Below are 72,089 nucleotides of genomic sequence, written 5' to 3'. Positions count from 1 at the left end.
CATATAATTTTGCGTATACTTTCAGATACGAAAATAATCAGTGATGTTTTCTATGAACTATTTCTGTAATAGAATGATCATGTTATTAACCGATCTAAATATGATCCCCAATAATCGTTTTAAGTTTTCTTTTCTTTTAGTGAGTACACTGAACCAATCATTAATACTTAACTTTGTTAATTAAAATTTAGAATTTTTTTTTCTAACAACAAATTCAATTGCAGGTTTCGAGTTAGTGTCTAGGATCCAATTAAATTTGTTGCAAACAGATCATGGATTACTAATACGGTTTATCAGTTGAATGTTTGTTGGTGCGCCAGTGTGAATATGAAATGCAAACTCATTAAATCACTTTGAGAGTCATTCCGCCAATAAACGGTAAGTTCAAAGAATAGTTTGTATAAGATGTACTTTTTGGCGTCTAAGTTAGACATTTATTTCGGTATGACATGAAAAGTAGATTGTTCATTGACCTTTTTATACTCGTATTTCCACTTCAGTCTATAAAGGATTAGAAATGATTTGAATATACAGTAACAGCTTCTTTAAACGTTCAGTGTATGCGAACACCAGCAATAAATTTCATAGTAAAGTTCGTAAAAAAGACTTACACTCCATATAATTATAAGAGAGCTCTTATCTTAAGGAACGTTCTATCTTTAGGGCCTTCTAATGGCTAGTTCATTATAAAATGTGTAAACCCCTTCCATATACAATATAAATTCTGAAAGACAGTATAAATTGTCTTTCGCTAATAAGCTTCTTTCCTTTCTGATGCAAAGCTGTTATTATAATGCAATTTATCTTACGTTTAGTACGGTATAACATCAAAATATTGTTACTTGTTTGAAATGCATTTCTATCTGCATAAAAACAACATGTTTTGTTTACTTTTTAACATGTTTATGCTAAGTATGCGTAAAACCTGTAATGTATACAGACATAACTGCGGAGAGAAAAAGTTAAACTTCAGCTGTAAATGGAAATGACCTCTTTTCTTTTCTTTTTTAGAAGGAAGGAACTTCGACCACCACTCATCATCACGTAAAATAATATTATTTTCACGTAAAAGCTATGTAGACTTCATCTTCTTGTTGCTAAGCGAAAAGCTATACAAAGGAATGTCTGCGGATCAACGCCCGAAATTTAGATATTTAAACTTTCAAGTTTACCGCCGAGCAACCAAGACGATATTTGTAAAGTAAGTTATGAACATAAATATGCGTTATATGAAGAACCTGATGTTAGATACTGTAAGTATACAGTTTATGTCTTAAATTTAAGTATTTTAATTTTTATTCCGCCAGAAGAGGGCCGCGTGTGGCCCAGTGACTAATATCTGGGACTGTTCGCGTCCCGTTATCACAAAACAAATCGCGCTTCACACTTTGAGCCATTGCTGTGTTATAGAATTAACAATCAGATTCCACTATTGACTGATCAGATAGTGGAACTCTTGGAGATGTTGACTAGTTGTTTTTCTTCCAGCTTGTCAGCTTGAAGAATTAGGAACAGTTGGTGCAAAAAGCTGAGGTAAATTTCCAAAACCAGCCAAATAAAATTCGCTAGCATAAAAGCCGAGTATAACGCATCGTAAGTTATAATAAGAGAAAAATTACATCAATAGGATGAATAACGTTATACGAAATTATAAAGATAACCCCTTTGTGGAGCTTTACTTTCGGATATCACTTATTTAATATGTTAAGGTTCTACTATTTGAATATTATAACATTCATACTTTCAGAAGGCTAAGTACACAGGGACTGACAACTGGAGCATTATACAATGAGTTATTTACAATAGAAATCTAGCGGTTCAGCAGGCATATCATTCAATAACATTGAAGTCTGCTTAATAAAATCTCACTCAAGTGAGGAGAACGCTTAGCACAAGGCGATTTGTCAAGTTTGTCAACCGTGATGACATTATGTTGACAAATCGTGTTAGAAGGAAGAAACACCAGTTTTGTACGTACAGTTTCTCTCTGTATCTTACCGTAATTACATCGTTTCATCAGTTTGGTATTTTTGAAATAGTGTTTCTGATTTGAAAAAGCTACAACTGTCACAAGTTCCCGCCGTCTATTTTAAATGGTTCATGTCGAGTAGAACAAAAACCTTTAACAGTATTTCTCTCTGAGCTTAAAAAAATAAATGTTGTATGGTATAATAAATAAATATCACATGCATTTGTTTGTCTTCTGCTCAGACTTTTCCCTTGCGCAGATAGCCCTCGTGTAGCTTTGCGCGAAATTCAAAACCAAAACCAGACTTTTCCAGCGAAGTTACACAAGGGTTAACTGCGTATACCCATTCTTAATGTTAAATTAATAAGCCCAGATGGAAGGCAGCTAGTGAGTAGGAGCTACCGCCAACACTTTGTCGACGCTTATTTAACCGCATGCTAGTGAAATTTGATGGTCACTTTTGTAGCACATTCACAGCCCCATCTTCTAAGGAACACACAATAATTTAGTCAAATAACACAGCAATAGAAATAAACTTACTTAAAAATAGAACGATAAAGTTTATAATTTTGAAAACAAATATGAAGCCAAATTTCCTTCCTGAATCACCACTTGTCTCAAACTTATACAGGCTTTTTTGAAGAACATCCCCCACAAATGGACCAGGACAAATCGCAAAAGCAAGACCCGGAGTAATTTTTGTTGTGGTCAACTGTGTTTTATATGTATGATGTTTCTAGTTGTCTGCTACTTACAATATTCATAAATAATTTGAAGAACGTATCCTGTTTTCCTACTAAGGTGTTATTCGTATCCTGTTTTCCTACTAAGGTGTATTCTGAATAATTTACCAGACAACCTGTTTCAGATACTGCAATAGAAAGAAAGTCTAATTTATCATTCAGTAAACACACACACACACCACTTGTTATTGAGTTTTACCAGTTTTGAGGAATTACACTCTTTGAGGACAAGTGGAAAATTGAATTTCGTATTTAGTTTATTATCTTAAACAGTGTTTTTGAACAGTTCAGAAGATTAAACCAATTGTACATAAGTATAGATTAACTATGGTGAATAGAAAGCAACTTAAAATGCTATACGTATGAGTACATGTGTATATATACCATACAGATATTACGTAATAACAAAGACAACAACAATATACCCAAATAAATCTAACATAAATTAACTGTCTTTGACGAAACTTTATAGTTATTAATATACCCAAATAAATCTAACATAAATTAATTGTCTTTGACGAAACTTTATAGTTATTAATATACCCAAATAAATCTAACAAATTAACTGTCTTTGACGAAACTTTATAGTTATTAATATACCCAAATAAATCTAACATAAATTAACTGTCTTTGACGAAACTTTATAGTTATTAATATACCCAAATAAATCTAACAAATTAACTGTCTTTGACGAAACTTTATAGTTATTAATATACCCAAATAAATCTAACAAATTAACTGTCTTTGACGAAACTTTATAGTTATTAATATACCCAAATAAATCTAACATAAATTAACTGTCTTTGACGAAACTTTATAGTTATTAAGAATCATAATAACCATTGCCAAAAAGTAATTCTTAATAACAAGAGATACCTTTACCATAGATGGAATAAAGTTTGGTTGGTTTAGAGTAAAATCACATTAGGCTACCTATTATGTTCACCGCGGTGAATCGAACCTAGGATTTTAGCGTGAAAATTCCGTAAGCCTACCGCTGTCCTACCAAGAGACTCTTGAAGAAATATTTAAATACCAAAGACGAGGACATTGCCATTAAAACTTCAAAACAGATGTTGATGCTAAACAGACATCTTTGATATATATATATATATATATAGAAATTTAATATTCAGTTGTTTTTTTTAATTTGATTTAGCAATATGGTTTAAGCCTGTCGACTATTTTCACACAAATATATGCCCCAAATTGCTTGTGTGTCTACAAATGTGTTAGTTACAATTTTCCTAGTAATCTACGAGCCACACTAAAAAAATGCAAAAACAAAACAACAACAACAACAAAACGAATTTCACAAACACTGCAATCAGTTTCAATAATTACTGGCGGTCTGGAGTTCTACAAGTATTCTATTTGGGAAATTTGTGACTTTGCTCATTTTGTATATATTAAATGTGACATATTAGGTTGACCCTACTTGTAGAGAACTGTATAAAAACTACTCAATAATGCAAGAGTTTACACGTAGAATGCACAGAGAATTATGGTATAATGCCACTACAGTAGTTAATAAACCGAGATGGTGATTACAAGCATCCATTGGTCACTAAAACATTAATATCTTAAATTCCACTGATCACTAAATTACACATTCCCTACAAACAGATTTGTCAGTAGACAAGTAATATTCTGTAATTCCACTGATCACGAAACTAATAATGTACTGTAAACACATTGGCCCTAGAATATTGATGCCCTGTAATTCAACAGATCACGAGGTTACTGTTATCATACAAATTCATTAGTCATTAAACTATCGATGTCTTCTAATCATAGTTGTCATTATAAAGTTAATGCGCTGTTGTTCTACTGGTCCCTAGACTAGTAATGTTCTGAAATTCTATTGATCAATAGACTACTAATGGCTTGTAACCGCATTGGTAGCTAGAGTACTAATGTCTTGTAATTCTAAAGGTCACTAGAGTACTGAGACCCCATTGACCACTAGACGAGTATCTGTAATACTACTGATCATTCGACTTTTAATGTAATATAAATCCATTGGTCATTAAACTATTAATATGTTATAAGTTTAGTGATAACTAGAGTAGTGACGGCACATCTGTATGTCTGCAGACTTACTACGCTAGAAACTGGGTTTCTATACTCGTGGTGATCAGAGCACAGATAGTCAAAAGTGAAGCTTTGTACTTAACTTCAAACAATGTCCTGTAAATTCATTGACCATTAGAACACTAATATCCTGCAACTTTACTAAATTGATTGCTCACTAGAAAACTAATATCATATAGTTTTGTGGACTATTGCTTTTCTGTTTTTCACTGTTGCCAATTAATTTCTTACAACTGTACCGACCACTTGAGCACTTTAGCCTTTAGGTGTACTGACTATTAATTTCCTGTAACTCTATTGATCACTAGACGACGGATACTATTTTCAGATACTTATCTGAAGATTCTGTACTGTAAAACCAATGACATTTTTCTGTTGAAATTATTGTATTATTTACTTTAAGGGTTCTTGGAATGTAACATAATAAAATTAAAATATAGAGGGGGTATTAGGCATAAAGAAACTTAAACTAGGTTACCGCAGGAAATTTTTCTTGAGACGGTGGGCGTCATATATAGCTTTAGGTCTTACTAAGGAATTTTAATATATACGGTTTAACACTTTTAATTTCAGCCCTTAAACGATACTCAAGAATAGTCCAGAAATTATAAAATTAGTACAAGGAAAACAAGACGAATAAATCAATAAGTTCTAAAAAAAATTACGCCTCGTTTTTGACTTTTTATCTATCTATAATTCTCCTGTGGGTCAGAGGAAAGTTTAACGATTTACACTGCTAAAATCCGAAGTTCGATTCCCCAAGATGTATAAAGGTGCAGACATTGTGTAGCTTTGAGCTTAAGATATTAGCAAGAAAAACCTATTAAACGAGATTCTGGCATATAAAACTGGATAATCAAGTTGGTAGTGCTTTATGGTTATTTAAAAACTCCACGGTTTTTAATAGTTCCAATGCCAGTGTTTAATATAAATTCATTTCATTATAAAAAATAAGGCATAATTTAAAACGTTGCACAAAAGGGTGAATTCTGAGAATATTTTATTTTATTATCTGGTTTATATTTTGTATTTTTACATTTAACAAATCCACTAAAGTTATCGGCCAGGGTTCAGAATTTTGAAATACTTATCAGAAGCAAGTCAGTCAGTCGACAGTATCCTACGTCCTCCGTCTATACTAAACGCTTCCCTGTCACTCTTATAACTCACCCACAGCTTAAAATAAGGAATATTTTGGGGCATCGCATGGATTCGAGCCAAGTTCACCAGCTCCAAAATACAGGGCTCTAAAACTAGACCAACCGTCGCCTTTCTTCAACAGTGTTATCATTTTGGGCTGTGTGTGGCGTAGGGGTAAATATGAACGGACTGTCGATCTGGAGGTTCTTAGGGGTCGTTCCTTTGTCGCACAAACGCACTCTGCACTTTAGGGTCATGGATGCACAATAGGAATGACGTAGAAAACCCACTGTTCATTCACGCAAGGGCAGCTCGAGAGTTAACGGTGTATTCTGTCGTTTAGCTGTCTTTCCTCCTATCTGTTAGCTCGGCACGAGGGACAACTATGGGCAGATAGCGCTTGTTTACCTTTGCGCGCAAATAACAAACAAGCTATGTAGACGTGTGTTCCTATTGGTGCTAATTTTATATTAAAGAACGTGCTGCGAAATGTATAAGAATCGGCACTCGTGAAAAATCTAAAATGTAATAATTTCTCAAAATATTAACGTCATAAAAGCGAATGGAATTATTTTTAAAATATACATCCATGTGAGCCATAAGGTACTATTTAACAAATTCAATAATTTTAGCATATTGTAAAGAACACATACCAGTTAAACAAACAAGCTAATAGGTCGTGATACTTGTGAAAATGACTGCTGTTTTTTTAGGGCAATATAAGACTGTTCTTATTTATATGTTTATTTCTGTTTGTGTGCTTCAATTGAAAGCTTAATCATTGTTCGTGAATGAAGACATTTGCCCACGATTTTATGTCAGCGCTTTACCAACAAAGCTTTTATTATGTTCTCTGTGGACCAACTCCAAGTAACCTGTGATTAAAGACACCTCTCTCATTATTCTTTAGGGCTAAGAAACAAACTAAACAAGCAAAACATATCGTTTTCTTGGCCAGAATGGCTTTTATTTTAAAGTAGTAGCGAATTTTAGACAAGTTCAAATTGATTTTTTAAGTTGCTGGAAAATATCGTCTTACACGTAAATAATGTTTACGTATTTTTTTTACATTGTTACCAGCCATGATTTACTTGTCTTCTATCTATACAGTTTAATTTGGCACGACTTCGGCTCGTTTCAACAGAAGTATTTTTTTCTTTTGTATATATATATAGACGTTTCTTGAGGCTTTCGTTTTTTGTATATAGTGATGAACATTTTTTTAGGCCACCATTTTCTTGTTTACAATGATGAACATTTCTTGAGGCCACAGTTTTCTTGTATATAGGAATGGACATTTCTTGAGACTACCTTTTTTGCTACGTAGCATTTCTGGCTAGCACTAGAACGCGAATAAAGACAGGTGAACTGAACAAGAGTCAAATATTTAAAGGCAATGGCAGATGGTTTGTAGTTATTTAGTTATTTTTCAACAGATCTACAGATACATAAATAAATAATAATTTTTGTTATTATTAATTAACTGTAGCAAAAAACAAAAACACTCAAATTTTTTATCTTAATACATTTTTAAAGAACATAAGAATCTCGACAAAACAATGTCATGGTAACGCAGATTTGATGATATTCACTTGTAACATGACATTTTCACGACATTAATGTCTATAGATTGGCAACAGGTTTAATATAAAACTAGATTTAAAGTAGGTCATGGGTTTAGTCTGACCTGTTTTAACACACTAAACTTTCAACACAAGTCTGTTTCTTTCTCCATCGTTGTGACGTAACCTCGCATCTCGCCAAACTTTAAAAACTTGATATAAATCGGATTAAGTGATTTCACTTACAAATGCTTACCAAAGAGAAATAAATATTCATATCACTTACAAGGAACTGATTTCAAAAAAAGGTATAGTACATCATGTCTAGCTGAATATGCAGGTACAGGAAGCCAAAAGAAGAAAAGAAAAATAGATTAAAGTAATCTAGGTAAAAACCAGACGATGATTATTTATGAAATATTTTCACTGAATAGGTAGGTTGAAAGAAATAGAAAGACAACATTTAAATTCACTAAAATTATAGTTGTCATTGAAGACCCCTTTCGAAAAGTTGAAATATGAATAAAATAACTGGATAATTGTGAGTTAAGGTACGGTGGGGAACAAAACAAAGCCTATAAACTACCCTGCAGACTTCTGTGGGTTAATTTTGTTCTCATTCGTTATTATCAATTACCCATTCTGTGGAAGTCTAATAATGACACATAATTCTTTTGAGAAGCTGGTTTAAAATTAAACTTCACTAACTTCATCTATTCCACACCAAAGCAGTTATTATTGACGTGATATGATAATGTAAACCATTAGTGTGTCAGTTGTATCCTAGGCGACTTGATGAGCCATTATATTCTACGAAAGACCTCACTGACACTGGATTTTAACAGATAGTGTGGTTTACATATAGTTATGAATTTCTCCTTGTTTTATTTCCTGAGTTCTCAGAATATGAGCGCAGTGTCGTGAATAATTAGACCGAGTAAATGCAGCTTATTTACATACATAAAGTATTTATAGAGTTTTTTTGTAAGTTGCTTTAATAAGACATGTAAAACGTTATCCCTATGTACTATTTCTTCCCTTGTTGATGTATTGTTTTCCAATTATGTTCAAGTTGAACTGCCTCGTGAATGTGAAAAATTAAACAATCAATAATTTTGAAATTTTCCGTTTATTAAAATTATTTACTAAGTATACAAACAAAAGGGAAGTACAAAGGTGATGAAAAATGTTGATAATAACTTATATTAATAACTAGGTACATTAATGCCAAAATAACATCTTTTCTAAACCAAAGATAAATATTTTAAAACCAATTTTAATAGTTTCTTTTTGTTGTTATTATTGAAAAAAAACAACAATTTTTCTCGAAAATGTCGTATTCACTTATTCCACCAGCTTAACGCTCTTCGTGTAGTAGAGAGACTAAACCCACATGTGGTACATCCAGTGTTACACTACGTAACAATCTGAGTCTCATTCATATGCTAATATCATGCCAACCACTCAGATACAGACTTCAAACTCACAACACTCATATCAACAACTTTACAGTTTATCGTGTTAAAATCTACCCAAACAACTATCACCTATAGAGCCAAAAAAGAGTTAAACTGCACGACGTATCTGTGTAAGGCTTAGAAAATTTAATTACCGAGAATAATAGAAGAACTTCAGTTATTTAAAGTGACAAAATCCTTAAAACAAAAACTACGTTTGACCAATCGGAAAAGAGCTTACACGAAGAACAACTATGATATTTATAACTGTTTTTTTACGTGTAAACATGGCCCACCATGGCTAAGTGGTTAGGGTAATCTGAGGGTCGCAGGCTCGAATCCAGTCACACCAAACATGCTCGTTAGGGCGTTATATAGTTACGGTCAATTCCACTATTCGTTAGTAAAAGTGTAGCCAAAGAGTTGGCGGTAGGTGGTGATGATTAGCTGCCTTCCCTCTAATGTTACACTGCTAAATTAGAAACGGCTACCACAGATAGCTCTCGTGTAGCTTTGCGCGAAATTCAAAACGAACAAACTAATGGCTCATCACGGTTTATTTTCTCTTAATAATCCAAGCCTGAATAATAAAATATAAAACCACTATCTACTTGTTACTGGATTTCTTTTAAGTTAGTTTATGTTAACCTAATTACAAATAACCTGTTGATTAAGGCGACTCTCGAGTTCTGAACCCATTATCGAACATGTACGCCATTTCAGCCGTGGGAGGGTTATACTGTTACAATCAATTTCTCTATTCGTTGGTAAAAAAGCAGGCCAATAGTTAGCGGTGATAGGTATTGATGGCTGTCTTGTTTTGTTTTGAATTTTGCGCAAAGCTACTTGAGAGCTATCTGCGCTATCCGTCCATAATTTAGCAATGTAAGACTAGAAAGAAGGCAGCTAGTCATCACCACCCACCGCCAAGTTTTGGGCTACTCTTTAACCAACGAATAGTGGGATTGATCGTCACACTATAACGTCCTCACGGCTGAATGGGCGAGCATGTTTGGTGTAACGGGGATTCGAACCCGCGACTCTCAGATTACGAGTAAAGTGCCTTAACCACCTGGCCATGCCGGGCCAATGGCTGTCTTCCCTCTAGTCAATCATTTTATACTCAAGAAAAAAAATGCCTTGAGTAGATTTACAAGCAATTCAACAAACAAACCAATTAATTTGTAACCCGGATTGTAAAGCTAACCAACGTTTGAACCTAGTCTCCGGGAATTTTTCATCTGATTTTAATATAAAAAATGTATTTAAGCAACTACGGATGATGTATTTATTATTCTCAGAAAATTTCCAATCTGTATAAAATCACTTTACACAAAAGCATCGATTTATTGAACAGTGGCACTGAGCTGTAATCAGTTAGCAAATAATAAATAAATATTCCGGGTTCGATATGTCGAATATTAAGACCTAAATTAAGCAATACAAGCTTATCCTTATTGTATATTTTATAGGTTTTATAAAAGAACGAAACATTGTAAACACTGTCCTGGATACATCAAGAGGTCATTAAATTAGGGCATATAAGACACATTTGGCTTAACGTCTCCACCCACGCTGTTTTTTAAGGTATGTTCTTACTGATCTCTCTCATAACTAAACAGATAATTGTTTAAAAGGTTCCCGTTTATTACTTCTTTGGATATTTTTTATTCTTCTTTAAGTTTAGTTTATAATTATTACTTGATATACAAACCACCTATCTCAGTAAAACATATTCACACACACACACAAACCATTAAAATGTACAATAAACAACACATACGCATCACAATCGTGCCTTCTGGTTTTATTTTTGTCGTCTTTTCATAAATCAGTGAGTGTGATACTTTACATTGTTATATTTTGATTCTAGCCCACTTTCTTTCAATTTAACCGCCCTCCTCGTTAGCTTAGCGATAATATTGAGGGTTTCTAACGCTAAACATTGGGGGTTTAGATAGCAGCGATAGTCAACAAAGACAGCTCATTATATAGCTGTGCGCTTGGCAACAGTTAACTTGTTTTAAAAATCTGTGATGAAAAATTTAGAATAAATATTTATTGAATTATCTAAGGCATACTTTTCACATGATGTGGTAAATACAATGTTTTGAAAAAACGCGAAAATATTATATCACGTCGACAGCGTATATGTTAAATATTTTCCTTAGAGAATAAAAAGCCATACAAACAGAAGTAGACCCTTCGGTCTCTCAACAGAATGAACTTTTACGTTTTCTGATATATTTCTGTCATTAAAGTTTCCATGTTAAACACTCTTAAACAGTCTAGCAGGCAAAATATTTCTGCATTGTTACATAATATAACATAACATAACTCGGATGGCCCCCGTTAGTACAGCGGTAAGTCTAAGGATTTACAACGCTAAAATCAGGGGTTCAATTCCCCTCGGTGGGCTCACCAGATAGCCCGATGTGGCTTTGCTATAAGAAAACAAACACGTAATTCAGATCTAATGAATTTACGGTACAGTTTAAAATGCACTATAACAATATTATCACAATAAGCGTTAGCATAGGAGTATTTCTAGGCTGTTGAAAGATCCGTCATTTAAAGTCATGAACACTTGCAGGTTTCTATTACATTTAACCTGAGGATATTCTGTTACGAGTTACACCAGTTAACTTTGATCTCCTGTTTTAATATCCTTTTTGAGTCTCATTTTCTTTCTACTTTTTAAGTTCTAATTTATTTACTATAATGACATTCTCTCCGCCTTCTTAAATATCTATCTACTAGCCTCACTTGAGCCCCCACCCTAAAGACTTAGCGGTAAGCCTGAAAGCTTGTAAAGCTAGAAAGCCGATTTTGATATTCATGGTGGGCACAGAATAAATAGCCCGCTTTGCAGCTTTGCGCTTCACGACAAAAGTAAAATAAACCAAAGCTTCACGCCAGTTACTTGAGTAATTGTTCTGCATTATTTACATAAACTTTGATATAATATTGACAGTTTATGTTACATATACTGAAAAATGTTGGCATTTAATACATTTCTACATCATTATCTTTAGACTTTCTGGTCTGTTCACCAAGGAAGTTTTTATTACATCTTCTGCAAACCTCGACTTTCATTGTCACTCGGTGTCAGTGTGTCAGTTCATTCCTGCTGTGACCTTGACTGCAACATCGGCGAGTAAGCCTTACACGAAAGCTGAAATTCAATAACATCAGATGAAACCCTTTTAAAATTATCTTCGTACCTTTATTTGTTATTATATACAAAATGTCGATCTTTTCTCTCGTGTGATTAATAAAACTCATTTCATTCTAGGTACAATAACGACTTAATGAATGTTGAAGGAAGATATTCAGGTACTTCACAAACAACCTAAATATACTAACTGGATTCTTTATACGTTTAGCTGTATTAAATGTAATTTATGAGAAACGTAGTCCAAAGAGAAAGCCTTTCTCGACCTTTACTTAAAACACTTAAAACATGGATATAGTTACCACTATAATGAAGTAATTCCTAGAACTGTATCTTTTATGGTGTTATTAGGTTTCGTATGCAAAATGGGGCAAGTACAAGTCAAAGTTTCATCATTTCATTACAGCTTCTTCAATAAACAGAAGTTATTTGGTATATTAGAATGATTCGTAATTTTATCGAAAACCTAAAAGTTTAAATTTGTTTCATTTATTGAAATGACTTTATGACCTCTACTTTTTAAACAACTTTGAAACATAACATAACTGCATAAACGAAACTATTCTGATACGTTATTAAATGGTGGCTTATTTTGAAGGTACCTATAGGGATTGAAGACGTTTATTAAAAAGAGTTTGAAGACTCACCACGTCGTTGTCGTCAATACTGCCACATCCGGGCATACTTTACCTGACGACTATACATCTTGCCAATAACTCTGCAACATATTCTATTGAATTTTGCGCACAACTACACGAGGGCTATCTGCGCTAACCGTCCCTAATTTAACAGTGTAAGACTAGAGGGAAGGCAGTTAGTAATTATTACCCACCATCAACTCTTGGGCTACTCTTTTACCAACGAATAATGAGATTGACCGTCACTTTGTAACGCCCACACGGCTGAAAAGGCGAGCATGCTTGGTGTGATGAAGATTCGAACCCGCAACCCTTGAATTACGAGTCGAGTGCCTTAACTACCTTGCCATGCCGGATCAAGAGGTCAGTTTCATTATTCGTCAGTGAAAGTAACGGTGGTGACTAGCTGCTTTTTTATAGTCTATCACTTCAAAATTTAGTGACGGCTATTGCAGATAGCCCTCGTGTAGCTTTGCACGAAATTCAAATCCAAACACAAACGAATATTTTGATTCTGTTTTGTGTTTTAAACACTACAGTAAAATACTTATCACTAGAATAATAAAATTCTTTAGTTCTATTTTGAAAAAAAAACATCATATTAAATTTATCTTTTATTTTACATTTTTAAACAAATCTAAAGTATATTCTTAAGAGTCCCACGATGGGACAGCGATAAGTCTATGGATTTACAACGCTAAAATCAGGCGTTCGATTAACCTCGGTGAGCTCAGCAGATAGCCTGATGTGGCTTTGCTATAAGAAAACACACACAAACACTGCTAAATTAGGAACCACTAGCGCAGATAGTTCTCTTGTAGCTTCGTTTGAATTTCAAAACAAACGACCAAACCTTTTACTTCGGTCCTGTATACAGTAAGCGTTAGTGGCAATGTTTTCTTTGTAATGATATTTTCATGTGACTCTTCTCGCGTCCTTATCGCTCCGAAGTGAAAAATAACACGTTATTTCTAATTGTATCATCAATTATGCAAACGAAACCAAAACTGGTAATTCTTTAAGCACGTGATTTCGCAGAGCTTCGATAGATAAAAGTAGATCAGTCGTTGCCCTCTTCATTAATCTCTTGTAACGTTTCACCAATTTTCTGGATGTGTCTTGCAACAGAAACATCAAGACGTTTCTTCCCCTCCCACTTAGGAGAGAACCCAACAGTTAATATCTTTCAAATTGCTTTCTTGACAGGAACTACTGCTCGCAGTCCGCTAATGATTGGTCCTCCCCACCTAGGGATTAAAAACAGCATCTGATTGGTCAGTGTTTTGTGTACTAACGTTGCCAAGTGTTTTTTTGGGTTGTTTATCTTGGACAAACTCCATAATGAAAGAGAAGACGACAATCGGCAGAAATCTCGTGAGATTTCACAAGGAGAAATAGATAGGTGAACGTCCGCGGTACATAAATTAGGGAATTATCTCATCTAACGATATCACTTTGTCAGAGCTACTGGCCTTTAATTCCAGTGAAAAGCCTCGACAGTCAAACTAGTTATCAGCCAATCAGAAATGAACTGAAACAAGTTTAAAAAATACGTTCGTGGCTGTTTTATTTTTAATAACGTGTTAGTAATTTGAATTAGAAATATCCAATAATAGAAAATCCCTTCCGGATGTAAAAGAATATTTAATAAGTTAACGATAACTATTTTGAATGCATGGTGAGTATCAGTATTACACAATATAATTAATTGTTTTATTGCTACGAGTACTTTTGGTGTCTCCTACAGTTTCATAATTATTACTTTATCAGTTTTTCAGATTTGCTTACTTAATTTTATCTTCTTAAACCCACTGGCAAACCGATAAAAACAATATTTGAAACTAAACAAAAATAATGTTATATTGTTGTTTTTTTAATCACAGGAACAACATATCTAATTACCTGTATTATATTTAAATAGTCTCCCACTGGGTGAGGACCCAGTGGCACAGCGGCATGTCTGCAGACTCCCGCTGCTAAAACCGTGTTTCGATATCCGTGGTGGGCAGAGCACACATGGCCAATTGTGTAGTTTTGTGCTTAATTCCAAATAGTCAAACAAATGAATTATTAAAACCTGTATGCATAATTTTATGTCTCAATAACAAAGAGAAATAAATGCATACACGTATTAAATATCTCAAGGAAAAGAGTATTCAGTAAAATATGATCATTACAAACTGTTTCACTTTTATTTACTTTCCAAACCGGACTCTTATGATCTTCACAATATCCAGCAAGTGATAAAAACGCATTACAAATTTGTCTTTCAACGATAATTTATTATTATTTGATTGTTAACGGACTAACTGTCCACAATCGAAAACTTCACTTTAATAGTTCTAAGTACATAAATTTTCCGTTGAGCCATTACAAGGAGTTTGGAGCAATTTAGTTCTTGGACTTTCGAATAATTACACTTTGGTTCGTCGATGCTCATTCTGGTGGATTAGATTTGGTGAGTTTTGAATTTCATGCAGAGCTACTAGAGAGCTATCTTCGCTTTTATCCACGAGAAATGGAAACAATCCCCATATCATAACGTTCCCCATGCTGCAACAGCGACCAGATTTGATGATAGGAATCAAAACCCATGACTTTATGATAATGAGTTGAGCACTCTAACCACCAGACCATCCCAGGAAAGTGTATTAGAGGTAAGTTTAAGAGCTATCAACACTAGAATTCGGAGTGCGATTCCTGCAGTGGATAGAACGTAAAATCCTATTGTGTGGCTCTGCGCTTGTTAAAAATATCCATACGTCATGTTTCCACTGATCTAGGTTGCAAATTCAAGGTTAAAAGAGTAATTGGTATAAAATGTAACCGTTTTGAATGTAGTCAGAATTAGTTTTGAAATTAAAACGAAGAAAGAGAGTGTTCTTTGAAAACATTAGAAACCATTCAAATAAGGAGAAGAATATTGTAAAGTAGAAGGAACAGTAAAACAGAAGTGGTTTATTGTTTTCGTTTAAACCATTTTCACTGTCTAAATTATTCAGTGATTGACAAATTCAGATATAAGTGATTAGCCGTCAATGAAAGATGATATTAATTTTGACATGATATCCTTAAATGCTTTTAAAGATGGAATTCAAATAAGGTATTTTTAAACATATCTCTACTCAACAAACTTTACAAGATACCAGTCTAAAAGTAACATAAATTACAAAGTATATCAACATTATTTCCGTTATTCATGTCATATATACTATAGCTGTGGAGACTCATAATCCGAGGGTCGAGGGGTCGAATCCCTGTCACACCAAACATATTCGCCCTTTCAGTGGTGGAGGCATTATAACGTGACAGTTAATCCCACTATTCGTTGGAAAAACAGTAGCCTAAGAGTTGGCGGTGGGTGCTGATGACTAGCTGCCTTCCCTCTAGTCTGACACTACTAAATTAGGGATGGTTAGCGCAGGTAACTCTCATGTAGCTCTGCGCGAAATTCAAAACAAAACAAACCAATAAATAAAGCAAGTTCTTTACTATAGATATGTTGATCACGTTCCTGTGGATTAAGACATTTAAAGGTTTACATACTTTACTGGCATAGCTCAACAATCTTGCCAACTTCCATCCTTACGAATTTATTATATAAAGACATAAACTTAGAGCTTTACATGTCTAGTAATATAACTCAAGAATTCCGCAAAATTTCATCCAATGACGTGAACACTGAAATTCGTGGCGAATTACATATAATGCTTATTTTACAAGTTAAGAGAACTTCGGATTCTAATCACACCCGATATCACGTTTCACTTCCTTAGAATACACTTTAGCAGAGAATTAACTTTAAAATGTCAATACTTTATATTAATTCTATATAAGCAACACTTAACCTCACTAGACAAATAATTACACTAAACCTCTCTATATTACCACGTTACTCACGATCACGGCGTCTCGTGTAGAGATTAATACAACAGAAACAAATACTGTTACGTTAACAACAAATATGTATCTTAGATTTTATCTACTTGTCGTTGTTTAAAACGTGAAGAAGTTTTAATTATTTTTCAATTATTCGTGAGTATGTGTGGCCATACAGCTACATTACAGTTCTGTGAAAAACCTGACAACTAAATAGTAACTTAATGAATATTATAGCGAATGGTAGAACAATTACAAACCGTTTAATAAATAACTGAATGGTAGAACAATTAAAGCACGGTTTTATAAGTAACTGGATGATAGAACAATTACAGCACTTTTTCATAAGTAACTAGGTAATAGAACAATTACAGTGTCGTTTCATGAGAAATTAAATGGTACAAAAATTACAGCACCGTTTCATAAGTAACTTGATGGTAGAACAATTACAGTATGTTTCATAAGTAACTGGATGGTAGAACAATTACAGTATGTTTCATAAGTAGCTGGATGGTAGAACAATTACAGTATGTTTCATAAGTAACTGGATGGTAGAACAATTACAGTATGTTTCATAAGTAGCTGGATGGTAGAACAATTACAGTATGTTTCATAAGTAGCTGGATGGTAGAACAATTACAGTATGTTTCATAAGTAACTGGATGGTAGAACAATTACAGTATGCTTCATAAGTAGCTGGATGGTAGAACAATTACAGTATGTTTCATAAGTAACTGGGTGATAGAACAATTACTGTATGTTTCATAAGTAACTGGATGGTAGAACAATTACAGTATGTTTCATAAGTAACTGGATTGTAGAACAATTACAGTATGTTTCATAAGTAATTGGATTGTAGAACAATTACAGTATGTTTCATAAGTAACTGGATGGTAGAACAATTACAGTATGTTTCATAAGTAACTGGATGGTAGAACAATTAAAGTATGTTTCATAAGTAATTGGATGGTAGAACAATTACAGTATGTTTCATAAGTAGCTGGATGGTAGAACAATTACAGTGCTGTTTCATAAGTAACTGGATGGTAGAACAATTACTGTATGTTTCATAAGTAACTGGATGGTAGAACAATTACAGTATGTTTCATAAGTAGCGGGATGATAGAACAATTACAGTATGTTTCATAAGTAACTGGATGGTAGAACAATTACTGTATGTTTCATAAGTAACTGGATGGTAGAACAATTACAGTATGTTTCATAAGTAGCTGGATGGTAGAACAATTACAGCACCGTTTCATAAGTAACTGGGTGATAGAACAATTACACTATGTTTCATAAGTAGCTGGATGGTAGAAAAATTCTTAGCACCGTTTCATAAGTAACTGGATGGTAGAACAATTACAGTATGTTTCATAAGTAGCGGGATGATAGAACAATTACAGTATGTTTCATAAGTAACTGGATGGTAGAACAATTACTGTATGTTTCATAAGTAACTGGATGGTAGAACAATTACAGTATGTTTCATAAGTAGCGGGATGATAGAACAATTACAGTATGTTTCATAAGTAACTGGATGGTAGAACAATTACTGTATGTTTCATAAGTAACTGGATGGTAGAACAATTACAGTATGTTTCATAAGTAGCTGGATGGTAGAACAATTACAGCACCGTTTCATAAGTAACTGGGTGATAGAACAATTACACTATGTTTCATAAGTAGCTGGATGGTAGAAAAATTCTTAGCACCGTTTCATAAGTAACTGGATGGTAGAACAATTAAAGTATGTTTCATAAGTAATTCGACGGTGGAACAATTACAGTGCTGTTTCATAAGTAGCTGGATGGTAGAACAATTACAGTTCTGTTTCATAAGTAGCTGGATGGTAGAAAAATTCTTAGCACCGTTTCATAAGTAACTGGATGGTAGAACAATTAAAGTATGTTTCATAAGTAATTCGACGGTGGAACAATTACAGTGCTGTTTCATAAGTAGCTGGATGGTAGAACAATTACAGTTCTGTTTCATAAGTAGCTGGATGGTAGAAAAATTCTTAGCACCGTTTCATAAGTAACTGGATGGTAGAACAACTAAAGTATGTTTCATAAATAATTCGACGGTAGAACAATTACAGTGCTGTTTCATAAGTAACTGGATGGAAGTACAGTTACAGTGCTATTTCACAAATAATTCGACGCTAGAACAATTATAGTGCTGTTTATAAATATCTGGATAGTAGAACAATTACAGCACTCTTTGATATATAACTGGATAATAGCAAAATTACAACGTCGTTTTAGTTCTGAATGGTAGTACTATTAAAGCGTTCTTTGAGTAATTATAGTGATATAGTTATACCATTGTTTCTTTAGTGACGTTGTGTTACACAGAAGGTATGCTTTATAGGAATTTTTTCTATGACTGTATAATTTTACTATCTTTTCGTGTCAAACCTTGGTGGTACAACCATGGTAAGTGTAGTGTATAACCCTAGTGGTACAACCATAATACAGCTTCATGAATAATCATGGTGGTACAAACAGAACTAATTTTCTTGAATAACCTTGGTTTTGTACAACCAGAAGACACTTTGACCTAATTTTTGGACTGTCATCAGCACCCACTGTCAGCTCCTCGTCATCAGCACCCACTGTCAACTTGTCATCAGCACCCACTGTCAGCTCGTCATCAGCACCCACTGTCAACTCCTGCGCTACTCTAATCAATTATTGAACTTTCACCGTTACACACTCCTGACCAAATTCAAAATCATGTTTTATTTGAAGTAACGGGATTAGATCTAGAAACCCTCGGAACCACAGTGCTGTAGCTAACCACTAGGTCACTTACGACTTTAGCGTACGCGCGTGATCCATTTTGGGTACAAATGCTTTAGTCAATGTTATAAAATACTAACTGTTGTTTCCTAAATAAAAAAATTATTAAGTAATAATCGTTATTATTGTTATTTCAAAAGATGTCTCCTTGTAGCTCAGAGGCAAGGTCTGAAAATTTGCAGCGCTAAAAATCGGGTTTCAATACATATGGTGGATAAAATACGGATATCTCGTTGATAACTTTACCCTTAACAACAAACAAACAATCAACAAAGAGTCTGATTGATGCATTAACAGAATTCTCAATCAAACAACCTTATAATTTTGATTCGCAGTAAAGTCAAACGAAATTAATAACGCTTTATTGTCTCAATGAGGAATCATTCAAATAAATAATTAATGCTAGTCTAAATCGTGCTTGTACTGCTAACCCCATCTTTCGGCTTAAATAAGAATATAAAGTAATATTCGCTCAAGTAAGAAGGAAGTTGCAATTTGTCTGTATGTATGAAATAAATAAATATAAGCAACATAGCATTTGAAAAAAAATGCACATAAATTTATTGAACGTTATTAGAAATAAATATTTACTCTATACGTTTTGATTTAATTAAAAAAAAGGATATGAAATGGGTCATTTTTCATGCGTTAGCCGTCCCTACATTAACAATGTAGAGTAAAGGTAGTTCGTTATCACTATTACCTCCTAGGCTAATCTTTTACAAACGAATAGTTTGTAACTTTATAACACCCCCACAACTGAAAGGGCGACCATTTTTCGTGCGACGGAGATACGAACCCGCAACCCTCATATTACGACTCGAGTGCTTTAACCACCTAGCCATGCTAGACCTTCTATATAACACAGAAACGACACAACAATATAAAAATGTTAAGATTGTTAAAACAAATTTATTCGTGTTTATACAAACTTGTTCCATTTCTATTTCCTTTGTTAAATATATTGTAAGAACACTTTAAAATTACTGAATGCGCCCAACCACCATTAATATTTTAAAAGTACACGCTAATTCACTTATCGTTTCCAAGACTTTACATGGTAGAAAGTGCATAATAACACACGAATTAAAAAAAAAGGTTTAAACCATTATACGATCACTATGCCAATTAAAATCACTTATTGACTCTAGAATTCCCTTGTATATATATATATATGTTGAGTAGACATTGCTACCTTAAAAGGTGTACTAGTGTATTAAGAGTTGGTTACAGTATTCAGAAAATATTATACGAGAAAAAATATTGTTCTAAAAGGTTTTTGCTGTCTTAAGAATTATATACTCTGCCCAAACAATCCATCAAAGAATGTCTTAAGAATTGTTTGAGTTGTAAGAATCCTATGTCAGAATACTATTGTGCTAAATCTTTTATTCCTGTATTAAGAACTGTACATAGTCTTCGGTTGACTGATGAGTTTAAAAGCGCCAACGCTCTTTTGAGGGCTTATTTAAGAATAGTCCTCAGGAGACTGAGTTAGAAGGATCTGACGTTTTTTCCAGATGACCATTGTATTGGAAGTTATTAAGAATGGTTGTAGTTAAAGTTGTTTACACTGTCTTTATAGCAATACGAATTATTTACGGTCTTTAAAGAACAGTTATGGTAGACAGTGTCTGCAGTATTCCGATGAATTTTTATGTTAGAAACCGATACGCCAGAAAATGATTCTAATCTTTGAAGCACTATTATATTACAATGCATTTATAATACAGAGAAATGTTTTGAGAGTGAAACTCCTGAAAAAAACTTGAAAAGGAAGAGCCTTAAGCTTGAGTCAATTTTATGGTACGGTTGTCCAATGGTAAGTTATTATATTATTTTGGAAAAATAAAAATCTATTGATTATAAAACGAACATAACTCTTGAATTATCGGAAGCCTTATACAAAAGGTAAGAAAAAATAAGTTTAGGTTATTTAAACTATTATTATGAAATTATTGAGCTAATTTTATTATAATCAGATATTGTTGCAATAGGATTAATAATATAATACTTTAGTTTTCAGATATTGTTACTGTATAAGCTTAATTTTCTTATAGGCAAGTTCATAGGACTGTCAAACTCACTTCCAAATAAACTATTAATGTAGATAGACTGCAATGCAAAACTGAGATAAGCCAATTACTGTCGTAGTTATTTTGAAATGCCTTCCATTTTTAGTTATTACCCTCCCTCCAGTGACTAACTGGTAAATCTAAACACTTATAACGCTAAAAACCGGGTTTCGATATCCATGACTGGTACAGTACTGATAGCCTATTGCGTACCTTTGCCCTTGACTACAAACAAAACAAAAGCCTAAAAGAGGCGACCATTTACCATATATTTATATATATTTACCATATATTGCTGTGAAGTTGAAAGGGTTAATGGAAAAACGTTAGCAACAACTCAATCATTTGTATTTTTCCAATAAATCATCAAGATTGAATTTTTCAGGAAGTCTTTCCAATAAAAAAAAACAAACCCCATTAAGAGATCGCTTCACAAAAATCATAATAAATTTTATTGTAAAATAGTTTCAGTGTTTATAAAGTTTACAATAAAATAGTTTCAATGTTTATAAAGTTTACACTAAAGTAGTTTCAGTGTTTATAAAGTTTACACTAAAATAGTTTCGGTGTTTATAAAATCTGCAGTAAAATAGTTTCGGTGTTTATAAAATCTGCAGTAAAATAGTTTCGGTGTTTATGAAGTTTACTTTCAATGATTTTTTTGTGTAAACTGAATTCTTGTAATTCATTGTATTTTTAAATTTAACGGTATGATTCAGAAACTCGTTAATTTTGAACAAGTAGAAAACGGGGGAAAAGTTACCTGTTACACTCCACAAACAATAGGTTAACGAAAATAAAACTGTTCTCGATACATCTAACTTCAAAGCATGATTGACTGTTTGAAACAACCGTGCTTTTCAAACTGGGACCCTGTGGCATCTTTTTGAAAACACAGCTGTTGTTTTGTTGTAAAAAAAAAGTTATTACAATAGTATTACATTTTTACATTATTTCGCAGTAAAAAAAGGGCTATTACAATAGTATTACGTTTTTAAATTATTTAGCAGTTGCTCAAATAAACGTCGATGTTGATTACATCACCTTATGTTTTCTAGATATGGTATTATAGTTACTTTATGTTGTTGTTTGTGGTGGTGGGAGTAGGGTTTCCAGTAAACGCTATCAAAGTTCCAGATTAATAGTCGTTGAATAACAGGCAAGGTGGTTGCCATCTTTTATCAACTCGGCTTTGATGTAAAATTCACCTTCCAACAGATATTTTGGCATCGATGCTGGGAGGCGCGAAATGTTGAAGACCACAGGAAGCAAATGATATTCCCCCTGAAAAAAAAAAAACAAACAATATGTAGATTTTAACTTGAGCTAAGTTTTATATACGTATCTCTCATTTTCATGTCATTCAAGTAGGAACCTTGAATCGATAACCAATCAGTTGTTATTTAGCTTTTCTTTCTTCACTCTTAATATAAGCAAGATTAATCCAAATATAAATTGATTTCAAAACTCATAAAAGCATATATATATATATATAATATTGAAACATAAAATAACAGTTAACATCAGGTCTTCAACTGAATACCTTGTGAATAAAGGGAAAAATATAATTTGGCAGTTTAAAAAGACTTCAAGTAAATCGAACCAATATTTAATTGCCAGGATGCTAAATGTCACCATGTGGAAGTTTAACAAAATAGCATTAGCCGTTATAAGTTGTTATATACAGTTAACTATTGGTAAACACATCTGTTAACCAATGATGAATACTACTGTTAACCACTGATGGACATTAATTTTGACTGTTAATAGATATTACTTTCAGCCATTGATGAATATTACTATTATCCATTGATAGGTGTTACTGTTAACCATTGACGGATATTAATTTTTAACATTAGTAGATATTACTTTTAGCCATTGAAGGATATTACTATTATCCATTGACAGATATTACTGTTAACCATTGATGGATATAAACATCACCTCCCAATGACAAGGGAATATGTATATATTCCATAAAAAATACATGTTTTCTCACGCGTATTCGTTCAGATTATCAACATACAGAATATATGCCTTAAAATAACAAAATTAATAGAAACCTTTTCGAATGGACAACTACAGGAAAACGTGTCGTTTGTAACAGAGTCTAAGCATTCCCCTTCGATGAACAGGCGAGTTTTACACAGATCCTCGTAAGTACATGAACCCACATCGTTAGGTAGACAAGGAATAGGCAGCCAAACAGCCAATCCGAAAAGCAACGACAATTTCTTACTCATGGTGAGTTTTACCTAAAAATATATATTTCATCATGAAGTTGTTAATACCAAAACTTTCCCGTGTATACTTTTTAATCAACAGTTGTCATTGTGTACCATTTCTATGATGATCTCAACATCCTCGTGGTCCACATCAAAATTACGAAAAAATTAATAGGCATTTCAAAAAATTATGAAAGGATGTTGTGTTATAATATCCTGAACTAAATTACTCCTTTTTTATCTTTTATCAGTTAAATACGTGCATTGTATATTGAGGGTTAGGTACGTTATGTTAAAATAATTTAGAATATTCAAATCAGGAGGCTGTGAAGACATAGACTGTAACGACGTGGTGAGGTTCCAAAACGGTTTTAATATATCCAAGCTCAACGTTTATTTACCTTGTATCTCTTACCACTAATGTTTTCTTCCCTCAACCATACTAGACAGTTCTATTCTGTACATTGCTTCTCAGCGTACATAGAAAGATACATTTTGATTTTTTAACATCAAATAGACGTAGATACAACCTAAATTTCGTGTCTTGTAAAAATACTGATAATTATTCGCTTTTTGAAAAAGAAATAAATGTAGAAACATTATTCTAAGGGCTATTTCTTTTGCTCATATTCACAACTTTTAGATTGACTTGTAACTTCTAATATATGGTGTTTCATTTTGAAGTTTAAAATTAAAACATTCCACAAATAAAACGGTAGTCTTTTAAAGTAAAATGGCAACAGATTGTTGCCACAAGGTTTGGCACTTTAAAGTAGAGTAGGCCCGGCATGGCCTAGCGCGTAAGGCGTGCGACTCGTAATCCGAGGGTCGCGGGTTCGCGCCCGCATCGCGCTAAACATGCTCGCCCTCCCAGCCGTGGGGGTGTATAATGTGACGGTCAATCCCACTATTCGTTGGTAAAAGAGTAGCCCAAGAGTTGGCGGTGGGTGGTGATGACTAGCTGCCTTCCCTCTAGTCTTACACTGCTAAATTAGGGACGGCTAGCACAGATAGCCCTCGAGTAGCTTTGTGCGAAATTCCCAAACAAACCAAACCAAACCTAAAGTAGAGTAACGGAATGCGAAAAACAACTGAAAAAAAGTGTGAATTTTCTCTGCTTCTCAGCTTATGATTATCTTAAAAAAACAAAATAATATTTTAATTAAACCTATGGGAAATACAACATTTAAACTCTTTTATTAATTGATGCATATCAGTATCTCTCTCGAGCGCCACCTGTAGATCAACACCTCCGAGAGTTATACTAGTTATGGTCGTAACTGGGTCCTAACTGCGGGGCCCGACATGGCCAGGTGATTTAGGCACCCGACTCGTAATCTGAGGGTCGCGGGTTCGAGTCCCCGTCGCACCAAACATGATCGCCCTTTCAGCCGTGGGGGGCGTTATAATGTGACGGTCAGTCCCACTATTCGTTTGTAAAAGAGTAGCCCAAGAGTTGGCAGTGGGTGGTGATGACTATCTGCCTTCCCCCTAGTCTCACACTGCTAAATTAGAGACGGCTAGTACAGATAGCCTTCGTGTAGCTTTGCTCGAAATTAAAAAAAATACACAAAAAACAAACGTTACTACAGGGTAATCACCAAACGAATATACTTCTTCAAAAAAAGAGATCTTACCAGAAGAATGGAATGCTGTAAGTCTAATTACATTAAAAAAACAACAACAAAGAAACTTGCAACGTGGCTGAACCTTGAGACAATTTTACTCGTTAGCTGCTAAATGGGTTTATTTTTTAAGAGTAATAAGGCCTTAACCTAAGACTGATATAATTTGAGTTTAGATCTCGTCAGCTTTATAAACAGTTTCTCCTCATAAATTGTTTATGCACCGAATTGCTTGTGGGTCCAGTACTTTGTTAATCTTGTAGTCAGTACACATTCGCTCAGGGTACAAAGGTTTATTTGGATGATTTTTAAAAAGGAAAGTGCAAATAACTGTGCAGTTATTCTCAAGAATGGGTATCTTAAGTGGTTTTGTGTTACTTACAAGACAGCTTATGCTAACATAAAAAACTTGCTTTTAAGGCCACTTATTTTCATATCACTTGACCCAATATTTAGGGTGCTCGATTCGCGAGAGCGTTATTATGGTACAGTCAATCTTGTTTAGATTGGTTTATTTTGAATTTCGCGCAACGCTACACGAGGGTTATTTGCGCTAATCATCCCTAATTTAGCAGTGTAAGACTAGAGAGAAGGCAGCTAGTCATCACCACCCACCATCAACACTTGGGCTACTCTTTGGCTGAATGGGCGAGCATATTTGGTGTGATGGGGATTCAAACCCCCGACCCTTGGATTACGAATAGAGTACTTTAACCACCTTGCCATGCCGGATCAAGAGGTCAGTTTCATTATTCGTCAGTGAAAGTAACGGTGGTGACTAGCTGCTTTCTTTATAGTCTATCACTTCAAAATTTAGTGACGGCTATTGCAGATAGCCCTCATGTAGCTTTGCACGAAATTCAACAGATAAACGATTTGCATATGAGAAGAAATTATTAAAAGATCACAGTACACGGATCATTAGATATTTTCAAGTGTGACGTACATTAAATTTATCACATACATAAGGGATAATTACACTGTGCGACAAAAGTTTTACCTTTTCTTGTTCCTGGGCAGAAAGTGTTATTTCCCAATTGCTTATGCCTTATGGAAATGACCTATTTTTCTTTTCAAACTTTACTTTTGTGACCTGGGTAATGAAATTTTCAAATTTACCCATTTTTCATAACATTCCAGGTAGATTCAGTGCTGAGTGTTGTAGAACTTACAAGAATTTTCTAGAATGCTGTAGAACTTACGAGAATTTTCAAGAACCTTTCAGAATTTTCTAGAACTTTCCATAGTAATATATATACAGGGGCTCACCACTCACCACCTCAATTTAGTTCTAGCTGTCTATGTGAACACATAGATCAATCTGATTTTATCAGAGATGGCATGAAGAAGCTGCAAGCATTCTCCAGACGTATTCTGCTGTGTATGTGGCCAATTTATCAAGATAAGAGCGAAAAAGTACTCTGTGGCAGCATCTGCTAAAATGTGTGAAGCCTGCAAGGCATATTTCAACATGCCTGACGGGAATGAAGACAAACCCTTTGCACTTCATTTTACCTGTGAGCACTGCAAAAGTCTAGAAGATAAGACGGAGAATTTTTGCTTGCTTAAATAGTAAGATTTTACATTATACAAATTTTAGACTTTTGAAAATTTAAATATATTTCAAGTTTTTTTAATTCCCAATTGTATAGAAAAATAACACACATAAAACATTTTGCATGAACCTCTTACACATTAGTTGTGGATGAAATAAATGTATTCTTCATAATAACAATTTTATTTTGCTCTTCTTCAGAATGGTACAGAGGGGAAAAGAGAGCCATGAAGTTTCTTATTCCAAGAATTTAGCGTGAACCTTATGATCACTCAAGCAATTGCTACTTCTGCATGGTGAACCCTTCCAAACGTCGGGCTGGCAAGAGTGCATCTGCTATCATGTATCCGGACATTCCATCATCCATCACCCCAATGTCACACTGCCCTGAGTTCCCTGTACCCACTCCGCCAGAGAGAAAGCAGCCATCCTCAGAAGAGAGCAGCAAATCAGAAAAAGAGGTAGACGTTGAAGATCCAGATTACAATTTCAGTGATGCAGCTGGTGAAAGAAACCCATACTACCCCAACCAAAGATACCTCAATTATTTGATTAGAGATCTTGGTCCAAGAAAGTCGAATGCCGAGCTTTTGACATCTAGACTCAAGGAGTGGGATTTGTTAGATGAAAGTGTACAAGTCGTAAGTCAGAGGAAGCGTCAGCGACATTTTCAAGCTTCTTCACTCGTCAAGATGGGCTCTGTTTTTGTCACAATGTATTCGGTCTGTGCAAGGTAAATGGAATTGCCTGTAACCCGAACTAGTGGTACCTCTTCACTGATAGCTCATCCAGAAGCTTCAAAGCTGTGCTGCTCCATAACGGTAATAAGTATCCATCTTTTCCCCTGACTCATTCGGTGCACCTCAAAGAGGAATACAACAGCATGAAGACTTTGCTAGAAGTCTTGAAGTATGATGAGTATGGCTAAGAGACTATCGGAGACTTCAAAATGACAGCATTCCTAATGGGTCTCCAAGAAGGCTTTACCAGGTTTCCCTGTTATCTTTGCCTTTGAGACAGCAGGGACACCGAAGTGCACTACAACAGGAAGCACTGGTCCCAAATGATCGAGTTCTTTGTGGGGAGGCACAATGTCAAGTGTGAGCCTCTAGTAGACCTCCAGAAGGTGTTGTTCTTACCATTACACATAAAATTGGGTCTTATGAAACAATTTGTCACAGCTCTTGATAAGGAGTCTGCAGTCTTCAAGTACATTCGAGACTTCTTCCCTAAGCTGTCTGAGGGAAAGGTCAAAGCTGGTGTTTTCGTTGGACCACGAATAAAGAAGATCCTAGAGTGCACAGAATTTGCCAAGAAGTTCAGTTGGAAGAGAGAAAAAGTTTGGGGCAGCTTTATCGCAGTGGTTCGGGGTTTCTTGAGCAATCACAAGGCCAAAAATTATGTGGAACTGGTTGAGGCTCTGGTGAAGAACTACGGCAAAATGAACTGCAGGATGTCCCTGAAAGTTCATATCCTTGACGCTCATCTTGATAAATTCAAGGAGAACATGGGAACATACTCAGAGGAGCGAGGCGAGTGCTTCCACCAAGATATACTGGACTTTGAACGTCGCTACCAAGGAGCGTATAATGAAAACACGATGGGAGACGACATTGGAGGCTGATACGTGAAAGTGATTTACATTACAGTCGCAAATCTCGAAAAACTACTCACTTCTAAACATTTTTGTTCATTTTTGTATAACTTTAGTGTAAATATATGCATATCTTGATTCATATGTTGTTTTATTCAGACTTTATGTAAATGAAAATGTGCAAATTTGCCAGTTTTTACATAGAAAATAGGTTAATTTCTAAATTTCATTATCAAGTCACAAAACAAAGTTTTCTGCTCTTTCACCATATAAGGAATTAAGAAATAACACATACTATCCAGGAACAAGTTTGTGTTACATAGTGTTACCTGTACTGTTATTCCCAAGGTCAATGACATTTTGAAGAGCACTGTGTTGTTATTATTAAGAAAATATATTAAAGCGAAATCTGTAGCTCATATACAAACATAACTTCTCCATTTTATCGAAGCTACAAGAACATTTAAGGTATTAAGAAACAAATAAAATAGGCTGAATATATAACCAGACAAGTTTTAGCTATTCCTAGAAATCTTTTCGTACGAATCCAGACAGGCAGTGGACGTCAGAACAAGAAACTATTTTAACAGGCCAAACCAGTTGGCCTTCAACGACTGCAACCTTAGAATACGGTGAAAATTCAAGCGAAATTACTAAAAAACCTGAAATTTCTCAATAGATCTAGCACAGCGAAGAGTTATTTGTTATTTTTTGTTAAGTAGTAATACTTTTGAATTAAATATGATTTTGTACGAAGGACAAAAGAAAATTATATCGACCGAATTAATTTTGTTTGGCCCAGTATAACCACACGGTTAAGACGATCGACTCGTAATCCGAGAGTCGCGGGTTCGAATCTCCGTCACACTAAACATGCTCTCTCTTTCAGCGTGAGGACGTTATAGTGTGACGGTCAATCCTACTAATCATTGGTTAAAAAGTAGCCTAAGAGTTAGCGGTGGGTGGTGATGCCTAGCTGCCTTCCCTCTGGTGTTATACTGCTAAATTAGGAAAGACGAAATTCAAAAACAAATAAACAAACAATTCATTTGTTTTACTTCTTAGCGCTCCCTGTTGGAGGATAAGAAAATTACTAGCACCCATTACTAAAAATCTTACGAAACTGTAGTAACAGTAGTAACTAAACTGAAAACAAAAAAACAATTGCTGCTCTTAATTTAGTTGCAAAGTGAGAACTGTAATATTTTGGCAATTATTTTCACAGAGGTTTGTAGAAGGTTGCAAGAAGAATATACTGTCAAACTATTGATGACGTTTTGACCTTCCTAGGTCATCCTCAGGTTAACAAAGACAAACCCGAAGATGACCCAGGAAGATCGAAATGTTGTTCTCTGCTTATCAATAAAAGTGTTAATAACCATATCAGCTGTTCTGAGGTACATTCTGTTTAACTGATTGGTTGTTTGGCGTTTTATGGTACAAAGCAACCAGGCTATCTGCGCCATGTTTAATTGAAGATCATAAATATTTACCTGAAAACGTTTTTAAGTGAAATTTATATTTGATGTCCATTGAATCAGTTAATAATAAACGTTCTTAATAAAACAGACACAAATCATTTAATCAAACGACTTAAATTAAAACTTTTATAAATCATATTCACAAAGCTACTTATAAGTTGGGAAAATCAGGTCCTTTTTTTATTAGATTTTACTTCGGTTCCCTAAGAAAATAAACAGATGACAACAACAACAAAGAAAAAAATCTAATTACGACGTAAAAAATAACAACTTCTCACGCACTGGAAGTGGCGATGTCTGATTTTCTCTGACGTCCAGTGTCATCCCTACCCCAATGGGTCCTGGTACTACCACTGGGTTGGGTTCAATTACAAAGTCATTCACATAAACTGGATCATCATTCTTTCCACAATGTTCAAAGGTCAGTTTAGCTTTACCTTGTCTGTCTGTGTCCTGAAATTCAGCATTAAAAAAACAAAAACAACCTTGTTGACGTGAGCTCCATCTACATTTACTTTTTCTCACAAAAAACAAAACAAAAATTAGTTTATATTTTAATTTCATCATTCACTCTGCAAATTTATTTAGGTTTTCTGTACGATATAAAAATACGTTTTATAATAATGTTTTATTTACGAAGTATTTGAATGGCAATAAAACAAACTAATATAACACTGAAAATATTCAAATATTTGTCGAACAATATTTCTGATTTACTTTTGTTTGTTTTGAATTTCGCTCGCAAAGCTACAAGAGGACTATCTGCGCTAGCCGTCCCTAATTTAACAGTGTAAGACTAGAGGGAGGACAACTAGCCATCACCACCCACCGCCAACTATGGAGCTACTCTTTTACCAACGAATTATGCGATTGACCGTCACAGTATAACGCCAGCACGACTGAAAGAGCGAGCATATTTGGGGCGACGGGGATTCGAACCCGCGACCATCAGATTATAAGATGAGCGCCTTAACCATCTAATCATTTTCATTAAGATAAGATTCTATTTTTCCGAATCCATGTGCATGATGTTGGTAATTATTTTAACCCTTAACTTTAATAAAAGTAAATAAATTTCTTCCATTTCAAACACACAGATGACAGGTTTTACAATATTTTATTCTACAAAAAAACTGGTTTGTTTACAACAATTTTAAAGTTAGGACAACTAGATTTAGTTGTTTCCTTTGTGCTTGCGACCAGGAAGTGGCGACTGACCACATTTTTCCAGTTTTTAGCCGCGGTGTAGTGGCTCATAGTGTGGTTTCGAGTTTGTTCGTTTTATCCAAATACAAACATTTTGCTCATATTCCAGTCATTTCCTGACAAATTTGAGATCCAATTACTGTTTTAGAGTCAGGAGGTCAAACCTTTTCGATTCATGTATTTGACCACGCCCAAAATCTAATTGATTAATCTACTCTTATTTTTGCCTAAACGAATTTCGGTTTGAGGGCAGGCTGCTGGAGAATCCGATATGCAATAGCACTGAAACAGGTATACTCACGCCCCAAGCTTGTTTTACTGGCGCACAAAAATATGTCTTATAAAAATGGAAGAAGGTCCGGCATGGCAAGGTGGTTAAGGAACTCGACTCGTAATCCGAGGGTCGCAGGTTCGAATCCCCGTCATACCAAACATGCTCGCTCTTTCAGTCGTGCTGGCGTTATAATGTGACGGGCAATCCCACTATTCGTTGGTAAAAGAGTAGTTCAAGAGTTAGCGGTGGGTGATGATGACTAGCTGCCTAGTCTTGCACTACTAAAAAAAGGGAGGGCTAGCGCATATAGCCCTCGTGTAGCTTTGCGCGAAATTAAAAACAAACAAATCAAAAAGGGATAAAAGATTTCACAGATTAATTTACTCTTATCCTGCCTAAAAGTATTTCATGTGTCTGTAAGAACTATCTGAAGAAAATAAATTAGTGTGTGAGTAAACAAGCCATTTCAAATAACTTCTAAACCCTAGTGATCATAAAAACAAATCAAAATTCAAATAAATTAAACTAAGTGTAAACTCATCACCAAAACATACATCTTGATATGACTTAGTTTATAAGGTATGGTTTAAAGTGTTTTTAGAAAAAGAACGCAAATAATATTGTGAAGAGGTTTCGATTTCCATGATGGGCACAACACATATAGCCCATTGTGAAGCTTTGAGCTTGACAACAAACAAACTATCAACTAAGTGACAAACAACTGATTACAAAGCCTCGTCAGTATGCGCTCTTCGATGGCTCAGCGGAAAATTCGATGCGCTATATACGCTAAAAATCGGGTTTAAATATCGTGGTGAGAAAAACATACGTAGCCAACAGTGTAAGTTTGCGCTTTACAACAACAAAATTAGACTACATTAGTTCAGTCTTCATTAATTATATTTTAGCAGTATTTTCGACCTTAAATTTAATAACAACTCATGAGATCAGATCGGCTTATGATATTTTAGGCTAGGCCTAAATCATTATCCTTATTATCAGTTCGAAGTAACTAAAAATTAATTCGAAAATGAGTAGTTTCATGGCATTCGAAACGAACCAAAAGTATTACGATAAATATACAGCAAATAAACGTTATGAACAATTTAACTGTTTGTAAACTTCGTTATATGAGCTCAGCTGGGTTGAAATTCATAGATTTTTGCTTAAATTTTAACTAAATGTTAAAAACGACAAACGTGAAAATGAAACAGTAACAGCCTGTAACAAAAATATTACGTACCCGTTTCTCAACAGAATGGCTACTCAGATGGTACGCAAGACGTAAAGCTTTATCTTGCACGTAACCCGTCCAAGAATCAGTAGTCTCTGCGTGGGCTGGCTTCACTTCACCCAAACCCACTACTATCGCTATCAAAATTACTTGAATAAAATGCCCTGACATTAAGACGATTCTTCTTCAGTGAAGATAACTAAAAGTTTAATTCTCAGTGGTTATCACAGACCCAATTTGCGATCGTCAGAACTAATGGACTTGAGCACCAGGTTGCAAGCAGTAGAACTACAGGAGTGACGTAGTTATACAAGCTGGTTGTAATACGTTGTTGGCTTATATATGTGGCCCACTAACCCACCAGCCCGTAACTCGAAATGTTATCTTGTATCTGGGCAGGTACACTGCAGCAGAAAGCATCTAGCCGATTCAAACGGTTTCAGTTCGTCTCTAGAACCACATAACTGTATTTGCGAAATAGTACACAAGACACACAAGCTTGTTTAACTAGAAAAAAGAAAAATTGTAGTTATATTTGACTAACGCAGTCCAGGAAAGGAAAAAGACCATTATCTTATTTCCTCGGTTTGTGTTAAAAACAACAACAACACTTTCCTTTGGAATGCGTATGTGTAATAACAAGTTTCAGAAACATGTAAATTGTTAATAGAATAACAGTCGTGTACCACCAACGTCAGTCAAACGAAATAAATAAAAGTAAGCTATGACGTTATTGGAACAAAAATAAATACTCAAAATGAACAGTTTATTGATGTTAAAAAGTTACTGCAACTAAAGCATCAATCCCAAAACTATCCGAGAGATTAACAAAATTTTCTAAACACTCTTGTGTAGAATGGACTTGAAGAAATACACCTTCAAAAGTTCTTTCTTCCTACTAAAACAGTTGTGTCAATAATTGCTTACATGATACTGGAAAAACGTTCTTATTACGCGATGTGCAGACCCTAACTTCACGAAATTTTTATCGTGTGTGCATATACATTTGCGTTAAGGGTCACGATTTTCCCGTTTCGCCTCCATTTCTCGTCACGGAGGACTTTATTTTTCTCCATCCTCAGGGTGCAGATATGACATCATGAATACATTACACGCGGATCTAATGCACTGGCGCCACGGATAATTAAAAATAATCTTTCTACTTACGAAATAATAGAACTGACCTTGCAAAATATAACTTTTAGACTAAATAAGTTTTGTTTTGGAATTTCGTACAAAGCTACTCGAGGGCTATCTGTGCTAGCCGTCCCTAATTTAGCAGTGTAAGACTAAAGGGAAGGCAGCTAATCATCACCACCCACCGCCAACTCTTGGTCTACTCTTCTACCAACGCATAGTGGGAAGGACCGTAAGATTATAACGCCCCCACGGCTGGAAGGACAAGCATGTTCAGCGCGACGCGGGCGCGGACCCGTGACCCTCGGATTACGAGTCGCACGATTTACGTGCTCGGCCATGCCAGGCCGACTAAATAACTACATCTAGAAACATCATTACTATTACTTGGAACTTGCTGTGACAAAGTGTATGGAGGTTTTGAACCGAAAACAAACGTTATTTGCTTTTATTAAGTAGAAACACTTGATGTTGTTTGTTTTTTGAATTTCGCGCAAAGATACACGAGGGCTATCTGTGCTGGCCGTCCCCAATTTAGCAGTGTAAGACTAGAAAGAAGGCAGCTAGTCATCTCCACCCATCGCCAACTCTTAGGCTACTCTTTTACCAACAAAAAAAAGAGATTGACCGTCAAATAATAACGCCCCCACGGCTGAAAGGGCGAGCATGTTTGGTGTGACGAGGATTCGAACCCACGACCCTAAGAGTCGAGTACCTTAACCACGTAGCCATGCCGGGCCCGATAGAAGATACTACAAATTTCACAGCGTAATTATGCAATAATGAACGACATTACTCAGTCAATAACAAGGCCTAAGAATTTAAACTTCATAAAATAATATACAGATTTCTGAAACAATATTCATGTTTTTTCTTCACTGAACGACTTTTTTCAAATCGGGAAGAAAAAAGCACATCTTACTTAAATTAAATTATGAATTGGTTAACTACAATGAACATTTTTGTTATTATATTTGTTAACAAAATATACAATCAAATTGAAGAAAAGAAAAGAATGTTGATGTCAAACGATCATGCAAGTAACGACTAATTGAAATCCATCCATACATTTTATCAAAATCCAAAGCATTATATTCGAACAAAAAACTTTACGATTATGATGTTTTTGCTAATTATAAATGAGATTAAAATTCGTTCGGTGAATATTTAATAACAACCGATTTACCAACAAACCAAATACATATATATTAAGAATGATTATGTTGCACATGTTAAACCATTCGGCAAAACGTTGATAAATGGAAGCTAGCAGTCAACTTCGACATGCCAGTAGTAGAAATTAAAACAGATTATATAAACAAATGTTGTTGTTTTTTGTGTATCTTTTCTTATCACAAAGCCACATCGGGATATCTGCCGAGCCCACCGAGGGGAATCAAACCCCTGATTTTAGCGTTGTAAATCCGTAGACATACCGCTGTACTAGCGAGAGGCATATAAACAAATAAAAACTGAAGTTTGTTTATAGATGTTAGATTTTGATCAGGAATTACTTGTTCATTTCAGAAACTAGTTTTAATTATATTTGTAGGTGTATTACATGACGGATGATTTTGATTAGCATTTCAAATGTTGACAAATTTGCATTCCCATTGTTTCCTAAAACGTTATGATTTCAACGTTAAAAACCGACTACTGACAGGCCTAACAATCGTTAAAAAAATCTACCTGTGGATGTTTTTCTAATTCTTCTTCTTTCTCACTTTTTTTTTAGACACTTTTCCTTGTTGTAAACTGGTAGCTGCAGCTGTTATTTTAAGACTTTATATCTAATCTTACTGCCATCTATTGTCCAGTTTTATAATTATATTACACATACAGTAATTTCCGTGATGCTTATTTCCGATTGTCATGACCAGAGTCTCTTTAAAGGAATATCACAGTCAAAATGCACCAAACATGCTCGCCCTTTCACCTGTGGAAGCGTTATAATGTGACGGTTAATCCCACTATTCGTTGGCAAAAGAGCAGTACAAGAGTTGGCGGTGATGACTATCTGCCTTACCTCTAGTCTTACACTCAGTGATGTCGAGAAACCCACTTGTTGAGAAATTTATATGCAAAAACGGCTCGTTTGGGTTGAGAAAATATTTTACATAGAAGAGCGAACAACGTTTCGACCTTCTTCGGTCATCGTCAGGTTCACAAAGAAAGAGGTAACTGAGCGGATGTTTGAAAGGGGTTGTGTAACTGAGTGTCGGAATGTAGAGGGCGGTATTAGATGTTTGAATATATAATTTTATTTATTTTATTATATTAATATAGGTATAAAGGCGTTCCTTTATATTGGTTTATTTTGGGTTTAAGTTGTTGTATAAGTAAGGCTTCTTTAATTTTGCGTTTGTTTATGTTTGTTTCTTTATTTAGTATTTGAGTGTTTTCTATGGTTATGTTGTGTTTATTTGACTTGCAGTGTTCGAAAACGTGTGAAGGTGACTTTTTATGTTCTTTGAATCTGGTTTCCATTTTAAACCAATATAAAGGAACGCCTTTATACCTATATTAATATAATAAAATAAATAAAATTATATATTCAAACATCTAATACCGCCCTCTACATTCCGACACTCAGTTACACAACCCCTTTCAAACATGTGGTCAGCTTCCGGTCAGTTATCTCTTTCTTTGTGAACCTGACGATGACCGAAGAAGGTCGAAACGTTGTTCGCTCTTCTATGTAAAATATGTTCTCAACCCAAACGAGCCGTTTTTGCATAGAGTCTTACACTGTTAAATTAAAGATGGCTAGCTCAGATAGCCCTCGCGTAGCTTTGCGCGAAATTCAGAAAACGACAAACAAACACAATCAAATTTCATCGCATGTTGCACAGCGCGTGAGTTGTTACAGATGAAAGTTTGTTTTTGAATTTTGCACAAAGATACTCAGGGCTATCTGTGCTAGCCGTCCCTAATTTAGCAGTGTAAGACTAGAGGGAAGGCAGCTAGTCATCACCACCCACCGCCATCTCTTGGGCTACTCTTTTACCAACGAATAGTGGGACTGACCGTCACATTATAACGCCCCCACGGCTGAAAGGGCGAGCATATTTAGCTCGACGGGGATGCGAACCCGCGACCCTCAGATTACGAGTCGCACGCCTTAACATGCTTGGCCATGCCGGGCCCACAGATGAAAGAAGCGTGATGTTCTACAGGCATTTGCAGGAGATTTCTGTTAGTGGATCCAACGTTGCTCCTCAAGCAGAGGAGACATTCTTGATGACGAGAACCCCACTTAAAATAAAAATGTATCTCAAAACGGCTGGGATGGATATTAACTCTTTTATTGATAAGCAGAGAGTAACGTTTCGATCTTTCTAAGTCATCTTCTGGTTGATAAAGAGAGAATGCAACTGACGAGAGTATAAACGGGTACAGGATTGTAGGGGACGTTGGAGTTGGTTGACAGGTTATTAATTAGTGTAGGTATAAAAGTGTTCCTTTATATTGGTATAATTTTGTTTTTTGGTTTTAGTTGTTGTTTAAGTATGGCTTCTTAGATTTTGTGTTTGTTTACATTTGTTCCCCACTCAGTATCTGGGTGTTTTCTACGGTTACGTTATGTTTACTTGATTTGCAGTGTTAAAAAATGTGTGAAGGTGTTTTTTTTGTTCTTTGAACCCAGTTTCCATTTTTCTGCTTGTTTCTCCAATATAGAAGTCATGACAGTTGTTACATTGTACTTTATAAATTATGTTGGTGTTGTATTTGTCAGTGTAGTTTTTAGATAATATAGACTTTAGTTTTGTACCTGGTTTTTGAACAAATTGGTGTTTACTGGAATGTTGTTTTGTTATAAGTTTTTTTCAAAATGTTGATTATTTTTTCGCTGATGTCAGGAATATATTACCTGCATCAGTGTAAGGTTTTGTAGTTTGTTTTATCTTGGGATTTATTGTTGTTTGTTCGTTGTTGGTCTAGGTGTGTACAAGTTTTTCCACGGTTTTTGGAGGATATTTGTTGATGTTGTTTTATTTTGTTGATTTCATTGATAATTTTATCGGGTGAAAATAGTTTTGAAGCTGTGTTTATTTAGTTTCTTAAAATATTGAGTTTTTGTTTTGTTTCATGTGCCGAGTCCCAGGGAATGTATAATCCAGTATGGGTGATTTTTCTGTGGATTTCTGTTTTGAATTGTATATCAGTTCGAGTTTTCTTGAGGTTAAGAATGGCTATTTGGTAAGTTTTTTTCCTTTTCACAGGTGGACTTAATGTAAGAGAATATCAAGTTAACGTGGTTGAAAAAACTAAGTATGTGTTATGTAAATGTGAATCTAGAAATTGTATCACCAACATACCTGTACCAGTATAGTGAGGTAGAGGAGGGTGTAAGGCTAAATTGATCGCTTGGTTTTCAATCTGTGTCATAAAATATTGGCTAGAACTGGTGACACAGTATTCTCCATAATCAGGCCATTTATTTGTAGGTAGTTTTTTCAAGGCTTCTCAAGGTCAAAGAATATTGATACAAAATATTGTCGTTGGTGAAAAGCTTCTCTTGACTGCCGTTTCAAGTAGAATCAGGTGGTCCATGGTCGAGCACTGTTGTCGGAACCAACACTGGGTGGACGAGAGGATGTTGTTTGATTCGATAAACCAAACAAGAGAAGCATTAACCGTCCTCTTTAAAGTCTTACAGAGACAGCCCTTCAAAGCAATTGGATAGTAGTTTGAAGAAATTTTGGGATTTTTCCTGGGCTTAGAGAAAAGTAAGACAATAGCCTGGCGCCAAGCATCAGGAAAAATATTCTCCTGCCAGATCTGGTTAAAACAACCTGTAAAATAGCAAGAGGAGCAGGAGATATATGACGCAGCATCTCGTATATCACCAGATCCAACTGACGTACTGCCAGACCGATTAAGAGCCAATCTGAGTTCCACCAGTGTAAAGGGGCGATTACAGTCAGAGAGACAATCAGCTCGAAAGGAAAGAGGTAATCGCTCTACTCGAGTCTTGATGGCTAAAAAGGTGGAAGATAAAACAGAAGCGCTAGATACTTGGCAAAAGCTTTCACCTAGAGTATTGGCGATGTTCCGGGTATCAGCTACTTCCTGGCCATCAGAGAGCAAGATCTGGAGGAGGACAAAATTATATTGCCCACTAACCTTTTGAATCTTGTCCTATATGACTTTGGAATTGGTGGTAGAAGATATGCTGGTCTTTAACTTAATCTAAGATTCCTTCTGGCTTTGACGTCTTAACCACCGAGCATGTGCACGGGGCTGCTAGAAAGCGATGAGGTTTGATAATGTGGGATATCTACAGAAAGTATCCCAGGTCCGTTTTTGAAACTTTCATGCTATGTATCAGGCAGGATTCCACCACGGACGAGGATATAGTGGAAAACGTGTAGAAGGTTTAGGAATACATTGAGCAGTTGTTTGTATAATACAGTCAGTTACTGCTGCCACACAGTCGTCTATTCATGGCTTATAGAAGATGGCAAGATCAAGTTCTAAAAGAGCAGTGAAAGAAAACCAGTTTGCTAGATCCAGCTTCCACTGGGGTACTCAGGTTGGGTGGCATTGACCACGGCCAGTCTCTCTCAAAATTACAGGAAAATGATCACTGCCTCGTAGATTATTGTCAACCCTCCAAGAAAAATGGGAGCATAGTGAAGGGGAGGAAACTGAGAGATCAATAGCAGTAAAGGACTGACTAGGTGCATGAAAATAAGTAGAAGAACCAGTATTGAAAAGAGAAAGGTTGTGATCAGAGAGCCTACTCTCTACACAACGACCCTTCCTATCAATATCAGCACTTTCTTAGAGAGGATTACATCCATTAAAGTCCCCAGGATTCAAAATGGAGACGGCAACTGTTCAATGAGAGCATCAAGGTCTGATTGATCATAGGTCTTTCCAGGCGACAGGTAGAGAGAACAAACAGTGATGGTATGACCCAAGGAAACACAGATGGCTACGGACTCCAAGGGTGTGTCGAGTGGCAAAGACAGGATGTGGCACATGCTGATCAACCAACAGTGCTACTCCTCCATGCACTCGTCCATCACACAGCCTGTCATTCCCGTACAAAGAAAACCGCCAAAAGGTGACTGTATCAGCAGGTTTCAGAAATGTTTCCTGTACGGAAAGACATACAGGATGGTAGGAAGCAATCAGTTTTAATGTCATTCAAATTAAAACATAAACCTTGACAATTCCATTGTATCAAGGTGGCTATTTTTATTTATGTGTAAGCAAATTGGGTAGAGAACCCTTCTGTTTATGACCACATCTTTTTCCTTACTGTCCTTATTCTAGGGAGGTCTATAGACCTCCATGGATCTGTCCTGGGTCAATTAGACAGGTCTTTGCTGTTGAAAAGGGATTCCTGTAACTGAGGATGTAAACGAATGATCGTTTTGCATGTTGGGGTGGAAGAAGAAGATGTATCCGAGGAAATGCCTATACACGGAACCAAAAAAAATGGATCTTGGGATTTCTTGGAATGTATGTAAGGAACAAAGATGGGTGTTGAAGTTGATTCATAAACTTTTATAACTATGTAGGTCAAAAGACTTTTCATTTGTTTTGAGACCGATTCTTCTGAAGGCACAGAGAGATCTGTCTGCATTCCCACTGTAGTTGTGGAACAAAGTGCAGCAGCATACATCCGAGATGAAATGTTGGACAGCAACTTTCGAGCCTCAAAATAAGTAATGCTATGAATCGTTTTCAAACACCACACATTTTGGGCAAGAACAAAAGTAGGACGGGTGAGAGCCATTGCAATTAATGCAATGAGGATCCATTTCACACTCATAGGCATCATGGTCCTCGCCACTGCAATAAGCACATGTCAAGGAACCACGACATTGTCTTTGAGTAACCAAACTGCTGACACTGGAAACATCAGAGGGTTTGGTATGTATGGCCATACCCTGCAATAAGATAACCTGCCTTGATGGTGGCAGGTGGACGTGGTGATGTAAATATCAAAATGAGGATATTGGTCGGTATCGTATTTCCATCATTGTAAATGGAGATACGCCTCACTGCAGAAACTCCCTGAGTAGAGAAACCAGCGAGAATCTGTGACTCTGGGATATTCTTGAAATCCCTCTCAACAATAATTCCTCATAATGAATTCAAAGTAGCATGAGGTGTAACCTAATAGGTACATCTCCAATTGCCTTTGAAGGCAAGAGGAATTCACAGTGTTAAGATGTGGAGGTTTCCACCAATATATCACTAAATCGAAGCTTCTTTACTGACTTTGGGGAGCCAGCAAGTCCTTTCAGAATGAAAAATCGAGACATTTGCCCTGAAGGTTTGTCGAAAGAGAATGTAGGATAAAAAATGAAGTACAACATGTGTTACAGATGTTAAAGATTGCTACTCAGAATCTTCAAGACATGGTCGTTTAATTATGAACTTTTTTTTTTTTACTATTTTATCTAAGTTTATTTGGAGGCTCCATAATAAAAAAGTAAAATTTCAGTGCCCACTGACCCCACCCACCATGGACCCTGACGAGAGGACACACTACAATGTCAAACAAAAACACTGCAGCAATGCCAGGGTTTTGTGAGCACTATACCCAAACAGCAGCATCAGATACAATGTTCCCAACACTGGTACTTGGTTGACCCTAGCCCAAGTGGACCAGCCAATTGACCCAAGAGGTGTGTTGGGGTTGGACTCCTCATTTACCAAGATCCTCTACTCCCCTTCACGGGTCACCACACACATCAAACGTGGGTGGATGTTTTGATCACAGAGGAGGTAAACTGAAAGAATAGAACTTTCCCTGGGAGGTCCCCTCACTACATACAGGATTCTACACCGAGGGAAAAGATAATGAATGTGGATTAGCATAACTTGAATAATAAGTATAATTTAGATGAGAATAACCTTAACAGTGTCATGAAAAAAGGAATCTTGGTGTAATATATAATCAGCCTCTTAAACCATCCAAGTGTGTTGTTGCTAATGGCCAAGCAAATGTGATTTTAGGTTGTATCTGCAAAACATATTGAATAGAAATCTAAAAAAAGGTTATAATTTCATTTTGTAGGCTACTTGTTAGGCCACACTTGGAGCACAGGATTAAAAAACATTGAATTGTCAGAAAAAATTCAGAAAAGGGTTACTATAATGGTGCCTGAGACGAAGGGTTTTCACGTATGAAGAATTTGCAATCTCTTGAACTGTTTTAACTTGAAAAGAAAGAAAAGTGTCAGAGGATATCTAATTGAGGTGTTTATGACTGTAAAGAGAATTCACAGTGTTGATACATTATTATTTTTAGTACTTAACAGTGAGTATAACAGAACAAAAGGGCACATATTTTAATTCTGACAGGGTAGAACTCACCTTCAGCTAAGACAGTTTTATTTTTCTAACAGGGTGGTTGGCCTTTGGAATGGGTTGTCATTGAATGTTGTGGAGATAGTAAATTTAAATGAATCTATGAGAGTTTGATAAGAGCATGAATGATAAGGGCTGGCTTTAAGTTTTTAAAATACATTTATTAATATTTTTAGTTTAGTTTAGAAGATGAGACAGTTGAGATGGATCAAAAGATCCAATGTTATCCCAAAACACTATTATATTTACAAACAGATTTTTGTGTATGCTAATAAGAAGCTATGTTTGTACACATACAGCATATTCATCTATGCCTCCTCATAAGTTTGTATCTAAGGTGTAGAAGCTTATAGGGCAATGAGTGAAATCTATACTTATAAAAGTAAAAACTTTATTTGTCCATAATCAATCCTATTGTCTTTAGACAATCTCAACTAAACTTGATGATATATTGAGCCAAGGGGCAAGCGATTGAGTGGTTATTACAAGCCACATACACAGCAAAAATATGTTTGTTTAGTTCATTACTCTGAAGTATTGTATAAATTTTTACTCATTTTTACTACATCTATTGAGTTCTTTTTAGCTTTATTCAAAAATTTGGAGTTCTTTCAATACACAAATGTTAAATATTTACATTTTTGCCAGGAAATATGGCAACCAAAGTGCAAGATCTACCCCTTAAAGTGGCAAAGCTACATCTGAAAACCCTTTGCTTTTCACATGGTGAATTCTTGTATGGGTCTTTGAGAATAAAATCCCCAGAAATGTCTTTATTTTGACCCAGCAAAGCCACTCAGGTTATCTGATTTGTCCACCAAGGGTAACTAAACTCCTGATTTGAGTATTGTTACTCTGAAAGCTTACTGCTGATCCACTTGAGGGCAGTCCAGGAAGGAGGAAGACCTTCTCATGTAGTCTACTAAGACTCAGAGTATCAACAAACACAGAGGCTGTAGAGACAGATTAAAAGGTAAAGTAATTGTAACATGATTTTTGTAATAAATAAATTAGTTATAAAGTAAATTACTTGTGAAGTAATTTATACACATAAATGACTGTGGTTTATTAAAATGACAGTAAGAGAAGGCTTGTACAAAATTCATTTATCGAAAAACTGAGACTAAATCAGAGGTGGCAGAACATAATTTAATTTGCAGAGTCAGTGATAATTGGGAACATTTTAGTTGCTAGAATAACCAAGATCACAGAATTCAATGGTGAAACAGCGACTATTGATGAAAGTTATATACAACATTCTATTCCACATTCAAAGCAGCACATCATTACAAGATTAAATATGAAGAGTACATGCTTCCCCACACACATTTCTCCATCCATGAACAAAAAATCTAATGTATGAAACACCTTTAATCCAAAGTTCACACATCCTCGTCACACACACATTAAAAGTTCAATTACTTTCATAAAGAGTAAATTAAATTTGACAATTCAACACAAATTAGCTGACCTTTCTCTTCACAAATGGGAAGATAATAAATGAAGAGAGAGAGTAGTCATTTGATGCAGTTTTCAACTGTTGCTTATTTCTCCATCAGTGTTCCTTTACAACTATCACTTGGAGTTTACAACTTTGAATAAATCAGACCTAACAGGCTACCAATGCTAATGTTATTATGATATATATAATTTAAAATTGTGTAAATTGCAGCAAATGCAAAACATCAATGAAATTTTAATCACACACGATGTTAATAAAATCCATGAAAGCTACCTGTTAAAAATGTTAGGTGTGTTAATGATGTATATACATACACACACACACATATACCTCAGAAGTTCAAAAGACAGTCCAAGTAATAAATAAATACGAAAGACATAAATTTTGAATAAGTACTTTAATAGTTTCCTCCAAGTATCCTAAACCAAGCACTTCCTAACTCTGGGTACATGAGTAGGTAAATCAGAACAGATCACAATGAAGTGTGGTAATTCAGGTAAAACTGAATTAATTTTGAGAATTATATCTAACAGTTTTGCTTAAAATGAAAAAACAGGCAGCTAACCTAATTACCATTGTGCATTAGCTACATTAATTAATATCATAAACATAATCAACTAATTAAAATTAGCATATTAAATTCCACATTATCCTATTAATTGAAATATTCCCATTATGACTTCACATCATTTTAATTAATTTCAAAATTACTAAACTTAACTGACTAGTGTCATGACTCAAAAATATAACTAACAAAATTCTTATTTTTAATTTTTTTTACAATTTTAAATTCAATTATCCAAGCCTTGAGTGAGAGTGTTGATTAGTCAAATATAATTAATTAATTGAGTTCAATTATTAATCTATTGACAAATTCATCTTAACTGCCTAGCTCCACAAGATATTACAAAGAAATTAGAATTATAATTCTCCTATTAACCAAGTCAATTGACAAGACTGAACAATCTCTATTAAAATGTACACAAGCACAATGTGTATGTTCTTAAACCAACAGAAAATACTGTGACTCTGACTAGATACCTTCAGTGACCAACTCTTCCTTTCATTCTAACCAGTCCAACTCAAGGGATATTCCAGACTAGCCCGACTAAGATGATATTCTGTACAGACCAACCAAATGTAACATTCTTAAGAGTACAAAAAGCCATTACATCTATCCAGAATGACAGCTCTACCCACGTGACTGGTAATTCTCATCACAAGACAGCTGGAGTTATACCCTACATATATCACTAGAACAATGACTGAAGGATGCTGCTGCTGATATTCTTAAATAATGTGATGAACTGAGTGATATTCATCCCAGGCAGAACAGGTATTGTCTATTTTTAGAGCAACAAAATAAACAAAGTTACATTTGAACAAAATAAACTTAATGACTTTCTTGACCAAAAAATATAAAACTTGCAAACATATAAAATACAAAGTTTAATATTACAGGATAGAAATGCACATATTAAAATAACTCACCAGTATGCCATCCATATAACTACATTCTTCAAAATTTTTTTGCAAGTTTACAGAAATCATTTTTCTTCATTTTGATTAAAATCCAAAATTTTAATTCTTTCAGAATACAACTTAATACATAAGTAAGCTCTCAGACCTTTCTCTATGGTACCAATTTGGTGCAGTTTCTGAAAATTTATGAACACCCTTTCCTGAAGTTAATTCAAAGAACAGTTAAGCTTTCAAAACCTTTAGGTTTACCACAGTTATTTTACACTTAAAACAAACATACATATTTAAGTTTTTAAACTTAACATTTTAAATGCTGAAGCACGTGTCTAAATTTGTATAAAAATTTTTTTACACATCCAACTCTATAATTCAGAGCTTATGACAAAACATTTTCATAAAACATTGGTTAATAAAAATAAAATCACAAAAAAGTTTATTCACTTAGGCAGGAAACCAAGTATGAAGTGTTATAGTACAACAGTTTACTCACATACCTAATTTTTTATGTGTGTGTGTGTGCCATACGTAACTAGAACTTTGTTTTCTTAAGTCTGACAGGTTCAAGCCAATGAAAGGTTTCATAATCTGCTTTAAATAATTAAATGAGCAGTTTATTTTCAAATAATACCATTCTATAATGTCACATTCTAAGCACTATGCTGAGAAAGACATAGTACTTGTTTTAATTTTACTTTAAAATTATCACACTCAGCAAAATGACATTCAGGTTACTCTACCTTACAATAAAATAAAATCTAAGAGTGACCACTCTAACATGAAGCAGTACACTTGGAATCTTCACCTGACATGAAGTAAAATACTTGTAATCTTCACCTGACATGAAGCAACACACTTTTAATCTCTTTCCAATATTAAACAATACATTTGTAATCTTCACCTGACACAAAGAAATACACTTGTAATCTTCTCCTGACACGAAGTAAGACACTTGTAATCTTCACCTGACACGAAGCAACACACTTGTAATCTTCTCTTGACATGAAGCAACACACTTGTAATCTTCACCTGACATGAAGCAACACACTTGTAATCTTCACCTGACATGAAGCAACACACTTGTAATCTTCTCTTGACATGAAGCAATACACTTGTAATCTTCACCTGAAATACTACGCTAGGCTGTTGTTTTTTTTTGTTAGTATAGTATTTCAGTTGAGAATATGTTTTATTACTGAATATATTTAAGCTGAATTTTCTATTAGGCTATGGAGCACAAGATTTTCAAATGAATAATGCATAAATTAATTACAAATTAAATGTTTAAGACTTACATTACCAAGAAAATTTTACTCTTGTTTTCAAGTGTAAAGATATACAGTAGTACCTCGGTTATCTAACGACTCCCTTCTCGAACAATTCGGTTTTCAAACATATTGTTTGAGAAAAAACATGTCTTGGTTGTCAAATATAAACATGGTTCCTGAACCAAGCTGTCATGGCCTAAACCCCCGAAATAACCCGACTGATGATCTAAATGACCCTTCGACCATTTTTGGCCCATGCTAAGCTTGCTCAAAACATTTTACCCACACCTGTCTCAGTCCACAGCCCTGCTAAAATCTGCTGTAAATGTTCTAGTTTTTCTTTTTGTTTGTTTTTTGTTGTTCTTCTAAATATTCTGATAAATAAGCCACCATGGGGTCAAAGAAGGATAATGAAAGCAGCAAACCAAAAAGAAAAGTTGTTAGAGCCACAATAGAGGTGAAAAAAGATCACACAGCAAAGTATAAGAGTGGTGTTCGTGTGTCAGACCTTGCTACACAGTTTGGTGTGGTAAAGTCTACAGTCTGCACTATACTGAAAAATAGAGAGGTCATCAAAGAAGCTGATGTTGCAAAAAGAATGACAGTGCTTACAAAACAAAGATCACAAGCAATGAAAGAGGTAGAAAAATTGTTGTTGATTTGGGTAAACGAAAATCAGCTGGTGATAGCATTTCTGAGACCATCATTTGTGAAAAAGCAAAGCAGTTGCATGCTGACCTCCTGAAAAACACCCCTGGAAGGAGTACTGATACAAGTGATGCCTTTAAGGCTAGTATGGGTTGGTTTGAAAAATTTAGGAAGAGAAGTGTGGTGAGACATGGGGAGGGTGCCAGTTCTAACAAAGATTTGTTAGGGAATTTAAGGGCTATGTAGAAGCTGAGGGTTTTATTCCCCAACAAGTGTTCAACTGTGATGAGACAGGCCTCTTTTGGAAGAAAATGCCAAAGAGGACCTACATCACCAAGGAGGAGAAGTCACTGCTAGGACACAAGCCAATGAAAAACAGTAATGCAAGTGGGGACTTAAAACTTTAGCCTTTGCTTGTGTACCATTCTGAGAACCCAAGAGTTTTTAAGAAAAATAATGTCCTGAAAAGTAAACTAAATATCATGTGGAGGGCTAATAGTAAAGCATGGGTAACCAGGCAATTTTTTATGGAGTGGGTCCATGAAGTGTTTGCCCCAAGTGTAAAGAATTACCTCACAGAAAAACAGTTGCCACTCAAGGCCCTTCTTGTGATGGACAATGCACCTGCTCACCCACCAGGCTTGGAGGATGGGTTGGTGGAGGAGTACAGTTTCATTACGGTGAAGCTCTTGCCCCTTAACATGACTCCTCTCATTCAGCCCATGGACCAGCAGGTCATATTGAACTTTAAGAAACTCTACACCAAAGCACTGTTTCAAAGGTGCTTTGAAGTGACATCTGACACAGAGTTAACCCTCAGAGACTTCTGAAAAAATCACTTTAATATCCTCCTTTGCTTGAGAATCATAGAAAAGCCTAGGACCATGAACTCAGCCTGGAAGAAATTGTAGCCAGAGTCAGTAGCAGACAGAGACTTTGAAGGCTTTGAGGCTGAGCCTGGTGTTGAGAATATTGTCTTACTAGACAAGTGTATGGGCTTGAATGTGAGTGGTGATGATGTGGAGGAATTGGTGGAAGACCACGGAAGAACTCCAAGACCTTCAGAAGGAGCAGCAACAGAAGGCAACTAATAAAGTGTCTTCAGATGAGAAGGAGAGAAGGAAGGATGTTCCTAGTTCACTAATCAAGGAAATGTGTGGAAAATGGGAAGAGTTACAAAGTTTTGTGGAAAAATTTCACCCTGACAAAGCTGTAGCAAAGAACAGCATAAACCTTTTCAATGACAAGTTGTAGCAGTGCAAAGAGACAGAAAAGAGAAAGAACCCCAGAAGGAGAGTTACCTGACATTTTTATGGAAGGTGATTCCCCTTCCAAACAATAATAACCCTCCAACTCTCCACGTTCCTCACCACCTTTCACTTATGCCATCAGCTCTCCTCAGCACAGGTAAAGTACAGTTAAATTTTCATTTATTGTTTTTTTATTGTGTTTATAGTTTTTGTGGTTGACTTTATGCATGTAAGTATTATTATACAGGTATAAATAAGCAATATTTTTACTTAAAATGCTTCATAATGCATAATTTTTAGAGGTCTGTAATGGATTAATATAATTTACAGTATTTCTTATAGGAAAAATTTATTTGGTTTTCGAACAGCCTTCTGGAACAGATTAAGTTCGAGAACCGAGGTACCACTGTGCTATGGATTATCTGCACTGTGCCCACTGCAGGTATCAAACTCCTAGCATTACAAACCCACAAGCTTACCACACTGACCCACCAGGTAGCTACTAGGAATGTAGCTACACTTTCCATAAATTTGAAATTTTTATATATATATACACACACACACACACACATGTTGGAACCAAAGTCTAAAAGCAACAAATAGTCAAGATGTTTGATCAAACTCCAATTTTGATTGATTTTTTTGATAATCAAATCATGATCTAATAATACATTTTGAACAATGACCAATTTCAGGCATTCACTAGAAAAATACAAAACCAATGTATTTCTATTAACTCTTCATCCTGAATACAAACATGTTTCTCATATAAAAAGTTATTTATTTGGTACATTTTCTAGAACTGAAATTTTTTCGGGAAATTTATGCAGGCAGAAAAACAAATTACTCAATATTATAACTGCAAAATCATCTGTTTTTTTACAAAGCAGTTTTATATAGATATATATAGTTGTACTTATTCACTACACACAAAACGTGCTAAGGTTATAAAAGATACCACTTTCATGAAACTAAATTATTTAATTAATTATTTTACCACACCATTATTATTTTTATTATTATGCAAATACATAACTCCAAATAAAACCTCACAGTGTCTTTTTAATTAGAATATTTTACTGGTAATTAAAGTAACACTGATTTTTTTAATCTTTTGATCCAATTATTAAGTTTTTTCTTGTCATTTCAGGCTAAAGAGAAACCAGTCACTTGATCTGATCACATGATTATTGTTATAAAAATCTATGTATAGAAATCTACATTACACAAAAGTACATAAACATAAAATACAGTGGAAATGCTCAGCACCAATTTATTCTTCTATTATTGAGTTCACTTTTTTGAACGAAGATTGAAGTAGTATCTCACAATTGGCCCTAAAGCTTCCTCACCTGATGCCAGTTGGAATGCAACAGTTAAGTCAGTATATTTTTGTTGATCAGAAGGTTTTATCAGATGTTTCATAGTTTTAGTTTTTCTTTTATCATGATTTGGCATCATGTATACCCATATCATTTCTGCTTCTTTAACCACCATGCTTGGATGCAATCCAGTTTGTTTTTGTAGAGCATCCAGGAAATTTTGAAGAGTCATTTTTGGATACCCATTGATTTCCCATCGATCCCAAACTGTAAACAAAAGACCAGTGCCCAATTTTTGGACCCGAGGTGGAGCTGGTTGAGACGCTACAAATGATGCAACTGCAAGGTTTAAGAAGTAGTTTCTGTAATGTTCAATTTCTTTTAAGCCTTTCACAATTTTTAGTAACTCCAGAGCCATTAGGCTTCCGACAACTGAAGTAGTTGTGGCAAGAGCAGGTATAATTTTGCCAGCAATCTGCTTAATTCTAAACCTGGAAGCTTGTTGAATGCCGTACATCTGAGCTCGGAGATTTGCTGCAGCTGTAACAAAGTCAACATGACCTTCTGCATAATCATCTTTGTTGTAGTGAATGGGTGATACAAGATAAATTCCATTCATGTCATGAGACATTCTGCTAGATAATAAAGCCTTCAGAGTCATTCTATTCATTTTATCCTGGCACTTAAAAGATATGGAAGGTACCTTAGTTTTTCATTAGTTTCTATGTGTTTCTGAGGGTCCAGATGAAAGTCTGGTACCTTTACTGCAGATATAATCTGCTTTATATTGTCTAAATTTGTGTCTGCAGAAGTAACTGGTATTCCCCATATTGTAGCTAACAGTTTGGACATTGATATAACAAATAATCTATGTTGTTCATCCTCCCAAGAAAAATTAAGAGACTTAGGAGGTCTTTTTGGTGACTGCCAAAACAATGTGCCATTCTGAAGCTTTGAATCTAATGGAAAAATACCAAGTAGCTGTAATGCTTTGTGATTAAAATATTTTTCAAATTGTATCCTGCTAATTGAACACAATCCTCAAAGGAATAAGGTTTTGCCTTTAAAAATTTTGCAACACAAGAAATATTTTCTACAGAACCTTCAGACTCTAGCTTCACTAATATATCTTGCACATGTCTATTTTTCATCCAGAACTGATTCCACATTATAGGTTTTTTGATAAAACAACCTCATAAATTTGTCAAGTGCCCACTGTACTGTGTGTTCCAACTGTGAAGGAAAAGACTTGATGGTGCAAAGGGGATATTCTTCATTACTAGGATCAGATTGTGCAGAGTAATGTTCTGTTAAATTTGGAATAATAACCTGAACATGACCCTTACTACCCATTGTACCAGAGTCTAATAAAGGTTTGCAATTTTCAACACAGCGTTTGTCCATGTATCGCCTTGACTCTAAGTTGTCAAGGGCATTTGCTATAATGTCTTGCTGGTTAAAAAATTCATCATTAAAAAAATCTGTTTCATCACATACTTTGAACTGATACCATTCTATGTTTATTGATGGATTTATTTCCTGTAGTGCTTTAGCAGCAATCATGCTTTTTTGGTTGCCTAATATGGTGATTTCGGAAAAGAAACTGTCTATTCAAATTAGATTTTTCAATCACATCATGATCTGTTAATGTGATTTTACCACCAGCAGAAGCCACTCCTAATAGTGCACAATTTTTTATTATTTCACATCCAACAGCTCCACATCCCACTATAAACAACTTTGTTTCACCCAACAGTTTACATAATCTGTTACCAATACATATTCTAAGAGAGTCTAGTGTATCATTTTTTAGCACAAAGTTATCAGGGTCATTTAAATTAGAGCACACTTCTTGTACTTCAAAATGAAACCACTGCTGTATAGGAGTGAATTTCTTTGTAACAGCTTTTAGCACTTCTTGACCAACAACACCACCAAGAAAAGCTAAAAGAGGAGTTACCTGACCTCTGGCTGTAAATGATAACATTTGTAAAAAAGTTTTATTGAGACAATTAACTGGTTTTTTCCAGTTTGGAATTTATATCCATTGCCATTTCAAGGAAATACTTACTATCATACTCACATCTGGTTCTTGGTAGTCTTCCTTCTTTCTTGTAGAAAAAATAAGTAGTTAGTAAACCAACATGAATATTTTCTACAACATTTGGCACAGTCATGTTTGAAGTACTGAAAGTTGGCTTCCAAATCTGTGCTTCGATGGATTCAAAATACATAGACTTTGGTTTCTTAACTTGTCTGCAGAGTCCACCTCTCACATAATTTCCATAGTCTCTTGGAGACTTACCACTATTTGTGACAATGGAGAAAGTTGATGGTGAAAGTACATTAACTGAAACAACTGTTCCATTTAATGGTTCCATTCCAACTATATCACTTAAAATAACTTTTACCCCCTGTATCAAAACCATGATGTTTGCCGTCTACTGTAAAAATAATAATTAAATCATCTGTTATTGCAATGTTTCCAATTTGAACTTCTTTTAGCTCTTCTCCATCTGCATCAACTACAGTGAATGACTCACCAAAGTCACAAAATACGGAAGCACAGAAACCAAACACATCTGTAACTATACACGGAATAGGATAATTTTTACTTCTACACAGTTTGTTTATAGAAATTTGTGTGTCTAACTGTGTTTCTGTTAATATCACACATTGAAAACAACTTAACCACTCACAGTCAAGAAGATTTTCTTCACTTTTTTCTGTTATTGTGATTGTTACATCTGAATTTAGTTCCTGAAGTTCCTTTTTCCAAATAGACGTTTTTGAAGACATATTGGTATTGCCTGCATCAAGAAATGAAATAGAATGTATTCTTGTATCGTCTGGAGTGCTGTTACCATTGAAGTTTATTGTTAGCTGTTTAATTCCTAAGAGAACAAGATTTTTAGCAATCTCAATCCCAAGTCCCCCAAAGCCACAAAGTAAAACACTCGTACCTGAAAGGCTTCGCATAGCATCATAACCAATTGCATACAGCTGCCTGTTATAAAATGCTTCGTCGAATCCCTCCATCATTTACGACTTTTATATTAAGCCTGACATAAATTTTTTATGCTCATTACAAGTACGTCTCGTTTCATGATGAGGAAGGGATGTCTTTTGTCAGATTATAATTCAATACGTTGAAACTATACTGTACCCGTCTACATTCTACGCTACAGCCTACAGAAATTAGCATTAACGCACAGTCAGCAAACAATTACTTCTATTTAACTGAACACTTTAAAATCAGAGAAACTCATTATTTATTTGATAGAACACTTAAATATTTCTTTCCATACTAAATCACTTTATAAACATTTAACTTCAAGTGAATAATTTGCCAAGTTGTAGGAATCGACTTCTACTCATGATACTCAAACACACCAATTTACACAACGACCCCTAGTGTACATAATATGTTACTCACAATATATATAGAATAAAAGTACTAGATATCTATTAACACAAAGATACACGTCGATAACTTGTAAAAATAACTACAAACATTCGAGTATCTTCACCTTTCACTATCAGTTTGATATTGAAAGCCGTCGCACCAAACATGCTCGCCTTTTCAGCCCTTTTCAAAACCGTCCTATTGTGTTCTCTTGCGCAATAACGCTACAGGATACAATAAACGTCTATTGTTTCACAGCTTTTTACAAATGGTTAGAAGAGGCAGTGGCGTGTAAAGATACGACGTGACGAAAAACCGCTGTTTTATATAAATAATACAGTCAAGCTGCAAATTTGCATAGGCTTACCCTAATACTAGTAATAGCGTCTGACCCAGTAATAAGACTACATGAACTTTTAAACTTATATATGAAAATTATAGTGCTAAAGAGACCTTTATATTCAACGACCCTGGCTAATCTGTATAACATATGCATTTAAAATATATTATTGTTATTATTAATAAAGTTCAAATTGGTCTGTTAATGCCGTTTCGCCCCATCTCTCTTTTAAAGCACAGGCCTAAAGTGTATATACAAAATCACTCCCCACCCCATCCCTGGGCACCTAGTACTGTATATTTAAATTACCGTGGAGTCTTACTCGTCAAATTATGTACACACAATACTAAATATTTACCAATTAATACTGAAATAAAGTATTATAGACACGATGAAGAATGTAAGGTCTTCCAAACATACAGTTTTAGGCCTATGTTTATGACACAAAATATAACATGATATACCTTCAATATCATATGTGTATGGCCCATGGTAGAACTTCCAGCTATTTCGTAGATACTTTTGAATCTTCTTGAACGATTGAAGTAACGTCACAGATAGAAAAAGCGGGTACAGTAGCTGAAATATTTGTCCTTCCAAGTCCTTCAGGTGTTTGAAGTCGCAATTTTGTGCTTGCGATAGGCCTGTATGCAATTTACAGTCTCGATAATTTTGAGAATGGTCAGTCTAACTTCAAATATTTAAAATTACATGCAACGTAACTATCTACTTAACATTTATATTTACGTAAGTATTTGTCAATAGTGCAATGGAAGAGTGCGAGCGATATTCCGACCCTTGTATTGGTGTCTTAATGTAAAAATAACTTTTTAAAATTCGTATTTAATATGCACAATGGAACATGTGAGATAGGATTTAAGGAAACAAAACTAGCTCGATTAAATAGTAAACAAAACCCTAACTACAAATAAAACAGAAACTGCTATTTCACAATACCAAATGTTCCGATGGCTAACTTGTTTGTTTGTTTGTTTTGGAATTTCGCACAAAGCTACTCGAGGGCTATCTGTGCTAGCCGTCCCTAATTTAGCAGTGTAAGACTAGAGGGAGGCAGCTAGTCATCACCACCCACCGCCAACTCTTGGGCTACTCTTTTACCAACGAAAAGTGGGATTGATCGTCACATTATAACGCCCCCACGGCTGGGAGGGGGAGCATGTTTGGCGCGACTCGGGCGCGAACCCGCGACCCTCAGATTAGGAAGCGCACGCCTTAACGCGCTAGATCATGCCAGGCCTTCGATGGCTAACAAAGTGGAACTTTTATCTATGGCCGCCATGGGCAAGCGTGTTGAGGTGTTCGACTCGTAATCCAAGTGTCGCGGGTTCGAATCCCGGTCGCGCCAAACATGCTCGCCCTTCCAGCCGTGGGGACATTATAACGTCACGGTCAATTCAACTATTCGTTAGTAAAAGAGTAGCCCAAGAGTTGGCGGTGGGTGATGATGACTAGCTGCCTTCCCTCTAGCCTTACACTGCTAAATTAGGGACGGCTAGCGCAGATAGCCCTCGAGTAGCTTTGCGCGAAATTCAAAACAAACAATCAAAAACAAACTTTTATCGATTGTTTAATAACAAAAATAAATAGTCCATAAGAAATAACATTTGATAACTCAGTGACATAGATGTGTATTAGTCAATTAATATGCACACATATATAGATACATATTCAGTAATGTTATAAACAGTGAAATAAGTGCTCTAATTAAAGATGATTTTTTTTCTCGTACTCAATAAAATAAATGCTAAAGCTATTGTTTTGAATTAAGCACAAAGCTACACAATGAGCTATCTGTGCTCTGCCCACCACGGGTATCAAAACCCGGTTTTTAACGTTCAAAGTCCGCTGAGCTACTGGGGGGACAAATGCTAAACCACAAAATTTCAGACGATTCTTAGAACCTCCGATAGAGTAATCTTTAGAAAATACTTGTTAAACTCTATGTTATAACATGAGAATTAAGTTCCAGTCCACTACTTCAAAGTTGTAATTGATCATTGTTCATCATAATATTAACGTTATTAGGCGTATATATTTCTAAAGACATTTATATGACACAAATCTTTCGTGTAAATCACCTATCTTTAACTATATAAAGTTCAATATTATATAGACACTACGTTAAAATGTACTTATGCTGAGTTAGGGCTCCTCATGGTTTAATTAGTCAGAGGTAAAAGTGTGTGTCTTTTTTAATAGCAAAGCCATTTGCTGTGTTCACTGAGGGGAATCGAACTCCTGATTTTAGCGTTGTAAATCCGTAGAATTACAGCTGTTCAGCGGAAGACAGAGGAAAAAACTAGAGGGAATCTTCAACATCCGCGACAATTAACATTATTTTTAGGCATGATTATAGTAAATTAATCTATAAGATCTTTTTTATCAGCTATATATTAGGGAGCGAGCAATAATAAGCGTGGGGCGCAAGTATACTCGATCCAAGTTTATTTCTCATCAGCTTCCCACCAGCATACCTTCAAATTCAAATTCTTTTTGGCAGAATGAGAATATATCAATCTATGATACCTTGGGCGTTGTCAAAGACGTTATTCGAAAAGGTTTGACCTTCTAAGTCTAAAACAGTAATCAGATCTCAAATCGGTCAAGAAATAACGTAGCTATGAGCCAAAAGTTTGTACTTGAGTTACAAAAACACGAAAAAAATTCAGAACCATGCTATGTTCCGCTGTACCGCAACTAACTAATACGACTTCATGAAGCAAATATAACAATTTTACTAACTGCCTGATAACTGGTAGTTAAGTAAACATTTCAGTGCTTGCCTTCACCACAATATATACTTTTTATATAGTACACCGTTTTATTTTTTTACTTTTCTGAAGACATCTTGAAAGTTTGTTTCTTTCAAGTGAGAATTTAATTAGGTAGGTAATTTGGTAGTTACAGCTTGTATTTTTTAAGATTAGAAGTTACACATCGTTGCAAAATATTCGGTACTTTGTTGTATAAAATTGGCGTCTCATTGGAAAGAAATGGTTTTATTTCTGTAAAATAATTGTCAAATATTTTTTTGTCGAATACAAGAGACTGAACATTTTAAAAAATGTTGGTTTGTTTGTTTTGAATTTCGCGCAAAGCTACTCAAGGGCTATCTGCGCTAGCCGTCCCTAATTTAGCAGTGTAAGACTAGAAGGAAGGCAGCTAGTCATCATCACCCATCGCCAACTCTTAGGCTACTCTCTTACCAACGAATAGTGAGATTGACTGTAACATTATAACGCCCCCACGATTGAAAGGGGAGCATGCTTGGTATGACGGAGATTCGAACCCACGACCCTCGGATTACGAGTCGAGCACCTTAATCACTTGGCCATGCTGGTCAAAAAGCTTAGAAAATACGAAACACGTACTTATACGTAAAAACATTTTTTTTTAACGCAAAACAGAAAATATGATGACTTAATTCTTGTAAAGAAAAACTTAAAACTAATTGGCCCCAGTTGAAGGATCGTTGAAAAAAAACAAACTTCCTGAATATTTATAAAAATTATAGAAATTTTGGTGGTCGACTTCATTTGATTACCGCATTCAAATGTTATACGTTTTTCACAAAATATGCATCTGATGTTCTATCAAAGTAATGCCAAATTTTTGCAAAAATTTATATTTATGAATAGGAATGCAATATCAAAAGTTAATGAAACATTGAGTTTGAACTTACAATTTCTTCCACCCAGTGTTCAATTTTGCATTGAAAGGTTTTCCCATTCTGCTATCGTATGGAAATACAAAAAAGGATGTATATGCTTATAACGGTCTTGAAAACTTAAATCGTATAATATTTCTTTTAGCTTTATAGAATAAGTCCAAAACTGAGTCGCTTAAGGCCTACTTTATTTAAACTGTGTATCAGTATTATCCCTATCTTCTTCTAACTACACGTTACAGATAATAGCCCAACAAAGTAATATAACACTATTAAAATCGAAATTAAAACCCAATATTGTATATCTAGATGGATGCATGGCTAATCTTTTGAACCGTGGCTAACCATGTCTACTCTTTTTCGTTGCCTCTCTTCCTATGTTGTTACGAACATATAGCAGCAACAAAATACTGTTTGTCTTTTCAGGCTCACATCGCAAGTTAGTCTTTCAGGAATTTAAAGTTTGTCATCCTGACCTTTACTTTTACTGCAAGTTTATCCCCTTAAATTAGAGTAAAGTGTTGTTCTTCAGAACTGCTAATCAGTTATGTCATGCAGCCAAACTTTTATGAAAGGCACAGGCACTAAACAAAATGATTTTTATCATCAATGGTGGTTTAAACCTTAAACGGCGGCAATCATCAATTGATACTGCTACCAACAACAATCCCGCTGTTTAAGGGTAAATAATAATCATACAAATTATAAGTAAGTTGTATGAAACTTTTGTTATTATTAAATTTCCACTGTTATTTTGATTAACTTATTGGTTTTCAATACACACACAAATATTTTAGCATATTTAGTAAAAAGTTTATAGATGAACTTGAGATTATTAAAATAACGTATGTCCTGCTATTGATAGTGAATACTCCCACAAACTAATCACCTTGTTAGAAAAATAATTAAAACTGTCTAAATTACAACATAGCCTGGTCAGGCCTCTGCTTTTCAAGGTACAGCACACAGAGAACTCGGGCAAAGGCACCTCTCCACCACCACCCTGATAATCTTATTAAATTAAATCAGATAACTTCTTGCCCTTATTTTGTCAAACGAAATTAAGACGAGATATCCTAACAAATCAACAAAAGACAATTTTTCCATTCCTGGTTTCATTCTTGTAGTCCTCATGTGAACATATTTTTTAGATAATGACATCAAACTGTAAACAGCATTCCAAGTGAAGCCTATTAGTGATTTATGTAAGAAAATAATTACCTCTTTTTGTTTATAAATGTCTTATAATACATTCTAAAATTCTTTACTATTAGCAACAGAGCACTGATTTGATGGCTTGAACAATTTACCTTCCACTAGAGCTGAGTTATTTATTATCCATAAACATCAGTTACTGTCACACAACTAAATGATGAAAATTACAATTAAATATTTAATGTTATAAAAATAATAAACTACATTATTGTTTCCATTATTGCTGTTCTTTATTATTTCAGCTATCCAAGTAATTGAAATATTGTAATTATGAATTCATTTTATTAACTGAAACTAATTTAAGGTTGTTGAAATTATCTTATCATTTTCATGGCTTAAAAACAAAAAAATAATTGAAATTAGTATTTCCAAATATTTCTATTTCAACTGATCCAACTTCCTGAATCTCATGAGGATAATTTATTAGATGAATATAATCAATTAACGAGTTTAACAAGTAACTGATAAACCAATTTAACTAATTACTAAGCTATGTGTCAATATCATTTTCTTTACTGAATGTATTCTCATCCAAATTACTATATTACCAAAATTATGATAACTGAGATATATTAACTAGCATTTACTATAATAAAAGGCCATTTGCCAAGTATTTACAAACTTACCAATGAAACCAAGTCATTGCTTTTCTTCAATACAGCTAGAAACACCCAATAGTTAAACGTCATCAGCAAACTCTACTAATTTAACAATTAAGTTCCTATTAATAATGATAAAGAAAATGAGAGAAAAGGCCTAATATCTACTCTTGAGGCATAACACTGTTAACAAAGATGAGATTTGTCTAGACTCCATTAATAAGAAATTTTTGATTTTTATCACTTAACCACCTTACAATCCGATCAGCTCATGTTTTTTTCAATGCTCATTGATAGTTCATAATAGACCCCACCTGATAATACAGTAAAGACATTTATATAACAACATTGTGAACTTGAATAATTCCCACAAAAGTTCCTTTTATTCAAAAATACTTTCTCACCATTTAGCCTTTATTAAATGTACATTTTTCAAAGCCTTCCGACTGTCTTTACACTGGGAGCTTCATTTCTTTTATAACTAAATCATTTTCTCTCTTGAAGCCTTTTTTTTCCTTAAACACTCGAGCTATTCCATGCTCTCACAACTTTATCTTCTGTAGAGTGATTTTATTCCAAGGATTCCTCAAACATGTTTGCTGTAATCTTGTGATTAGTGAAATTCACCTTCATTCTTACCTAAGAGTTTTGAGCACTTGGCTATGCCTCAGTTAGTGTCAAACACCTTTGAAGTTAAAGGTTTTATGTGAGAAATGGTTTATCTGATGATCTTAGGTGTGTAGCTTGTTTGTTTTAAATGTTTACTGGATAGCTCCTGAGTACATTAATTGTTTCGTTTGATATGGTGAATAAGTGTGATCTCAAGTCATATGGCCTTCTATTACCTATATTGTCTATACAGATAATTCATCAGTTGAAATTTAAAAAAAAATGTGTGTCCAAATTCAAAAATATTTGTCTTGAAAATAAAGTATTGAAGAATTAAAAAATAAAGCATAGAAAAGCTTTAAATGAACCATTAGTAGTATTAAAAGTGGACTTGGGCATGGAATTTGGAGATTAGTGAAAAGATTAAACATATAACAATCAAATGTGCACGACTCATGGACTGAAATTGTTGAAATATGTTTGAGAATTTTAATAGTTTTACTAAATAGGAATAGAAGAGAGTTAAAAATATACAAATATTTATCTATGTGAATAATAATTGATTGCCACCTGGTGTTCTATCAATCTTCATTCACAGAAATGGTCAACATATTATCACTTTAAAACTATAACCTTTTTTTCTGGAGCAAGTACAAATAATGATGTGATTTTCTTGTCTAAGTACTGGAGTGTTCATAGTAACTACAAGGGAATGACATTCTTGAGTCTGAATTTCTGAAATGCTTTTGATAGGCTAGTGTTCACCGTATAAGATAATGCAAATCTGGGTACTGACACTTAAAAACATCAGCTTTCACACAAGGGGACAACATTATTTGAGGTTTAAAGTTACAGTTTATACTGTAGAAGTTTTTTTTAAAGTTTCTTTAAAGTTAACTGTTAATCATAAAATAATTTAAAAACAATTCCAGTCTCATTTAATCTGTATGTAGAATTCACTATCACTAATGTAATATACAGTTGATTACAACAGCCTAAGCAAAATGCTGTGACAATCTAAAACAATTAATTAAATATAACAATAAAAACTAAAAAAGATTAACTTTCAAACAACTACAGGGTGTTCTGTAAGTCCCTACCCATCCATATATCTTATGTATCCAGCGTATCTGTGTGCTGTCCCTCATTCTCGCCTCGTAATATTATGTGACACCATTTTCCTCAACATAGCAGGGGTTATTGTTTCATGCCACAGTAACAGCTGCCTTCAACTCATCATTAGTATTATAACATTGTTTATAATAATATATGGATGGGTAGGGACTTACGGGCCACCCTGTAGAATAGAAATCTTATCCTATACAAAGAACAGTTAGTAAAGCCAAGCCTGGCCAGGAATAGGTATAAATTTTAATAATACAGATCTTAATGTGAATAATTTTAGTAAATATCTTACAAATTAGGAAAAAGAAACAGAAAAATAAAAAAAATGTAATATACAAGTGAATAACAATGTTTCAATATTAAACCACTTCTCAGTGTCAATAATTATACTGAACAATAAGTTGATCTAGTTGTATCTTGTGAACTAACCCTTTTTCAAGATCAAAGAAGGTTTTTATTTAGTGGTTAGATCACAAACTTGTATCTGGTATGATTAGCTCATTTACATAATCTTTCACAACTTTAACGTCTGAACATCAATCACCACCAGGGGAAACTCGCGTGAGTTTAATAATACAAACATACTCAAAATTAGTGTGCTGTAGATAAAATGTGAGTTAGTACTATAATGTGACTAAAAATTCACAGCTGAATAATTTGAACTAAATGATATAAGGAGTAAATAACTAAGTAGTAAACACAGCTGTAAAATAAAAGTAACATCTGCTATCTCATATGTGTTTTACAAGTAACCTCATAATAAATAATTTGGTAAGTACAATAATATGTTATTTCAGCTATTGAAATACAGTATAAAAAATGCATTACTTCTTTCAGTGCAACTCATACTTTACCACAAAATAGTTTTTTTTTGCAATCCATCATCACTACAACATTTAATATAAAGTTTTACTTAACACCTTCCTTTTGCAGTGTGAAAACATTGTTTCACACTTCTCATTTCACTGTTGCTCAATTTAACTTAAACATTTCTTTGTAAAGCACACACTTTATAATTTATGTCTTTTTCTTTTTTTAAAGTAATTGATCTCAAAATCAATTTTTGTTTCATACATACATAAACATAATTTAAGAATAACAAGGGACCTAATGGTCTATCTAAACTATCTCATCCAACAGATGAAATTTTAAAATAGATATAAAACTTGAAACCAGCCTTTACCACTAAAAATATTCATCATAAAGCCTTCCCTTACACAACCCATTCCAAATGCCAACCACTTTGTAAAATAAATCTGTAAAAAGTTTTAGTCAAGTCCATTCGTAAAGCTGCTTCAGTCTTGAACAAAATGGTTGTAATATAAATGTTTCTTTAATGCAAAACAAATACACATTTGAAAATATCAGAGAAAAGAGTAAAGTTATGCAGTTACAGTGCTATTGTGTTCAAATCCTTATCTAAATAACTGTATGGAAGAAATATTAGTATTCATGATGCAAAGTATTATAATAAGTAACTATGGTTTTATATTTTTGCTATGTTATACAAGAGAACCAGAAATTAATCAGAATTAATTAAAACAAACATGATTCTGTGAGTATTTCAAGAATGGCTGTATATACTATTGTACATATTTCAAGAATGGCTGTATATACTATTGTACATATTTCAAGAATGGCTGTATATACTATTGTACATATTTCAAGAATGGCTGTATATACTATTGTACATATTTTAAAAATGGCTGTATATACTATTGTACATATTTCAAGAATGGCTGTATATACTATTGTACATATTTCAAGGTAGTTTCACTCATATACATATAAAAAAATGTAAGCTATTTATTAAAGTTAAATTGATTAAAAACAAAATGTGTTATTCTTAGGCAGTGGTATCAAGAGGTTAGTAAATAACTTATTCATATTACATTATTAACTGTATTATATAAATCAAAGTTCCCAAAATAGAAACTATGCATGTAAATAAATATAAATCTAGAAATCCTCATATATATATGTATATGTGTATATACATGCATTTTAATAGTCGTTAAACTTTTCATTATGAACTGTGATATAACTTTATCCACTTCTGTGCACATTCATCACATGTTTTATTGTTTCGAATAATGAGAAATATAAATGATGCCCTTGGCTAAAAAAAATTTGGATAAATAATTTTTATGAGAAAATAATGTTAGTCTTGTAGGAAAACACCTTAATTTGAATGACTAAAAAATCCTGAAAAATACGAGGGCTATGTTAAAAACATCTAATACAAGGCTAGGGCTATACAGAATAGAGTGTTTCTGGTTAAGTTTATTTACAATATTATTCTAACTACCTTAATAAAATAAAGATGCCACCACGTTGGAAGTAGCATAGGAATACGTTTCAATAATGATTCCTTTTAAAAAATAAAATTTTAAATTATAAAGTATCTTAAATTAACATGTAATTTATTTTTCTATAACAAAAAGTAAACACTGTAATTCAGGTAGATATATTTGTTGGAAGTTTGAATAATTGGTCTTCCATAATATTATTTCTGATAAAGGTACCAATAATGGTGTAAAGAGGTGCAACGAATAATACAAAATAAGAAAACATTTTGCAAAATATATATGTACATATGCAGCATTTCTTCTGGAAAGAAATGGTGGCTATTTATCACTTTGCATTATTACTGGTGTTATGTTTTCCTGGGTTTTGATAAAATTCCCATGGAGAACTTTCTTTCAATGCTGAGATGTTAAACTTTATAAGTGGGAACCTATATTATTTCTCTATTAAGAGCTGTAAAGTTTGTGTATGACTACTTGATGAAGAAGGAATGTACTATTAATTTAAATATCTTTAAAATAAAATTTTGTTTGTTAGATATATGTTTGAATTTTGAACTAAAAAGCCAGAAGATCATAGTGAGATCCTGATAAAGTTTCACTTGGGGCTCCTTGTACAGCATCTACTGGATTAGCATCAGCATGTTGGAAAAGAAAACAAACAAACTCTAAAAGAGTACTTGAATATTAGATTTGATAAATCTAAACTAAAATGAGGAATTTATAAGTTTGGATGGCATGCCTGATGTGAATAAAACAAAGTATAATTGTTTCACTACTTATGTTGTGATCTTACAATTAATCAGGACTATGGATAGAAAGGGGGATAGGGGATCAACACCCTAAAGTGTTGACCCCCTTAAGTTAATGTCATTCATTAGCCTAACGTGATTTAGTATTTAAAAATGTAAGAAGTTGTGGTTGGCTTCCTATGACTGGTCATTTTTATGTGAATGAAATTTAAATTTGGGTATAAAATCATGAATATCCAGGATAATAAATTTAAATCTAGATCCAGGGTTATTTTTTATTGAGCAATATTTCACCATCATAAAATTATTGAATGGTTTAAAATACAGTGATCTATTAGGCATTGTTAGTTTGAAATTTTGTAGGTAGGTTTATGAGTGTGAAAAGGCTTTATGGAGTTTGGTTGGAATGTTATTTTAAAGAAATGATATGAGTTGCTCAAAAAAAATTATAGAACAATTAATTCTATTTCTGTAGTGTGAAATTTCTGAGGTCTTGACAAAAGAAGCTGTAAAAAAATCATTGATGCAATACATCATAATTAAAAGCCTTATTAATCTATCTTTTTTTTTAAGATGCTAATTTTTATCAGGAAGATGAAAAAGCATGAACTTTGTGTACTTGAGTTTTAAAAAGCTTTTGATTTGGTGCCTCAAAAGAGTATCAAAGAAAATCACATTAGTAGGGGTTGGGGAAATACTATTTAACTGGAAACAAGTAAAAGGTTATTATTTATAGGGTTCAGTTAAAGTGGGCCATTTGTTACTAGTGCTTGGACCTTTCATTTTTCTTATTTATATTAATGATATAGTTAGGGGGATAATTAGTAATGTTTGTTGGTTATGTTTCTAGTTCTATTTTAGAATGTTGACATGTATGACTCATATGAATTGGGAGATTAGGCTTTAGTTATAGAACTTATAGTAAGAGCAAACTTATGCATGGGAATTATCATAATTTGAATCACATATTTATACAGATAGCATGAAATAAATAGATGACTGAAGAAAAACATTGGAATAGTGGATAAGCGACCTTAGAACATAGGAAATTCTCTGTTGCTGTTAGTAAAACTAATAGAACTTTACGATGTATTTATAGGTGCTTGGATTACAAGTCAACAGACATAATTACCTCTACACAAATCTCAAGTTAGGTTTACTTTAAGTACTGATTACTGTTTTGGTTTCACACAAGAAAGGATACTGACTTACTGAAAAGGTAACTTTGAGATAACTTGGTTAAGACCTATTAAGGTGATCTCATAAAAGTTTACAAGATAGTTCATATAAGATGAATGCTACTGTTTTCTTTGTGCTTTATCCTGAAGACAATAGGATGAAAGAACACAAGATTTAAAAAAGCGGCTACGTTTATGTTTTATTTTTGTAACAGGGTTAACTTATGAAATAAGTTGCTAATGGCATAGCAGGTGCTAACACTTTACAAGAGTTTAGTACCAATTAATTGTGGAATATGTGATTTCCAGAAAAATAGTTTGTAACGTATTTTTCTTAAGGATGGGTGTGAAAGGTGAGCCCTGAAGTACCAAACCGTTCCTTCTCATCAATATGTAAATGAATAATGCATTCAGGCATGTGAGAATGAATTCAGAACCAAAGGCACATCTTTTAAAGTATCTTCCAGAGGAGCTTTAGCTTGTTCCTCACTTTGGTAACATGCTTCGTCGGAATTATTTCAAATGTTTGATAAAATACGTATCTTCAACAACTACAATAAACACATAAATGATAAATGAAGATATTTTAAACTAAATTGATAAACGTGCCTGTATTTTTTTGTATAATGTTCTACACTAAACCAATGGAATGTGAAACTTGGCGTATGAAATGGGAAAAAAACAAAGCCATATTGCATATCGTTCTATCAATTAACTATGATGGTAAATACCATTCCTCATATTGTTACAAAGAAAATCTTTATAGAATTTTAATTTTCAAATAAATGTTAACTTTTTATTTTATCTGTCATGAAATTGCTTTTCGTAAAACACTTCATTAATACATAATAATAGTAGCACAGTAAAATATTTCATAATTTTTATTGCAAGATAAAATACTTTTATTGGTTTTCCTACTTTAGAATGATTATGGTAACTTATAATAGACCGTAAAAAAGAGCCGTTTGATGTGTATCATTTCCACATTATCTTCGTAATGCTATAATTTACTTCTATAACTATACATTTCAAGATAATTTTTTTTTATCTTGATACATGTTAAGCTTCAGTGCTCCCTCTACGTTACATTATTTACAACATGTAATTTTGAGAATTCATACTTTGTGTAATTTTAAATTTGTATAATTTAAAAGGAGAGCTTTCGTTTTACAAACAATAACTAAGCCATTTGACAACATTTTTACCATTTAATATCCTAAAAATTGTTTTATTTATTACTTTTTCCATAAAAGTACTCAAATTGTCGGTAGTTTTAAATCAATTATTTATTATTAAATTCGTAATTAATCTTTCCATAATACCCCAGTGGTTAAGTAGTAAGTAACGGCGTATAACGTGAAAAATATAGTTTATTGCTAGTGATGGGCACTGAGCAAATACCCCATTGCGTAACTCTGTGTTTAACAACACATTTTTAAAAAATATTTTCAATATAATAATATTTTTCAAATACATGTCGCTAATTATGTTTCTCTATTTACGTATATAAAAACAATTTATTAATTAAAGAATTCGCTTTTTTGGCTCATATTTAAATATCGTCTGTGAGTCAGGAGTAAGTCTTTTGATTTACAGCGCTAAAGTCCGAAGTTCAATTCTCTGCGCTTTGCGGTTCAAAATAACAAAATGGTGTATTTGTGAGTAAGCTTTGAAAAGCTTTACAACATTTTTATTCGAACAAAACATAACGTTCTACAATTTTATATGCAAAAACGGCTCGTTTGGGTTGAGTAAATATTTTACATAGAAAGTCGAAACGTTGTTCGCTCTTCTATGTAAAATATTTACTCAACTCAAACGAGCTGTTTTGTATATAAATTTCTCAACAAGTGGGTTTCTCGACATTACTGATAACGTTCTACAGTTGTTAATTTTAGTGTCCCAATTTAAACTGCGGTTTCATTATGAACTAACACTTGCGTCTACTGAAAAAAAATTATTGTTTAAAGTCAAGTAACGGTTTTCATTTCTCAACTTGTTTATAGCTTCATTTTATTTCAGAATTTTCGCCCAAAAATATAAAAAATGGCTATCTGCACATAGCGGTCCTCAATTTTATTAAACTGATAGACTAGATGAAAAGCAACTGGTAATTAGTATCCACTACCAAATCTTGGGTTACTTTTATGTGACCGAATAGTGTACTTTCATTATATAAAATATGCACTGGCTCATTTTTGAAATATTATTAATTTCATAACATGCAAGAAGCAAGAAGGCTGGAAGATTTAACCACCTGGCCAAACTATACTTGTTTATAATTAAGCACAAAGCTACACATTGAGCTATCTATGATCTGCCCACCGCGAATATTGAAACCCAGATTTTAGCGTTAAAGTCCATAGGCATGGGGATATTTGTTGAAGAATGGCAAATGACCCACAGCATTTCTCATAACCTAAAATCAATATTTTATTAAAATGGCCTATACTTTCTTGATCAACACTTCTAAAGTCTAACATAGCAATTGGTTAAAGTTCCCTTTTTTACTTGAATCAGAAATCGGTGCATTGTCAAACACTTAATTTCTGCACTGGTATTTAACTTCTTTATATGTATTTATGCTTTATAGATCATAAACACATTAAACTTCTCCTCAAATGATTGACGAGCAGCTGAGTAATAAATAATAATTTACTATATATATTTTTAAAGTGAATTATCGAACAGTTTATGAAATACTATTTGTCAATATAATATAAACAGTTTATGAAATACTATTTATCACTATAATATAAGTAGAACACAAGTTATTTAAAAACATTCACATAAAATACTACTTACTTTTTTATATAAGTTTCTAATCAAAGCAATCTATGTTCTTAAAATGAAACTAAAATTTAACCTGGCAATCAGTATAGCTAATTAGATACGCCGTTCTTTCATTTCTACTATTATTTTGTTTATAATATTATTTAGAAAACTTTCATTTAAATGAAAAGCAACTCCAATTTCAACATTAATATAATATTATTGTTATTTTACAGGATAATCATTATTTTAGACATTCACAGCTTTAATTAGCCAATAAAACGTGTTAATTAAATATAAAATAAATTTTTAAAAGAATAATCCAGAAACAGTTACATTGAAAATTCGCACTTCTTTACCCTTGGCGTATTTAGTTGTTATTATGTGATATGATTTTTAAGTTTGCAATATAATTCCGTATTGCAATTTTACATTCCTAAGAAGATAGTCAACAATAGTTGCTATAACGAATCTGCTATTTCAAAAAGATCTTGTTAGTTGTTTGTAGCAATACAGATTCTGGTCTTTTATAACTTGTATTTATGTTATGCTTTCACTTCACATTAATTCAACTTGTATGCCTTAATTAGAAATGGTATTGATTAACTGGCCATACATAAATTAATCTGCAGTCTCTTCTAGCTTTTGTAGAGAGAGCAGATGGGAAAATTGACTGCTAGTTCAATAAACTCTCTGAGACTTTTAGCCGAGGCATAACAGCTCATAAATTACTCTTATTTTTTATTTTCGAGTACCAGTCTTTAGCTTAATGCTTCATCACTTGACCGATTTGAGATTTAATTACAGCTGCGACTATTGAAAATTCCCTTCTCTTTTACTTACTGTTCACTTTATTTCTGAACTTGGCTTACAACATCTCCTTCCAATGGTTTATTCTAAAAATAATTGAAAAAGTGGGCATTATTAAATGATAATAAATACATTTTTTCTTGTGGTTGACTACTGTCGTTGAACAGATCTTTTCAAATTGACAGCAAAAATCAGAGAAAAAAAAAAGGATATACTTTGTTCATTATTTTATTAATTCTTTTGAGAAATAATCTAAAATAGAGATAATTTTTCTTGTTATTAACTAAAATATGATCATTTTCCTATTGTCCTGGAATATTAAAATGAAATTGTGAAAGTTTCAAAGTGCATGACTACCGTAATTGAGGTAGCCTTTAGATAAAACTTTAACTGAGTTAAACTTGCTATATTTGTGCTTTACGACAAAATCACATTTTTTGACGTTGAGAATAATTTCAGAATACAGGTAGAAATTAGTGTATAGTAGTAGTACTAATGAAAAACAAACTTTAATTCCACTAAACCGTTCCATTCATGATTTTAGAAGAGAAAGAAAGAAAATCAGTATCAAATAAAGGTCATTTTTTGCTGAGTCACACAATATGGCGCTTGAGTGATAGACAAAGGAATGAGTTAATATCGGAAACAGTTTAATAATTTCTATTATCTTCAGATAGTTTCATATCACATGTAATTTGTTTAAAGTGATAACACAGTGGGGAATGTTCTTCTCAGGTTGTAGTGAGGAACTATTAATTTGAGATATATGGTGAGTTCTAGAATTTCCAATTGGAAGGATTTTATTTGCAAGAGTTGCAGATGTGAAATACCACGTATGAGCCTAAAGTTACAAACTATAAGTTAGAAGACGTCTTGTTCCAACATAATGAAGATAATCAAAGTTTAATAAACTTAATAAAATACTGATTTCTTTACAACTGAGAGTTGATGCAGAATTTTGTGTCTGTTTTGAGGCGCACTTTATTTAATTACTCTAACTCTTTACAGTTACGAAAGAGTTTTCTTAATATTCTATGGGTAGATAATGAAGTTCCTTATCTTAGCTTTTCTCAAGCCTTTGAAGGAATAAAAGGAAGTATGACAAGAAAACAGAGTGGCAAATGTTTATTTATATATATATTCAAAACACCATGCAGATGCGAATAAAACATTTTACATACGTTTACACATGTGAATTTTTGGTTTTTTATTTCGTGCAAAGCTACACGTAATTGAGGAATGTTTGCAACTTTAATAAAAGTTAAAGCAGGAAAGAATTTAACCAACAACATGGTGTGTCCATGATTCTGACGAACACTAATGTCTAAGCTAATGCTACCATAATTTTTTCAAATTCTTTATTTTTCATCAAAATATTTTTAAAATATTGAAAAAGGTTTTCCAAGGAGAATATTTTAAATAACCATTCACCATTACTAACTTCCATTTCATAAAACAAATATCAATCATTCTATTAAAGAATGTGTGCGTTCACAACTATAAAAAAGTAATTTCTCATTTTCGTAAATTAGTTACCCCTTCAAAAACAGCATCTTTTTTAAAAAGATAAATAACTGGTGGAAAATGGGCCTGGCATGGCCAAGCGTGTTAAAGCGTGGGACTCGTAATCTCAGGGTCGCGGGTTCCCATCCCGGTCGCGCCAAATATGCTCGCCCTCCCATCCGTGGGGGCGTTATAATGTGACGGTCAATCCCACTATTCGTTGGTCAAAGAGTAGCCCAAGAGTTGGCGGTGGGTGGTGATGACTAGCTGCCTTCCCTCTAGTCTTACACTGCTAAATTAGGGACGGCTAGCACAGATAGCCCTCGAGTAGCTTTGTGCGAAATTCCAAAACAAACAAACTGGTGGAAAATGCTACATCTACATAACCTTCAATAGATATTATATTATTCCTGTATCAAAATGAGCTCGTGATGTTCTAAAATCTTTGTAAAATAGAGTTAAATTGACATTGATTGAGAAAAGTCACTGTGTGATAAAAAACATGTTTTATTCATACAAATATTTTGCCTAACAGTGTTGTTTTAGACAAATCTAAAGGGCTAAAATGTAGAGTTGGTGGGTCAAATGTCCCGTTAGGATGCATATAATAAAATGTCTTATTGGAAATAAAATCTCTAAACTTATAAGGAGTGTTTAGGCTTTGTCTAAGATGCAAATATTTTCTACTAAACTGAGACAGATAGTAGTATGGGAGATGAATTAATTACAACAGATTGTCTTGGACAGAACCATAAAAGTAATTACGTATTTTTTGTAAATTGAGTCTTTCATTATAAATGAATATACATGCATACTGAAAATGTATAGAATGCTCTGAAAATAAATGGGTTAAAGTAATTCTGAATTTGTATTTATAAAAGTACTCTACTTTGTGGTTCACTCAACAATTTTAAGCTGCACTGATAAGTGGGGAAAAATATCTGTCATTGTATGACCAAAAATAATATGGAAAGGAGATTCTGCTGCACTGGTCTGGGTAAAATTAATGAAATTATGTTATCTCATTGGTCAGCGATAATTTTAAAGACTTACAATACTAAAACCAGGGTGCGACTCCTCGTGGTGGACAGAATGGACAGAGCTCATCATGTAGCTATATACTAAAACAAACGAGTACTTAATTTAAATCAAAATGCATGAATCCACACAATTTTTTCAGTTGCCATTACCAAGATTATTACAAACAGAAATATTTTACTTATATCCATAATTAATTTTATGAGAGTTTGATCACCTTATTGCTAAACTTTTGATGCACGTGGATCCTATTTTTTTCTATTGGATTAGATCTTAAAAACTGTTATGGAAATATGAACTATTTTTAAGATGTGATATTAGCAATTAAAGCTGTCAGTTTCCAGGATTTACTGCTACAAATGATCGTCTAGGAGACTTGTGCTGAACTTATTAATAAAAAAAAAAATTGTTTACCAACTTTGTATTAAGATATGAATTAACTATGAGACTTATTATGATCAAGGTTACATCACTAAATTAGTGTAGGTCAAAGTCCTTGGGATAAAAACAATAAAATTAGAACTAATCCTTTAAAAATGAATGGCAGTATAACGTAGATACTCTGTGTTTTACAAAGAAATGAAAGTGCAAATTGATCTTTTTAACTATTTGCCTTTAGGAATATGAATCAGAGACAACTGAAATAGATTATACCATTCATGTAATGAGTATCAATGAGATCTCTCATGAAATTTTGTATCATACAAAGTAAAGATAAAAATACATCAATGGTAGTACGTCGGGCTCGTGATGTAATGATGTCATGCGACGATACAGCTAAAAGAAAAAGAAAGGTATAATCTTAAGTAAAGACAAATCTAGGAAGACCCATGTTCAATGACAAAAGGATTAAGAATGTGACATATCACATTTCGAAGATCAGGCAGTGAAGCTAGGAGTTTTCTTAGTAGCAACTCATGGAAATACCTTTGTAATAGCATGTTAGTTATTTAATAAAATGAAAAAAAAAACAAGTAAAGATTTTTTTTAAAAAATAAAGTAATTAAATCAACGAACAATGGTCACTGTGACTCTTCATATCAAGAAATATTTTCTGACATTTCTGCCTGTAAGAAGAAAAATTCGATTTTCTCACTGACAATGAGAATCCAAATTTA

The 72,089-nt window shown here is 34.0% G+C and overlaps 2 protein-coding genes across 2 annotated transcripts; both read right to left on the bottom strand.

Moving 5' to 3' along the window:
- Window positions 1-20,353: 20,353 nt before the first annotated feature.
- Window positions 20,354-33,196, bottom strand: LOC143242447 (ganglioside GM2 activator-like). The gene is made up of 4 exons (XM_076485853.1): window positions 32,740-33,196; window positions 30,299-30,469; window positions 23,600-23,791; window positions 20,354-22,820 (listed from the first exon to the last, which is right to left on the bottom strand). The coding sequence occupies exons 1-4, from the start codon at window positions 32,899-32,901 to the stop codon at window positions 22,662-22,664; spliced, it is 684 nt and encodes a 227-aa protein (XP_076341968.1). The 5' UTR covers window positions 32,902-33,196; the 3' UTR covers window positions 20,354-22,661.
- Window positions 33,197-49,272: 16,076 nt separating this feature from the next.
- On the bottom strand, window positions 49,273-53,023 carry LOC143242442 (ubiquitin-like modifier-activating enzyme 6). The gene is given in 7 exon segments (XM_076485846.1): window positions 49,273-50,306; window positions 50,309-50,655; window positions 50,658-50,823; window positions 50,825-51,199; window positions 51,201-51,652; window positions 51,654-52,023; window positions 52,025-53,023. Coding segments are annotated over 7 exon segments (3,060 nt in total). The 5' UTR covers window positions 52,670-53,023; the 3' UTR covers window positions 49,273-49,601.
- Between the last annotated feature and the right edge of the window lie 19,066 nt (window positions 53,024-72,089).

Source organism: Tachypleus tridentatus, chromosome 2 (assembly GCF_004210375.1).
Source record: "Tachypleus tridentatus isolate NWPU-2018 chromosome 2, ASM421037v1, whole genome shotgun sequence".
NCBI lineage: Eukaryota > Metazoa > Arthropoda > Merostomata > Xiphosura > Limulidae > Tachypleus > Tachypleus tridentatus.
Note: the sequence above shows the minus strand (reverse complement) of the source record. Positions and strands in the feature narration are given on the sequence as shown.

What these genes read in the sequence shown, in the direction of transcription:
- LOC143242447 (XM_076485853.1), bottom strand. Translation starts at nt 32,901, where the DNA reads ATGTCAGGGCATTTTATTCAAGTAATTTTGATAGCGATAGTAGTGGGT. An exon ending in GCCATTCTGTTGAGAAACGG is followed by an intron (nt 30,470 to 32,739) that starts GTACGTAATATT and finishes GCTGAATTTCAG; the next exon opens with GACACAGACAGACAAGGTAA. An exon ending in GTAGTTGTCCATTCGAAAAG is followed by an intron (nt 22,821 to 23,599) that starts GTTTCTATTAAT and finishes TTTTTTTTTCAG; the next exon opens with GGGGAATATCATTTGCTTCC.